General features: G+C 37.9%; 7 protein-coding genes and 1 long non-coding RNA gene across 10 annotated transcripts; 3 read left to right on the top strand and 5 right to left on the bottom strand.

Annotated features, from left to right (window-relative positions):
* The first annotated feature begins 15,950 nt into the window (after positions 1-15,950).
* Positions 15,951-18,794, top strand: LOC139431532 (uncharacterized). Its single transcript, XM_071199411.1, has one exon. The coding sequence runs from the start codon at positions 15,951-15,953 to the stop codon at positions 18,792-18,794; it is 2,844 nt and encodes a 947-aa protein (XP_071055512.1).
* Positions 18,795-24,430: 5,636 nt separating this feature from the next.
* On the bottom strand, positions 24,431-24,657 carry LOC139431482 (uncharacterized). The gene is made up of 2 exons (XR_011641610.1): positions 24,596-24,657; positions 24,431-24,535 (listed from the first exon to the last, which is right to left on the bottom strand). It is a non-coding gene; the product is annotated as an uncharacterized lncRNA (long non-coding RNA).
* Positions 24,658-27,775: 3,118 nt separating this feature from the next.
* Positions 27,776-28,867, bottom strand: LOC139431531 (uncharacterized). Its single transcript, XM_071199409.1, has one exon. It carries the CDS (start codon positions 28,865-28,867, stop codon positions 27,776-27,778), a length of 1,092 nt encoding a protein of 363 aa, XP_071055510.1.
* A 7,898-nt stretch (positions 28,868-36,765) lies between these two features.
* Positions 36,766-40,182, bottom strand: LOC139431529 (uncharacterized). Its single transcript, XM_071199408.1, has one exon. The coding sequence runs from the start codon at positions 40,180-40,182 to the stop codon at positions 36,766-36,768; it is 3,417 nt and encodes a 1,138-aa protein (XP_071055509.1).
* A 383-nt stretch (positions 40,183-40,565) lies between these two features.
* Positions 40,566-41,909, bottom strand: LOC139431528 (uncharacterized). Its single transcript, XM_071199407.1, has one exon. The coding sequence runs from the start codon at positions 41,907-41,909 to the stop codon at positions 40,566-40,568; it is 1,344 nt and encodes a 447-aa protein (XP_071055508.1).
* Positions 41,910-52,445: 10,536 nt separating this feature from the next.
* LOC139431527 (uncharacterized) lies at positions 52,446-53,708 on the top strand. The gene has a single exon (XM_071199406.1). The coding sequence runs from the start codon at positions 52,446-52,448 to the stop codon at positions 53,706-53,708; it is 1,263 nt and encodes a 420-aa protein (XP_071055507.1).
* Positions 53,709-55,047: 1,339 nt separating this feature from the next.
* On the top strand, positions 55,048-58,100 carry LOC139431483 (uncharacterized). 3 transcript variants are annotated; one of them, XM_071199323.1, is made up of 3 exons: positions 55,048-55,376; positions 55,437-55,517; positions 55,578-58,100. In XM_071199323.1, the coding sequence occupies exon 3, from the start codon at positions 55,713-55,715 to the stop codon at positions 56,868-56,870; it is 1,158 nt and encodes a 385-aa protein (XP_071055424.1). In that variant the 5' UTR covers positions 55,048-55,376; positions 55,437-55,517; positions 55,578-55,712; the 3' UTR covers positions 56,871-58,100. The 3 variants fall into 3 exon arrangements, with proteins under 3 accessions (XP_071055424.1, XP_071055425.1, XP_071055423.1); XM_071199324.1 differs by lacking the exon at positions 55,437-55,517; XM_071199322.1 differs by having other exon boundaries at positions 55,437-58,100.
* A 3,510-nt stretch (positions 58,101-61,610) lies between these two features.
* LOC139431526 (uncharacterized) lies at positions 61,611-65,877 on the bottom strand. The gene is made up of 2 exons (XM_071199404.1): positions 64,885-65,877; positions 61,611-64,825 (listed from the first exon to the last, which is right to left on the bottom strand). Exons 1-2 carry the CDS (start codon positions 65,441-65,443, stop codon positions 61,611-61,613), a joined length of 3,774 nt encoding a protein of 1,257 aa, XP_071055505.1. The 5' UTR covers positions 65,444-65,877.
* Positions 65,878-72,089: the final 6,212 nt, after the last annotated feature.

The raw sequence follows: 72,089 nt of genomic DNA, 5'->3' as shown, positions 1-72,089 counted from the left end.
CAACGGAATAACCGTAAAAAGGCTCACGACATCAAGTGAAATCAGAATGTGATCCTGCGGAAGCTTGTAACCTTTAGAGTCATTAACAAAATCGAAAGTATTACTAATATTGTAGTTAGTCCTCTTGCTGAAGGCTGAGCTTAGCAAATCCGCCATGTATCCCGACAAACCACACGACGCCGTGCCGATAGACGAAATGATAGGTCTTAATGGTATTCCGTCCTTATGGATCTTAGGTAAGAAGTAAGCCTTAGTAATAGAGTTATGTTTAGTTAACCTCTTAAGTTCACCATCATTGATGAATTTCTGTTCATACTGATCTTTAATAAAATTATTAATCTTGTTTTGTATGTTATTAAGAGGGTTTTTGTTGAGAACCTTATAAACTTTTGTGTCACCCAACATTTCTGTGGCACCCCTTAGCACCCCAAACTTTAGAATTGATTTTATTAAGAAATACGTTGACGACTTAATTTTGGGTGTACACAGGGATGATATTGACATAGTTTTAGAATCATTTAACAACTTCCATCCGAGCATTCAATTTACCATAGAGGTTGAGAAAGATAATAGTATTCCTTTTCTTGATACGAGATTAATACGTAATGAAGATAATGTTATTCTTTTTAATTGGTATGTCAAACCAACTTATTCGGGGAGGTATTTGCATTTTCAGTCAGATCATAATTTTGGACATAAAGTATCAACTGTTTTAGCGATGAAGCACAGAGTGACACAGATTTGTGATCCTATATTCCTTAAAGATAATCTAACTATTTTGAGAGACACTTTTATTAACAATGGTTATCCGTCCAATCTACTTAACAAACTTCTGTTTTCATCTAATATACATAATCAACTTAACAACAGCAGGATGAATGAACAAAACACCATCGTCAAATATAAAAAAGTTCCTTTTATCACTAATTTAAGTGAAAAAATAATACGGGTACTAAATTCCCTGGATGATATGTAGATTGTTGACTGTTATGATAACAAGTTACAAAGGTTTTTCACTCAATAACACCAATTAAAATCTGGTGTTATTTACTGCATTCCTTGTGGTGCATGTAATGGCAAATATGTTGGTCAAACGGATCAGTGGCTGAAACGTAGGGTCTCCAAACATAAAAGTGATTGCAATCTTAGAAAGTCTACTTGTGCTTTATCCCAACATGCTACAGACACGGGTCACCGGTTTGATTTTGATAATGTTAAAATACTTGATACTGAACCTAACTATTTCAATAGACTCTTTTTGGAAATGGTACATATTAATTACACGGAGGATTCTATTAACTTTAAAACTGATACTCAGAACCTCAGTAATATATACGCTCTATTGTTCGCTAACGACAAGGTTCGTAAAAAATAGAGATAATAAATTAAATGTAATCCTATTGTCACCCGACCACTTATATTTTAACCACTGATTTAAGATTTTAAACTGTTTGTCAGTCTGTCTTTGTCTTAAATTTTTTAAATTTTTTAGATTGATTCAATTTTATAATTTTTTGATAATGTTATATTCTCAATTTTGAATTTAGGCGGCTTCACCGCAAAAGTTTTGACGCTTGCGCATTACCTTCCTGATCGCCAAATAATTTTGGTTGGTATCAATGCTTACAAGAGTTTTTTCTTCAAATTTAGAACGCACTTGTTATTTTTATATAAAAGAGGTTTTACCTGTCAGACATCTTGTACGCACGTTGATTCATCCAGTTGCGCTTGATCCTTTATGATCCGTTAATTGTAATGATGTTTTTCGGTTGTTCTACAATTGTTAGTTTCAAAAAACAAGTAAGTATTTATCAAATTTACAATTTATAACTCTAACTTTGTTAATCTCTTCTAGCAATAAAAAATGCTCTGAGGAAGGTTACAATAAATAACCGAAATATTAGCTTTTTAAAAAGTTGTTTCTTTAATTAAAACCTGGACCGTACACCCCGAATAGTCGAATTTACTTGTTGATAGAATTATCGGAACCAAAAGTGATAGAAAGTTCAAACATGGCTCAGAACGGCGTATAACGTCATAATATCACGTTTTGGGCACATTTTGTTTTTTATCTCCAACATGCTCCAATATGACATTTGGCGCCTAAGTATCACAAATATGGTCAACAGAATTATCGGAACCAAAAGTGATAGAAAGTTCAAACATGGCTCAGAACGGCGTAAAACGTCATAATATCACGTTTTGGGCACATTTTGTTTTTTATCTCCAACATGCTCCAATAGGACATTTGGCCCCTGAATATCACATATATAGTCCACAGAATTACCGGAACCAAAAGTGATAGAAAGTTCAAACATGGCTCAAAACGGCGTATAACGTCATAATATCACGGTTTGGCCACATTTTGTTTATTAACTCCAACATGCTCCAATGTGACATTTGCCACCTGAATATCACATATATGGTCGACAGAATTACCGGAACCAAAAGTGATAGAAAGTTCAAGCATGGCTCAAAACGGCGTATAACGTCATAATATCACGTATTGGGCACATTTTGTTTTTTATCTCCAACATGCTCCAATATAACATTTAGCATCTGAATATCACATATATGGTCGCCAGAATTACCGGAAGCAAAAGTGATAGAAAGTTCAAACATGGCTCAAAACGGCGTATAACGTCATAATATCACGTTTTGGGCACATTTTGTTTTTTATCTCCAACATGCTCCAATAGGACATTTGGCCCCTGAATATCACATATATGGTCCACAGAATTACCGGAACCAAAAGTGATAGAAAGTTCAAACATGGCTCAAAACGGCGTATAACGTCATAATATCACGTTTTGGGCACATTTTGTTTTTTAACTCCAACATGCTCCAATGTGACATTTGTCACCTGAATATCACATGTATGGTCGACAGAATTACCGGAACCAAAAGTGATAGAAAGTTCAAACATGGCTCAAAACGGCCTAAAACATCATAATATCACGTTTTGGGCAAATTTTGTTTTTTAACTCCAACATGCTCCAATGTGACATTTGCCACCTGAATATCACATATATGGTCGACAGAATTACCGGAACCAAAAGTGATAGAAAGTTCAAACATGGCTCAAAACGGCGTGTAACGTCATAATATCACGTTTTGAGCAAATTTTGTTTTTTAAATCCAACATGCTCCAATGTGACATTTGCCACCTGAATATCACATATATGGTCGACAGAATTACCGAAACCAAAAGTGATAGAAATTTCTAACAGGGCTCAAAACGGCGTATAACGTCATAATATCACGTTTTGGGCACATTTTGTTTTTTAACTCCAACATGCTCCAATGTGACATTTGCCACCTAAATATCACAAATATGGTCTGCAGAATTATCGGAACCAAAAGTGATAGAAAGTTCAAACATGGCTCAGAACGCCGTAAGTAGTAGATAAAAGCCGATTCTAGAACCTCCTCTCAGAACCTCAGGTCAAGGTCAAGGCCAAGGTCACGTTGAGTGACCATGACCTTGACCTTGCCCTGAGGTTCTGGGAGGAGGTTCCAGAATCGGCTATTGCAAAGGGAGTCGTTGACCAGTAACCTTGACCTAAACAATGACCTTTACTTTGAGCTCACCTCAGGTCAAGATCACGTTTAGTGACCATGACCTTGATCAGTAACCTTGACCTGAACAATGACCTTTACTTTGATCTCAACGGAGACCTTGAAGTCAACCTTAATTGTGACCATGACATTGACCGTGTACGTGACCTGAAATGAAGGTTACACGACGTGAGTCCATTGAAAACCCCACTTCGGAGGAGGTATGCTTTAAATAGCAGATAGAAAATCGTGTTCAACAGTATTGAAGTAAGAGTGTTGTGAACATAAAGAAATTGAGGAAGTTGTAGCTCCTATTTTAAGCAGTTTACATCGCTTAAATATAATGGCATCGAGAAATCCAATTAAAGTCATCGATATGCAAGGGTTTACTTTATCTTCGGGATTTCGAGTTAAAGAATTGGCTATCGGTGATGGTGAGTCGATTTCCCATTTCATATTTCAACCTGATATAAGTTATGAAAGACTCAATAAGCGAGAATGTCGGCAAGTGGGTTGGGAGGAGAATAACTTACACCATTTGCATTACGAGAATGGATATGTGTCCTATAATCAACTGAAAGACATTCTGGAACAGCATACATGCGGAGTGGAGGTGGTGTTTGTAAAGGGATCTCAAAAAGAAAAGGTATTGAGAGACCTATTATCATCGGTAAAGCCAGTGATTATTAATTTACAAGATAATATATATTGCCCTTTGCTTTCGTTGAGTCAAAATTCTTGCGCATATCATTATAAATCGGAAAGCAGTTGTGCAATTGAAAATGTTAAATTAATTTTGAAATTTTTAAAAATGGATTTGAATTAGTGTTAAAATTTAAAATTTAAATAAATTAATTTTTATTGTACTGACTTTTTTTATTCAATTTAAATGTATCACATTCCTAATCCTAATATATAAAATGGAAAAGAAAAACATCCGAATTAAATTTCATTTAATTTATTGAACTCGTCTTTAATAAATGATAAACAATTGCATATCTTTTTAACGTATTATTTATGGTGTCAACTCGACGCCCCCGAGTTAGCAGTTCATGATGTCTTTTTGGTGTACTCAAGTCGAGTGATGGCTCTTCTCGGGTGCTCCCGGCGGAGTGGAGCATGACCGGGTTGGATTTACTTTGAGCTCACCTCAGGTCAAGATCACGTTGAGTGACCATGACATTGATCAGTAACCTTGACCTGAACAATGACCTTTACTTTGACCTCAACGGAGAACTTGAAGTCAACCTTAATTGTGACCGTGACGTCCCCACCTAAAATGATGTGCATAAATAGCAAGTGAGGTTCATAAAAGATTAGTTTCATTGAAATCATCCGACGTAGTGGTGACATAACAACGCAGAACAAGTAAGTCCATAAACACTTGTCTTACAGCAGAAGTATTAATGTTATATATACTTAGTGGGTTCCAGACAACAATATACAAAAGCACCGAAGAGAAGTCTCGAGGTTCAACAGGCGGTGTCCAAAAAAGCGAGCATAAGTCCGAAGCTGATAAAACCCTCGTTGACACCCGTGGCATCTGAAGAGGTGTTAAAACAAGAAAAGTTTAATACAGTTATAGAGTGTGGTAACAATATGCAAGCGGTCGCTGATGGAAAAGATTCGTTTGCAGACTTAAGCCCTTTTATTATGACGCAAAATGTTAACGGTAATAATGAAGTAGTTTCGAGAATAGATAACATGGAGAGCTTAACCAACATGTCGGACAGTACAGTAAGAGCAAGTAGAGGTCCTCTATTTTCGGAAACAGTGTATGCACTAAATAAGAGCCGCACGAAATGTGTGGCAATAGGATTAAGTGCCGACTTACATTTTGAACCAGTGGTAAGGTTAATGGGAAAAGGTCAATGTTTAACATTAACGGAAAACGATTGGCACAACATTATTATGTATAAGTCAACAATCACAAACAGTTTTGCTAATCAGTCTCCGTCGCAGATAGTGTTGTGTGGTGTCAGTATATCGTGCGATTGGATGGAAAACGTTCGCAAGATTTTAAAGTTGGAGAGGGGTGGAGAATATGTATATATTGCATATGAATCGTTGCATGAGCTTTGGAACGTAGCAGATTTAGTAGCAACTCGACTGAAATGATTGAGAACTGTGAATTACAAAGCATATTATGATAGTGTTATAAACGCGAGTTAAAATTCTAAGATCAGAATTTTGTTTTTTTTTAAAGTTTATTTTATTAAAAACTAAGTTACAAAAGTTTAAGTTTGCTATTTATTTTATAATTGTAAATTAACTTGTTTATATTAAATCTAAGTTTCGAATTTTACGAAGTGCGGCGACGTCGCGATGATAGCTTAGTCTCTGTTTCGTAATTACGCTCGGGATTATATACTTTTTGGAAATGCTTATTTAGCATTTACTCTTGGAGGGCACCTATAACTCCTCCCGCCAAAGAGGGAAACATAACCTGGAATTTTCTCAAAATGACCATGTTTGTTTCCCTAGATTCTGTTTGGGTCTTTCTTCTTTCGGTGGATTAATTTTTTTTTTTCTGTACATTTTCTTACTTATCAACCCTGCAATTAGAAGTATGATTAGGCAATATAGTATAATGGTCCATATTGTGATTGGCCTCTCGTGTAGATATGGTTCTTCAATTCTTCTCACGTCTTCTGACAGTTTCTCCAATTCACCAATAACGTCTTGAACTTTACCATCTTGGACTTCTTTTAGTTTTTCTATTTCTTCATTCCAAGGTAGTTTTTGTTCGGGTATGTCGGATATTTTCAGATGCGGAATCTTGATTATTCCTTCGGCAACTAGTCGGGATCGATATGCTTTCAGGGTAGCAGCGCCAATTTGTAGAGAACATCCAGGTGTTATCTTGATGATGTAGGTACCATTCAATATTTCGAATTCTTCTATCTTCCTACAATTCTTTTTTACCTTTTGAGGTGTAGATGTTGTGATAAGCCATCGATCGTCTGTTATTCTTGTAATTCTCGGGGTTAATACTTCGTCCATTTTTGTTTCACATTTTTCATATTGTCCCATAATCAGAATTAATCGTACTTCGCATGGAGTTTCTTCAAGACTGATTTGATGACTGGTTTCGTGACATATAAATTCTGACGGTAAAACTTCTCTGCATGCAGTGTGAGTAGCTATAAACTTTTCATTATTGATTGCTAAATAAGGAGTTTTGGGAGTTATCGAGGCGAAGGTAGACAAATTGTATCTTTTTGGAAGTGGAAATAGTTCATATAGGGAATAGGATAACTTTTCAACAATAGGAATCATAAGAACATAAAATATTTTAGAATCTTTCATAAATGCTTTAAGTGTAATTATTTGTTCTATGTAGTACATGCCTTCTTCGTCGGGATTTATTGGTAATTTGTCATCTGTAAGTTGTTCTTCAATATGTACCAGTTCATGATGTAATGTATTTTTGTCGAGAATAGATGGATGAAATATTCCTGCTTTTGCGAATACTATGGAATTTGTTACGGTAGATAAGATGCTATTAAGTCTGTCGATCATGAATATTAATTGATTAATGATAGCATACATTGACATAAATTTTCGAGATTCCAAAGCGAAATAAGATGCGTTTTTCATTGCGGCTCCCATTTGTAGTATTCTAGGTGTAAGGACCACTTGATTCGATTTAAGAATCTTTATCGAGTCGTCAAATTTTGTCAAGGCTTTGGTCGATAAAGTAATTTGTTTATCGACGATGGTTTTAATTTTCTTCTGAGACGATTGGAGTTCCTCTATCGCTTGATCGTAACGAAGGGCATCTTCTTCGTCTAGGTTTCCTGTAATGGCCTTTATTATACTTCCCGCAATGTTAATTGCTCCTCTTTTTGATTTTAAATGATTCTTCGGGAATATATCCTCGACCTGTCTTGTCATTTGTTCCATTCCTGTTTTCACTATCGATATAAAATTGTACATTTCTCTTTCATAGGATGATTCCGTTTGGTTGATCATTTTTAAACAATCTTGATAATGTCGTTTGGTTGTCTCTACTTCGTGCAATAATTGCGCTAGATCGTAGACGGTTGTTAGGCTCCAATAACTATGAGCGTTTTGAGCTCTGCCCAGTAATACTGGTAGGAGTCCTGTGTTATCTTCTATGTTAGTTATTGTAACGTCGCACCAGTGGCCACGGAACATGAATCCGAGGTATCTGTAATAATGGAATATTTTAGAGTTCTTGTATGATATCGTTTTTCTCCTGATTTAGTTTTTACTATGACAGTCTCGTCGTCATTTACTTTCGTAATTCTATAAGGACCTAAATAGGGGTTTTGAAGTTTATTTCTTCCTGTGTTTCTTATGTACACTAATTCATTTACTTTGAATGGTTTGGCTAGCTTTATAAGATCGTGTGTTGGTTGATCTTTGTTGGTTTCACGAAGACATCGCACGTGTTCAATCAACGTGGAATGAAATCGTTCAATGTTTCCTTGGGAATTTGGATTTAATGGGGTTCCGAAATGAATTAATATTTTGTGTGCTTCTAATAGTTGTTTAATAGTGGAGTTGTTGAATTCGGTACCTTTGTCACAACTGATCTCTTCTGGTGTTCCATAAAATTGAAAATACGTGGTTAAGGCGTCGGCTACATCGGTGGCATTAGCGCTCTTCAAAGGAATAGCTTGTGCCATTCTTGAAAATACATCAATGATCGTTAAATATTTTCTGTTACTAATTGAAAATGTGTCCATGAATAATTTTTTAAATGGTCTGTCTGGAGTTTGTGTAATTTGTAGGGGTGGTTGCGAAGGGTGTCTGTCATATTTAGCACGATTACAAATTTCACATTGCTTAATGTAATTCGTGACTGTTTCTCTCATGTTGTTCCACCAATATCTTCTTTTTAAATATGCCAATGTTTCTTCTATACCTCTATGATTTGATTTTCCGACATGGTGATTTTCTACGTGTTCTATTTGTTCGCCTTTATCGCTTACAACAGTTACACGCTTCGTACATCTGATTAGTGTTGGACCGTTGTCATTAAAGTATTTCGCGTAAGCACTGCAGAAATCTCTGTAAAGTGATTCGCTACTAAAGTACAAATAATACTTTTCATTTGACGCCATGTATTCTTTCATAAAATCCAATATCAATTTTTCGTTGTTGTCTTTTGGAATTCGAGCAGTTATTATTTTTCTGTTGTCTTTATTTACTTTACTTCCTAATAGTTCCATTGAAGTTGTTATTTCTTCTCCTCTTCCTACATTAATGAGGAACTGCACCCTTTGTTTATCGATTGGTTCGTCGATGATTTCGATAGTTTTATCAGGTTCTATGGATCGATTAGAATGTCTTGTATCGTCATCTTCACCAGGAAGTAACATTTCTTGATCGTTGTTTCCTCTTAGTTCTTCTCTGAGCATGGATAGATTTTTTCCTGTTGGGGATGATAAAGGGTGATTGACGTGAAACGAAGTATTGGGTAGTTCGCTTATGTTTGGAATTGTTTCTTCTTGCAAAAGTTCGTTAACGAGTTGGTCTAATTCTTCACCAATAGTGGGTGCTGTGGTTTTGTCATCTTCTATTGCGTTTAGTTCCTCGAGTTGGATTCTAGATAAAGCGTCAGCGTTTGAATTTAGTTTTCCCTTTTTATAAATAATTTCGAAATCGTATTCTTCTAGTTTTAGTTTCCATCTCATTAATTTTGAATTTGGTTCTTTTAATTTCCAAAGCCATACTAAGGGTCTGTGATCTGTAAATATTTTAAAACGATGGCCATATACGTATGGCCTAAAATACTTTACGGCCCATACTATGCTTAAAAGCTCTTTTTCTATAGTGCTGTATCGTTGTTCTGTTTCGCTTAGCGTTCTTGAGGCATAACATACTGGTTTATCGTTTCCGATGTTACATTGTGACAAAACAGCGCCGATTGCTACGTTCGATGCATCAGTTGTTATTATGAATTCCTTATTGAAATCAGGATACTGTAACAATGGTTCGTTACTCAGAATATTTTTACATGTTTCGAATGCATCTTTATAATCGTCGTCCAATATTATTTTGGCACCTTTTCGTAAACATTTAGTGAATGGCTTCGTAATATTTGCGTAATCTTTAATAAATTTCCTGTAGTATCCTACTAGTCCTAAAAATGACTTTATTTCTTTCGGCGTTTTAGGCAAAGGATAATTACGGATGGCATGTACTTTTTCTGGATTCGGTTTCACTCCGTCTTCCGTTATGAGATGTCCCAAATATTTAATTTCTTTACGGAGGAACTCGCATTTTTCTAATTTGATTTTGAAATTCGCCTTTTCTAATCTATCGAAGACCTTCTGAAGTTTCGTTATGTGTTCTTGCAATGATGTCGAATAAACAATTATGTCATCCAAGTAAACTAAACAGGTGTCTTCTAGGAGTCCTTTCAAGATGTTGTCCATTACACGTTGAAATGTCGCTGGAGCGTTTTTCAAACCGAATGGCATTCTTTTGAATTCATAGTGTCCCTGTTCTGTAGAGAACGCCGTTTTTTCTGTATCACTTGGCTCCATCTCGATCTGGTGGTAACCTGATGCTAAGTCTATATTACTAAAGTAATGACATCGACCTAGTTTGTCCAATATATCCGAAATATTCGGTATTGGATATTTATCTTCTATCGTCTGGTCATTTAATCTTCTGTAGTCTATTACCATTCTCTTCTTTACTTTTCCGTTTGTTGTTCTCGTAACGATGTTTACAGGGCAACTCCAGGGTGATATACTTTCTTTAATTATGTCCTGGTCCAATAGTTCAAATATTTGCTTCTTAATTTCCTTTTTCGTATCTTGTGATTGTCTATACATCTTGACATAAATTGGAGTATCATTCTTTAGATTTAATTTGTGTTTGATACAATGCGTAAAACTTAATCGTTGTCCTTCTACGTGAAATATGTGTTTATATCGTTCCAAAAGAATTCGGATGCTACCTTTTTCTTCTAAGGTCATTCCTTTCGTGTTCAAGTGTTTCGTTACGTTTTCTTTCAATAAGTTGCTTAATTCTTCTTCAGACATTTCTGAGTTTATTTCCATGTCTGTTTCGAAATTGTACGGGGTTTGAATGTCTTCTAGATGGTTAACTTCCATTTTGTCGTAAAATATTAGTCCTACTTTTTCTGTTGTATAATTAGTTAGCATAACAAGCGCTTCTCCGTTTACGATGTTTACTACAGAGTCTCTTATCTTTACGTTTGGAATAAACCACTCACGTTCTTCTACGTAAGCGATACCGTCCAGCTGATTTACGGGTATTCGTACGGGTTTTGATTCGAGGGCATTTAAAACTACTCTGTTGTCTCTAAAATGGATTGGAATTAGTAGTAGATAAAAGCCGATTCTAGAACCTCCTCTCAGAACCTCAGGTCAAGGTCAAGGCCAAGGTCACGTTGAGTGACCATGACCTTGACCTTGCCCTGAGGTTCTGGGAGGAGGTTCCAGAATCGGCTATTGCAAAGGGGGTCGTTGACCAGTAACCTTGACCTAAACAATGACCTTTACTTTGAGCTCACCTCAGGTCAAGATCACGTTTAGTGACCATGACCTTGATCAGTAACCTTGACCTGAACAATGACCTTTACTTTGATCTCAACGGAGACCTTGAAGTCAACCTTAATTGTGACCATGACATTGACCGTGTACGTGACCTGAAATGAAGGTTACACGACGTGAGGCCATTGAAAACCCCACTTCGGAGGAGGTATGCTTTAAATAGCAGATAGAAAATCGTGTTCAACAGTATTGAAGTAAGAGTGTTGTGAACATAAAGAAATTGAGGAAGTTGTAGCTCCTATTTTAAGCAGTTTACATCGCTTAAATATAATGGCATCGAGAAATCCAATTAAAGTCATCGATATGCAAGGGTTTACTTTATCTTCGGGATTTCGAGTTAAAGAATTGGCTATCGGTGATGGTGAGTCGATTTCCCATTTCATATTTCAACCTGATATAAGTTATGAAAGACTCAATAAGCGAGAATGTCGACAAGTGCGTTGGGAGGAGAATAACTTACACCATTTGCATTACGAGAATGGATATGTGCCCTATAATCAACTGAAAGACATTCTGGAACAGCATACATGCGGAGTGGAGGTGGTGTTTGTAAAGGGATCTCAAAAAGAAAAGGTATTGAGAGACCTATTATCATCGGTAAAGCCAGTGATTATTAATTTACAAGATAATATATATTGCCCTTTGCTTTCGTTGAGTCAAAATTCTTGCGCATATCATTATAAATCGGAAAGCAGTTGTGCAATTGAAAATGTTAAATTAATTTTAAAATTTTTAAAAATGGATTTAAATTAGTGTTAAAATTTAAATAAATTAATTTTTATTGTACTGACTTTTTTTATTCAATTTAAATGTATCACATTCCTAATCCTAATATATAAAATGGAAAAGAAAAACAACCGAATTAAATTTCATTTAATTTATTGAACTCGTCTTTAATAAATGATAAACAATTGCATATCTTTTTAACGTATTATTTATGGTGTCAACTCGACGCCCCCGAGTTAGCAGTTCATGATGTTTTTTTTTTTGGTGTACTCAAGTCGAGTGATGGCTCTTCTCGGGTACTCCCGGAGGAGTGGACCATGACCGGGTTGGATTTACTTTGAGCTCACCTCAGGTCAAGATCACGTTGAGTGACTATGACATTGATCAGTAACCTTGACCTGAACAATGACCTTTACTTTGACCTCAACGGAGAACTTGAAGTCAACCTTAATTGTGACCGTGACGTCCCCACCTAAAATGATGTGCATAAATAGCAAGTGAGGTTCATAAAAGATTAGTTTCATTGAAATCATCCGACGTAGTGGTGACATAACAACGCAGAACAAGTAAGTCCATAAACACTTGTCTTACAGCAGAAGTATTAATGTTATATATACTTAGTGGGTTCCAGACAACAATATACAAAAGCACCGAAGAGAAGTCTCGAGGTTCAACAGGCGGTGTCCAAAAAAGCGAGCATAAGTCCAAAGGTGATAAAACCCTCGTTGACACCCGTGGCATCTGAAGAGGTGTTAAAAAAAGAAAAGTTTAATACAGTTATAGAGTGTGGTAACAATATGCAAGCGGTCGCTGATGGAAAAGATTCGTTTGCAGACTTAAGCCCTTTTATTATGACGCAAAGTGTTAACGGTAATAATGAAGTAGTTTCGAGAATAGATAACATGGAGAGCTTAACCAACATGTCGGACAGTACAGTAAGAGCAAGTAGAGGTCCTCTATTTTCGGAAACAGTGTATGCACTAAATAAGAGCCGCACGAAATGTGTGGCAATAGGATTAAGTGCTGACTTACATTTTGAACCAGTGGTAAGGTTAATGGGAAAAGGTCAATGTTTAACATTAACGGAAAACGATTGGCACAACATTATTATGTATAAGTCAACAATCACAAACAGTTTTGCTAATCAGTCTCCGTCGCAGATAGTGTTGTGTGGTGTCAGTATATCGTGCGATTGGATGGAAAACGTTTGCAAGATTTTAAAGTTGGAGAGGGGTGGAGAATATGTATATATTGCATATGAATCGTTGCATGAGCTTTGAAACGTAGCAGATTTAGTAGCAACTCGACTGAAATTATTGAGAACTGTGAATTACAAAGCATATTATGATAGTGTTATAAACGCGTTAGCTGCAATGGATGGAGATGTGAAACGTAATATGTTAACGATGCTCAATGAATCGTGTTCTGAACAAATATGTATAAGTAAGGAAGTGATGTTGTACAATTTCGATAAAATCTTGTTGGATGTAGATTTGTTTAAATTATTTCACAATCAATAAAGACATGGGTAAGGTGCGGATTGATGAGAGTAAAAATGAGATGCATAGAATGTATGCATGGACTTATGCGTATAGACAATCACGAAAGTGTAATTGGGAGGAAATGTATTTAGATCGTCTTAGATTTAAGAATAGAATAAGTTATGTAAATGATATGTTACACCTGTACTTAAGCAGCGAATTTAGAAATAAGATTTTTCATGAAAGATTTAAATATGTAATGACTTAAAATAAATAAAAATTTTTTTCAAATGTGAGCGTATTATTAACCATCCAATATTCACCGAATAATGTGCGAAAGCTATTAAATATAATGGTATGAATGTTAGGACGGTGAAACAGTATGCATCGATCAAGCAAACAGTCTGGTCGAGGTATTGTGAATACATTAATCAATAAGCTTCCGATAGAACTACATTTGCCAGGTTATAATTATTGCGGTCCGGGAACCAAATTGGTAAAGAGATTAGTTCGTGGAGATCAGGGAGTGAATAAATTAGACGACGCCTGTAAAACGCATGATATTGCCTACGCAGCGACATCGAATTTAGCTGAGCGACACATAGCCGATAAAGAGTTGTATAAGACAGCGAAAGAGCGGTTGAGAAGTAAAGACGCAAGCTTAGGAGAGCGACTATCGTCGGAGTTAGTGTCAACGATAATGAAAGGAAAAACAATAATGGGTATGGGAATGCAAATTCGTGCCCTAAGACGTAGAGGGACAACTCGTCAGAAGTTGAAACGTGGCGGTAAGTTGTCGTTTACGCAGGCAATGAACTTAGTGCGGCGAGCGATTGCACAGACCAACAGTACGAATACAAAGGGAGATGTACAAGTGGGTTACAATCTGTTGAAACCTTATCAAGGTAGAATACTTAAACCGCGCGGAAAAATAATCAAGATTCCCAAGACGGGAGGTTTTTTACCCTTAATACTTGCAGCTTTGGGTGCTCTCGGTTCTTTAGGCGGAGGTGCAGCAGCTATTGCAAAAACCGTAAACGAAGCAAAAATAGCAAGGGAGCAGTTACAAGAAGCCGAACGTCACAATCGGGCTATGGAACCAAAAGCGATCGGCAGCGGTTTGTATATTAAACCATATAAGCAAGGTTGCGGACTAGTCATGAAAACAGTATCACGAAAATCAAAGCGACTAAAACGCACGAAGAGGGCGAACAAAATTGGTACAGGAATGTTTATTAATCCATATAAAAAGGGTTGTGGTTATAAAACTGTAGCAAAAAACTAATAAAAATACCCCAACATTCTTTAACGGATGTAGAGTTAAGGCGATATGCACGAGCGCTTGATCTGTTAAACTTTCGTGGGGTGTACATGAGAAACAATTTACCGAAGAAAATCCGAAAACGAGAGAGTGGGATAATAAATCTTGATAATCGTACGGGTCCCGGTACTCACTGGACAGCTTACAACAAGGATGGTGTAAATGTTAACTACTTTGACAGTTATGGAGATTTACGACCACCGATTGAAGTGGAGAAGTATTTTATATCGGATGGGGGGAGAAATATTGTGAGGTATAATTATCGACGATATCAAAAAGAAGATCAAACAAATTGTGGACAATTGTGTTTGCATTTCTTAGATAGTTTAAATACCAAGGAAGTATCCGTGTAAGATTAGTCTTGAGAACAACAATGGAACAAGATACAATACATACAAGTTATACATTTACGCTCACCGGAAGGGGATCGGAGTTGTCTTGTAACTTTAACCCACCGATTTATTTGAATGAACTCGGTACATACGAGTTAGCTCTTTTAAATTTCGAAACGTTCAATACGTTACCTAATATCGATTCAACAAACAATATTTTACAATATGAAGATCATATGGGAAATTTTACAGAGAATATTGAAATACCGCTAGGAACATACGATATTAACGATATTAACGAATACGTTAAAAAAACATTAACAGCGAGGAATATTCTCAGCGTGACTACACCGGGTACACAGGTACGCATAAGAGGTAATAATAATACGCAACGTGCTGAGATAAAAACAAACCGGCGAATAAATTTTGCTAGCGATAATTCAATCGGTTCCTTACTTGGTTTTAACCCTAAAGTTATACCTAAAAACACGATAACAGAATCGGATCATATCGTGAATATAAACAAAACGAATGCATTACAAATTTATTGTAATTTGAGCTCCGGATCGTATACGAATGGACAACCCATGCACGTGTTGTATCATTTCTTCCCGAACGTACCGGCTGGTTTTAAAATAATAGAAGCTCCGCAACAACCGATTTACTTACCTGTTACAACGAACGTGATTAGTACCTTAATAGTACGCATACTTGATCAGGACGGTCAGTTGGTAAACTTCAGAGACGAAGAAGTGACCGTGAGAGTGCACTTGAAATCGGTGTGAGTAGTAGGGTATTTAATATGGGTATAGTGTACGACGTTCGAAGAAAAGCACAGGAAAGTCTGGGTGATAGAGTAATGTATAAAACGGTACGAAAGGATGTAAAACCTAACAGTAAGCGAAAATCAACTACCCAGTTAACACGCGTCAATCGTCAGTATTTAAGCAACTTAGGTTTTCAACTACTATAAATGGAGTCCTTAAACGTCACGGAGAAAATAAAAGTAGATAACTCGATTGTAAGTTACGAATATCATTCCCATCAACCGTTTGGTTCTACTAGCTTCAGTAACAATGATGAAATTCGTATAGGCATACCCGAAATAGACAATTACACATTGCCTCATGAAAGTTTTTTGTATGTGGAAGGGAGCGTACGTAAACTGGATGCGAGTGGTAAAGCAACAAAAGATGCTAGTGCAACTGCAAAATTGATAAATAATCCTGTAGCGTTTATGTTCAGTGATATTCGCTATCTTATAAATGGTGTTCAAATAGATGGAGTGAGAAACGTGGGGCTAACATCATGTATGAAAGGATACTTTTCGTATACCCCTCACGATATAATAAAGTTGGCGAACGCAGGTTGGAACATGGGCGAGGATCTGCTAGGTCAAGTGGTCCCAACATCCCCTGTAACGGATGTAATAATGGATAAAAATGGAAATTTTGGATTGAGTGTACCTCTAAAGACATTAATAGGGTTTGCTGAAGATTTTAAAACAATTGTGATGAATGTGAGACAAGAGCTAGTGTTAATTCGTAATAATGATGATAATGATGTGCTTGTGAATACGGTGGACCAATTTGTACATGAACTGAGTTCCGTATGTCACATTTGTGATAAACCAATAAACAAAGAAGAGAAAGTGTGTGATCACGATCACTTGACAGGATTGTATAGGGGTCCTGCGCATTCCGTCTGCAATATAAATTATAAATTACCGATGTTTATCCCTGTGTTTTTCCACAACCTGTCGAATTACGATGCCCACATGTTTGTGAAAAGTATTGCCCTAAACAAGGAGGAAGTAGAGGTGATAGCACAAAACAAAGAAAAATATATTTCTTTTTTCAAAAAAATAGTTGTCGGAGAAACAACCGATAATAAGGGAAAGAAACGCAAAGTGTTTATGAAAATAAGATTCGTCGACTCGTTTAGATTCATGGCGAGTTCTTTGGAAAAGTTGGTTTCATATTTGGATGATAAGGATTGTGTGGAAGTGAAAAAAAAATTCAATGACTCTGAAGAATTTAGATTGATGCGCCAGAAAGGTGTATTTCCATATTCGTTCGTAGATTCGTTTGAAAAGTTGGAGTATAGTAAATTGCCTGATCATACACAGTTTTACGACATATTGAGTTCAAGTAATATTTCAAAGGAACAATACTCTAGAGCACACACTGTATGGAATAAATTTAAGTGTATAACGTTGGGAGAATACAGTGACCTGTATTTGACGTCAAATGTGTTAATGTTGACTGATGTCTTTGAAAATTTCAGGACAATATCTTTGGAGAATTACAATCTGGATCCTTGCCATTATTATACTGCGCCCGGGTTTGGGTGGGATGCTCTGTTAAAAATGACAGGTGTAAAATTAGAATTGTTATCAGACATTGACATGTTACACTTTTTTAAGAAAGGAATTAGAGGCGGTCTCTGTATGTGTGTAAAACGATCTGCAATAGCAAACAACAAGTTCCTTGACGATTTTAACCCGGAAAAACCATCATCATATATTCTATACCTGGACGCTATCAATTTGTATGGGTATGCAATGAGTTGTAAATTACCAACAGGCGGTTTTCGATGGTTGTCGAACCAAGAAATAGCAGATATAGATGTGGAGTGTTTAGATGATGAACACCTTGGTTATGTGTTTGAAGTGGATTTGGAGTATCCCGAAAGGTTACACAACCAGCATGATGATCTACCGTTTTGTCCCGAAAACATAATCGCTCCCGGATCGAAGCATCCTAAGTTGATTGCGAACTTACAAAATAAATCGAAATACATAATTCACTATGTAAACCTACGTGAATGTGTGAAAAAAGGTCTTAAGCTAACCAAAATACACCGTGCATCGCAATTTCAACAATCGCCGTGGATGAAACCATATATCGATTTTAACTCTGAGAAACGAATGAATGCTACGAATGAATTTGGGAAAAATCATTATAAACAAATGAATAATATCGTGTATGGGAAAACGATGGAAAATGTTGAAAATAGAGTCGATATACGATTAGTGTCACATTGGGAGAATCGTTACAGGAGACCCGGTGCAGAAGCTCTTATCGCAAAGCCGACTTTCAAGTCATCGAAAATTTTCTGCCATAATTTGGCAGCCATTGAAATGCAGAAGGTGGAGGTCAAATATAACAAACCTCTGTATGTAGGGTTTAGCGTACTGGAATTGTCGAAAGCGGTCATTTATTACTTTTTTTATAATTTTTTAAAAGAGAAATATGGTGAAAACGTATTATTGTTATATACAGATACGGATTCGTTAATTCTCGAAATATTTACTGAGAATGTATACCAGGATATCAAAGAAAATATAGAGATGTTCGATACCTCTAATTACAGGTTAAACAACAGACATAATATTCCTCCAGGGCCGCCGATAGTTGGAAAAATGAAAGATGAGTACCCAAATACGATATTAACATCGTTTTATGGTACAGGAGCTATAGCTTATTGTATTAACACTTTGGAAGGAGTTGTCAAGCGTGCCAAGGGTGTGAAAAAGTATGTTATCGATAAAAACTTAAGTGTTTCAGAATATAAACGGATTATCGAAGATGGAGGTTCTGTGCGAAAAAAGATGTATGTCTTTCGCTCCTCCTATCACACGATGTATACAGAACTAAAGAATAAAGTGGCGCTCTCTGCACATGACGATAAACGTTACGTGATGGAGGATGGATGTCATACGTTAGCTTGGGGAAACTATCTTATTGAAGATCTACGCAGGGAAGATCTTTTGGACAACTTATTGGAGTTGTTAAACGTAAACATGTATGGCTAGTTAAATTGCGATCAGTTAATTTGTAAAAAAAAAAAATACTTGCTTGTATCACAAAACTTGTATATAAAGTAGAAAGTAGGTTGTTAAAAAGGTTACTTGAAATAAAATCAACGAAATTAAAAAAAAGTTTTTTATTTTCTTAGTGTAAAAATTATAATACATCCTTTTTTGCAATCCAAGAATTATGAGAGCTATCCATTCCCAACCATTTCACTCGGACTTTATTTCCTTTTCGACGAAGAACTTTTTCAATTAAAAATACATCCGGGTGTTTCACACGTTGTAATTCTTCGTCGTAAAATGCTCCAAAAATGGGTTCTCCTCTACCATCTTTAATAAGGTAAGTCCTGGGATTAGTATTTTGAACTGTCGCTATGGTGAAAGTTTCATTGGACCAAGTTGGTTGGTAACCTTTAGCAAAAGCGTGTCTGTACTTGCTAATTCGCACGTGGAATTGTATACAGTATTTAACAGAGCAGATTCATTTCGTCGATTAACAGCTGAAGGTTTCATGTGAATGGTGCGATGTATTGTGTTGTTGTAAGATTTTAGTAATTTGGGTAGTAAGTCTAACCAGCGATAATTTCCTTGCATACTAAATTCTTTCCACATTTTATTTTTTAGGGTTCTATTAAACCGTTCGATAATCGAGCTTTTTAAAGTGGAATAGGTGCTGTAATGATTAATGTTAAGTTGTTCCATTAATTTTTGAAAATCGCTATTGTAAAACTCTTTCCCATTATCGGTTTGTAAGTTGCTCGGTTAACGAGATCTCGCTTAACACTAACCATTACTCTACAACCCCTTCAATCAACAACTCTACAAGAAAAGGTAGTCCTCCTATCGGTGCATTATTTTTACACTTAATGGTATCTCCGCGTTTGAGTTGGACTCCCTGGAGCGACCTAATAACGATATCGTTAACAAGTAACTGAACATGAGCGGACTTTACAACATCTTTTATCATACCTTCGTAGAAAGAATTGATGTAATCCGTAATTCCACTTTTGTTTGTGATTTTATAAAGTTTTGTTTTTGGATCAACATCTCCATCACCACGTAAAGTTAAAATAAATGTTGATGAAGATTGTAGAACTTCGGATCTTGCTATGTGGTTCGGTATAATATGGTGGTGAACATGCTTACCAAATTTATCGATAGATGTAGAACCATGTTCACCAAAACGGTTTAAAGGCATATTGGCTTCTGAAGCGTCACAGAAACAGAAAAAAGTTTATATACCTTTAACGAATGACTTGCGCTTCCCGTAATTCCTCTATGAGGGATATAATTTCGTTATGATGAGCAGTATGACCTGCTGCTTCGGAAGCAAGTAGTAAACGCAACCGATCAACTAATTCGTTCACGTCGTCCCAGTATTCGTACTCTTTAATTGCAGCAGGTACTAACAACTTATTTAAGTGAACTGATCCAGTTTTGGTTTTGGCCAATATCGAGCCCAGTACACATTTTGTCTTTGACCCAAGGAAATTGGTTTGATTATGTTCACAAACTTTTCATTTTCATCATCAGTTATGATACTTTTTGAAGCGTCATAATCTCTTTTATGTACATTCGAACGTTGTAAGATATCTTTGTAATTTCTCGCATCTGGTAAAGTAAATTTACCCGGTTTATTTTTGAATAACAACTCGTATAACCCCGGTGTTCCAGTATACGTAAATTCACCCACCAAAATGTTTTTCCCGTCAAACGTTATTGGTTGATTTGCGATATACAATCCATCGGTAAGTGCACGAACACCGTAAGTTTGATCGAACTCGTTATTTACATCTACTGTTAAACCCGTAACATAGGTACGTGGTAAGGGGTCCAGCTGTCCTAAAGCTTCTCGAATAACTGTCTGTTCCATCATTCCCTCCATATTCTCTTTTATGCGCGCCAACTGCTCCCTAGCGTCCCGCTCGTAGACATGTAAAGATGTGTCTGACTCACGAACAGAAACCTCAGGTGTAGTATCTCGACCCTCGAACACCTCTTCATCGCTGAGAAATTGCGGACTCCGTGCGAGTTCCGGTGAAACATCCATGCTAGCTCCCGGTTTAATGGGTGTTGACTTAACTCTACGTTTAGGTTTCACTCTAGGAGTTTCCAGTTTAAGTCCTTTAGAAGGTTTCTGCAAGTCAGCCAGTAAGGCTGAGATATCTGGTGACTGCTCCTTTTTCGGGGTAAATAAATCACGTTTTATCCCGAATTTATTGTCGAGCGCTAATAAATTGACAGTTTGTAATTTTTTGGAAATATCTGTCAGAGGTTCTTTCAGTGGAGCGAGTTGAGCTTCGGCAATGGACTGCTTCTGTTTTATATCTCCTTTCAAAGTGCGTATTTTATGTTTAACATCTTCTCGCGCAGCTATTAACTGTTGTGCAACATTACGATTCATAGTTCAACGTGATAGTGTAATGATCGCACAGAGACTGAGCATGCAGTCGTAAAGTCAATGATTTTACAGTATAATGTACTCATCGAAACCTTTCCGATAGCGTCCGTTATTTTTATCGCAATCTAAATCAATAACTAATATACCGTGCGGTGTATCCCAACAAGTTCGACAAATTCTGACAAAATCATCCCACGTAATGTCCCCTAGCAAATGATCGTTGTAAATATGTTTCAAGTTAGTGAGATCTTGTTTAAATAAAACTAAAAGGTTGCAATTGTCACGTAAAAGCTGCTTGGAAATGGCGCTATAACTTTGAGCGAGTAAGAAAGTATCAACGTTTCTATAACGACCGTATGAAAAATATTCCTTGATAATCTGTTGCTCTGTAGGAGCAATATCATCAAAAATAATAATTGAATATTCTTTCACCTTTGACGGTGGTAGAAATCGTCCGACATCTGAGTATTCATAATAGCCGCAAGAGCGGATAGGTTTAAGTAATTGTCGTAGAAATTCGTATTTGATTTGGTAGAGTGAATTAGAGCACAAATATACATTCAAAAAGCGCAACCCGTTGAGAGCTGTCAATAAAGTTAACATTACGTTTGTTTTTCCGGCACCTGAAGAACCAATTATCAAACCACGTTTACATTCCCCACCAAATAATTCGCTACGTCGTTTAAATTTATTTGCAGCGAAGTCGTTATGAAGATTACAGGTTGGTAGTGTTAAAGGTTGGCTAACAAACTTAACGTCTTCAACCATGCTGACGGGTGATACTTGAACGGGAGATTAACAAGAAATGAAGTCGTAGTAGAAAACAATGTTTATTTTATCATAAAATATAGCATACAAAAAATTTCAGCAGATTATTTATCATCATTGTTTCAAAATAATGGTTTACAACACTTTAACTATATAAACTGTTAACATTGAGTTTGAAAGTTATTTAAAGCGTGCGTAATATTACACAATATTTATTTTACAATAAGACGTGGTATACATAAATTTACAAAATTATTTATTATCATGATTTCAAAAGTATCTGTATGGTTGATGTAGTAGAACCACCAGTGGGTTATTCACATACAGATGTTATGTGATTAAACAAAATAAAGCAGTGTAAGTCACAGTACAATTTACACTACTTAGTATTAAATTAACAACAAGTAGATACGGTAAATATTCAAATAAATAATTAATAATACGTATTAACAAAAGCATGGGAGCGGTAACAATAAGTAGATACGGTAAATATTCAAATAAATAATTAATAATACATATAAACAAAAGCATGGGAGCGGAAAAGGTGAAAAGGAAGCGAACTTGTTGTCATATCATCAATTCGAACGATTTTCAGTATCATACAAGGATGGTGTACAAATTTGAAAAACCACCTACAACATATTAGTTGCTGAGACATCCCTCCGACAATTCCTCAGTACTTTGATCCTCCTCAAGTTGTGGTTTAAAACAGACTCGAAACAAAGACACACGACAACACATCGCACACCAACATTTTTTATTTAAAATAATAGTCTGCAATCGTTCAGAAGATGCAAACTTTATTTTCGAGCGCAATTTCACACGACAATCCAGTTGTAAAACGTTCGTTATACTAATATGGTGTAGGCGGCGTCGACAACGATAGCAAAGGTTGCCCAAATGTGATTCATAAAAAACATACCTTGCTTGATACTGAAGACCCACTCCGAAAGTTGAACTCCAATCAACCGGAGAACCGTGGAACAACTTATGTACGGTGCCTTGCGACATTTTCTTTCCAAAGCGTTCCACGGTGGGGAAGCAAAGCTCCCCAAGATTGATTCGATCGCCCTTTCGGGATATTCGACGCCAGAAGCATATGTCCCAGCTGTACATTACGTTTAGTAGTAGAATCTTTGGTAAAACATCTACTAACCGCAACGTACGGTCTTTACGGGAAATCGTCGAATTAACGCTCTCCGTAGCCAACTCCTGCAACGTTAACACTGCAAGAGACAAAAAAACTGAACGAGCTTAAAAAAAAAACGCTATTAACCATTGTCAGGCAGCAGCCTGAGAAGGGACTTATACAGGTTAATTTTGGTGTTGTACATGTTAAGGATGTTTGAAGAAGCAGCAAAGCAGACGGTGGGATTCTGGTTTACTGCATCCAACGCGTTCACGAAGTGGCGCTTATGATGTTCCAAAGTCGTCACTTTGGTTTGTAATTGAGGTTTCAAGCCCAAGATGAAAAAATCCTCTTGGGACAAAAGACTGCTTGCCAAGTTGGTTGTTGAATGCAGAAACGCATCAACCCATGGGTCGGGATGTGCGGTATTTACAGCTGGAAGATTTTGCCTCTGCGGGATAGTAGGGATAGGTAAAGGTGGTGGGAACACCACATTTTGTGGTGGGATAGTTGTGATAGGTGGCGGGCTGTCACGGATGTCGATGGTCACCTCTGGCGGAGATGTAACCACCGTTGCAGGTCTGGTTACTGTAGCGAGTGTAGGTACTCTTCGTGTGTTACGGGGAGGTTTGGCTAATGCGTTGCGCAGCAATCTACAGGAGTCTTGTGAAGCAGGAGAAGGGTTTGGGCGCGTAGTTTGTTTCACGCAACCCCTTGACAACAAGTTGACGCGTTTTTTTATACGGCGGGATGTGTACCGTATGGGTCCACTCGAGAAGACAGGCGAAACACATATCCTATCGGAGGGTTGGGATACGTCTTCCGTCGCTGGTACAGACGGTGCACAGACGGTGCAAGCACCTGGTTTTCAGCATGTGCTTGACTTGTGACATCCGTATGTACAATATCTGGAAGTGGTTGTACCACGTCGGCCTGATTGGTAGCAGGTTCAGGTGGCACAACAACTTCCTGATATGTTCCTTCTTCTCGTATCTCCATACTGATGCGAGTTAAGCCGTAGGACGACAAGGTTGGACTGGTGGTAACAATCGCACCATTGTCGTTCCCTGGCTGTGACCGGAGCTCATTCATTATTTGCTCGTACAGTGGTGGGTCTGTTGTGAAATCCTGCATGGTATGACTCAAACCGTCAAAGTTGCCGCTGCAATATAATGGTAACGACGGTAGGCTTGACTCAACAACATTCGTACTGTCGTTATTGCGTGGCAGCACGGCAACCAGTGGGTCGGTCATACCATCGGTATTATCGCTTGCACGAGCGTGGCTGTTACCACTTAAGTGAAGTATAATGGGAAAGACATCAAGGAATCAAAAGGGTTACAAAAAATTTGGATTATTTTATTAAAATTATACGTTCGCTCACGTCTGACAAGTTTGCAATGCGCTGAAGAACCACTTTTCTCAGCGTATAACAATTAATGTCTGAAATCATCACAAACATACATGAAGAAAACCGATAAAAATTGTATTGATGTAACTTACTTTTCAAATGGTTTTCTATCACGTCTGACAGGTTTGCAATGCGCTGAAGAACCACTTTTCTCGAAATAGAAATTGAACCAGCGTTGAATTTGGGAGAATTTTGTTTTGGAGATGTTGACGTAGAAAACTTGTTTAAAGTTTCAAAAATACATCCGGGTGGAGATGAACAGTCGAGTTTTACAAGTGTGCTGAATTGGTCGATATCGTAGTTGATTTATTGAAATATAATTTTTGTGGAAATAAAACTTTGGAAAATACACAATTTGTGGATTTCATCAACCGATTCATTAGTTTTGGAACGCCTTCGGGGAGTTAAACACTTAAAAAATTCGATTCTACACGTTTTAAAGCCGCCCAACAACTTAGGCGTAAGGAACAAGTTTTTCTTTCAGTTTACCGCTGATTAAATCATTCATTATAGTTTTTTTTTTTTACTTAGTTCCGACCTTTCATGGAACACGATTTTTTGGTCATCCAAATACATATATATATATATTCTTCCGACATCACCCCGAGAACATTGAGGTAAAGGGAAAGAAGGAAAAGAAAGTGCTGGAAAGAGAGGTCGGTTAAAATATTTTTTTTAACTTTTACATCGTTCGCCTAAACATAAAGAATAAAAATAAGAATATTTATATCTTCGATTACGCCCAATCCCCCTTTTGTTGAATTGAAGACAGATCTTGGATTTGGAAAATTATTTTTATTTTAGGTTTTGTTATTAAGATAGGAGAAGAAGTTATATATTTTTTTTTACATATACGTTTGAACATTGTACCGGTGGTTACCTTGAAGCGGGTTTTTCGTTTTTCTTTAATTTTCGTGTTGTTCGTTTATTTTTCGGTTTCGACGAAAATTTGGCCAAATTTCGGTTCGTTCCGATTTTCCTTTCAGATTATTTTTTTTTACCGCTTTCTGGTGCGCCGTCGTAGTAAAACGAGTTTGTTTCTTTTTATTTTAATTTCGTTTTTGATACATTTGTATTATTACTTTTGTAATATTTCTTTATTATTGATAAAGATTAATTTTTCTACAATTAAAGTTATTTCGGTGTCAAAGCAAAGTTTCGTAGTTTTACTCAACAATAATTTGGTGCGGGTGGATGTAATATTTTTAAACTACGTGGCGCTCATTAGATATTTTTATTGCACGAACTTATTCCCCGCCGGCTGGAGCACAAGAGGCCATCTACTCCACCAATATATATATTTTTTTAACAGACACTGAACAATTCTTTTTGTATCGAGTAATTATAGTTTGGTAAAAAAAAAGCCACGTAACACAGCGTATAACAATTAATACCTGAAATCATCACAAACATACATGAAGAAAACCGATAAAAATTGTATTGATGTAACTTACTTTTCAAATGGTTTTCTAGCAGAAGGCGATTTCTTCGTGGTCGGAAAAACACAGTTTTTAACAAAATCCGTTATTATCGTAAACACACTTTTTAAGGAATTATCGTCTTTTGTACTCTACTATATCACTCAGCGACTGCTGTACACGGAGTGAGGAGTAACCCACTTTCCACTACCTTTAAGTACGGGTTAGTGAACAGGTATTTGTCCGGTCAACTGTCTGGGAATGCGAGGTCGTTCAGGTCTTCTCCTTGTTACCGCCTGTGACTGAAGGGGAGGTCATACTGTCTGGGAATGCGAGGTTGTGCAGGTCTTCTCCTTGTTATCGCCTGTGGCCCAAGGGGAGGTCATACTGTCTGAGAATGCGAGGTCGTTCGGACCTTATCTTCGCCCGTGACTGAAGGGGAGGTCACAATCCCCCCCTCCCCTCCCCCTCCCCTGCCCCACCCCTGCCCCACCCCCCCGCACGGGCTCAACTACGCTCCGCTCCGTACCGGGGGAGGGGAAGAGGTTTCTTTAAATAAAACTCATCAATATGGATAAAAAAATAACATTTATTTCTTTTCTAACGTACATTTAATACAATGCATTTTAGGTGGTGGTGGTGGTCCATCGAAATGAGTTTCCGCACAATCATTATTATAATGTTCAAGACACGGTAACTTCATTTGTAACATTTTCGATTTTCGAGGGGGGAGGGGAAGAGGTTTCTTTAAATAAAACTCATCAATATGGATAAAAAAATAACATTTATTTCTTTTCTAACGTACATTTAATACAATGCATTTTAGGTGGTGGTGGTCCATCGAAATGAGTTTCCGCACAATCATTATTATAATGTTCAAGACACGGTAACTTCATTTGTAACATTTTCGATTGCTGGTAGGCGAACGGTAGTTGGGTCCAAATTCTTCGTAATTCCATAGATGGTACTTTATCGAAATAATACTGTGTTGGTAAATATTTTAAATCACGAGCTGGAATGTTCGCAAATGAGACGTCTCGTTTTTCATAACGCTGTACACTTTCTTGGCAGATGTAAGTGGCCAACACCCAAACACAGTGAACACTTGTTCCATCGCAACCAGCTCTTAACTATCCCCCATTACGACTTGTCTCTGCTTTATAGTCACCGACTGTCTTTTGCATCCTTGTTTTGCACCCCCTCTTCGACAACTTCTTGTAAGTGGCGTACATTGGAAAGAGCGCACATACTTCTTCGTCGCGAGTGAAAAGCACAGCTCGGTATACCCATCTCAAGTTTATAGATACTACCTTCCAACGCAATTATCGGCGCGGAAATAATATGTCTTAAAAATTTAATTTTTTCAGGTCCTTTAACATACACTTTCTTGACATTCCGACACAGATATTTGACTATGGCGTCGAACTCCATTGGATGGATAAAACCAACTTTCCAGTCGATGCAATGATGATGTGTCATTAACCAGTTTGCAGTATTCCTATATTTAGATGGTAATGAAGCTATACTGCTACTCGGTTGAAAAACGTGGTGGGTAATGCATTTGTTACTATCACATGATGCTAATTCTTTAGGTACGAACTGATCTTCGTTGACCATGAAACCTTGTATATCGAGAATTATGTATTGAGTTTTATTTGAATACATCTTGCTTCCGTACATCAACACGATTATCCATACTATGCAGCCGTAGAAATCTGTCGCACAACTTATACTCTACGACTTTTTTTGTTTACGCTGGATATAGAAGTCTCACATTTCGGATGATGAGCTACGGGTGCGATGCGGCTCAGGATCCGGTCCAACTACACACTACCAACAATTCTTTCCCCATACTCAAGTCATTTGTTTGACGATTTTTGTTAGTGGAAAATATTGAAACGCCTTATCATGTAAAACTAAACAGTATGCTGTGGTACCATCAGGAATCGGATTTTTTGTCGTAAATTCTATCCGTATTTCTACCCCACTTTTGTGTAGCGCTTCTGCTTGATATGTACAATCAATTCCAATCAGTGGATAATTTTCAATAAATTGTTTCGGAGTGAGTAATGGTTCTCCTTCCTTCCCATAGTAGGACTTTTGAAAGCGTGTATACATGTCATATAACACTGCGACACGATTACTATCAAAGTCCACGTTCAGATTATCGTATGGGTAGCGTTCACCGTTTAGGAATACCGTCAAATTGGTGAGTTTTACATTATCAAAGGTTGCCATGTTCGCCAACTGTTTTCCTTTCTTCTTTGTTTGAAACCCAATTATTATAAATCTAGGTGTTTCCAACTGCGGAGCTGTTTTCACAGCCCATGACTGCTTTGTTGTTTGAGGTAAAGAAGGATATTCATGTACTTCCCAACTGCGAAAAGGTATTTGCAGATCAATATTTCGTCCTGCTATTTTTGTTAGAGCTAATTGTTCTCGTAAGCCTACCGCTAGATGGGGCATTCTCCACACAACTTTATCGATTTTTAACTGTAACGGTTCTTGTACCCTATTCACAAGCACATCATTATCATCATTATTACGAATTAACACTAGCTCTTGTCTCACATTCATCACAATTGTTTTAAAATCTTCAGCAAACCCTATTAATGTCTTTAGCGGTACACTCAATCCAAAATTTCCATTTTTATCCATTATTGCACCCGTTACAGGGGATGTTGGGACCACTTGACCTAGCAGATCCTCGCCCATGTTCCAACCTGCGTTCGCCAACTTTATTATATCGTGAGGGGTATACGAAAAGTATCCTTTCATACATGATGTTAACCCCACGTTTCTCACTCCATCTATTTGAACACCATTTATAAGATAGCGAATATCACTGAACATAAACGCTACAGGATTATTTACCAATTTTGCAGTTGCACTAGCAACAATCGAGTTATCTACTTTTATTTTCTCCGTGACGTTTAAGGACTCCATTTATAGTAGTTGAAAACTTAAGTTGCTTAAATACTGACGATTGACGCGTGTTAACTGGGTAGTTGATTTTCGCTTACTGTTAGGTTTTACATCCTTTCGTACCGTTTTATACATAACTCTATCACCCAGACTTTCCTGTGCTTTTCTTCGAACGTCGTACACTATACCCATATTAAATACCCTACTACTCACACCGATTTCAAGTGCACTCTCACGGTCACTTCTTCGTCTCTGAAGTTTACCAACTGACCGTCCTGATCAAGTATGCGTACTATTAAGGTACTAATCACGTTCGTTGTAACAGGTAAGTAAATCGGTTGTTGCGGAGCTTCTATTATTTTAAAACCAGCCGGTACGTTCGGGAAGAAATGATACAACACGTGCATGGGTTGTCCATTCGTATACGATCCGGAGCTCAAATTACAATAAATTTGTAATGCATTCGTTTTATTTATATTCACGATATGATCCGATTCTGTTATCGTGTTTTTAGGTATAACTTTAGGGTTAAAACCAAGTAAGGAACCGATTGAATTATCGCTAGCAAAATTTATTCGCCGGTTTGTTTTTATCTCAGCACGTTGCGTATTATTATTACTATTGCGTATCTTATTACTTATGCGTATCTGTTTACCCGGTGTAGTCACGCTGAGAATATTCCTCGCTGTCAATGTTTTTTTAACGTATTCGTTAATATCGTTAATATCGTATGTTCCTAGCGGTATTTCAATATTCTGTGTAAAATTTCCCATATGATCTTCATATTGTAAAATATTGTTTGTTGAATCGATATTAGGTAACGTATTGAACGTTTCGAAATTTAAAAGAGCTAACTCGTATGTACCGAGTTCATTCAAATAAATCGGTGGGTTAAAGTTACAAGACAACTCCGATCCCCTTCCGGTGAGCGTAAATGCATAACTTGTATGTATTGTATCTTGTTCCATTGTTGTTCTCAAGACTTATCTTACACGGATACTTCCTTGGTATTTAAACTATCTAAGAAATGCAAACACAATTGTCCACAATTTGTTTGATCTTCTTTTTGATATCGTCGATAATTATACCTCACAATATTTCTCCCCCCATCCGAAATAAAATACTTCTCCACTTCAATCGGTGGTCGTAAATCTCCATAACTGTCAAAGTAGTTAACATTTACACCATCCTTGTTGTAAGCTGTCCAGTGAGTACCGGGACCCGTACGATTATCAAGATTTATTATCCCACTCTCTCGTTTTCGGATTTTCTTCGGTAAATTGTTTCTCATGTACACCCCACGAAAGTTTAACAGATCAAGCGCTCGTGCATATCGCCTTAACTCTACATCCGTTAAAGAATGTTGGGGTATTTTTATTAGTTTTTTGCTACAGTTTTATAACCACAACCCTTTTTATATGGATTAATAAACATTCCTGTACCAATTTTGTTCGCCCTCTTGGTGCGTTTTAGTCGCTTTGATTTTCGTGATACCGTTTTCATGACTAGTCCGCAACCTTGCTTATATGGTTTAATATACAAACCGCTGCCGATCGCTTTTGGTTCCATAGCCCGATTGTGACGTTCGGCTTCTTGTAACTGCTCCCTTGCTATTTTTGCTTCGTTTACGGTTTTTGCAATAGCTGCTGCACCTCAGCCTAAAGAACCGAGAGCACCCAAAGCTGCAAGTATTAAGGGTAAAAAACCTCCCGTCTTGGGAATCTTGATTATTTTTCCGCGCGGTTTAAGTATTCTACCTTGATAAGGTTTCAACAGATTGTAACCCACTTGTACATCTCCCTTTGTATTCGTACTGTTGGTCTGTGCAATCGCTCGCCGCACTAAGTTCATTGCCTGCGTAAACGACAACTTACCGCCACGTTTCAACTTCTGACGAGTTGTCCCTCTACGTCTTAGGGCACGAATTTGCATTCCCATACCCATTATTGTTTTTCCTTTCATTATCGTTGACACTAACGCCGACGATAGTCGCTCTCCTAAGCTTGCGTCTTTACTTCTCAACCGCTCTTTCACTGTCTTACAACTCTTTATCGGCTATGTGTCGCTCAGCTAAATTCGATGTCGCTGCGTAGGCAATATCATGCTTTTTACAGGCGTCGTCTAATTTATTCACTCCCTGATCTCCACGAACTAATCTCTTTACCAATTTGGTTCCCGGACCGCAATAATTATAACCTGGCAAATGTAGTTCTATCGGAAGCTTATTGATTAATGTATTCACAATACCTCGACCAGACCGTTTGCTTGATCGATGCATACTGTTTCACTGTCCTAACATTCATACCATTATATTTAATAGCTTTCGCACATTATTCGGTGAATATTGGATGGTTAATAATACACTCACATTTGAAAAAAAATATTTATTTATTTTAAGTCATTACATATTTAAATCTTTCATGAAAAATCTTATTTCTAAATTCACTGCTTAAGTACAGGTGTAACATATCATTTACATAACTTATTCTATTCTTAAATCTAAGACGATCTAAATACATTTCCTCCCAATTACACTTTCGTGATTGTCTATACGCATAAGTCCATGCATACATTCTATGCATCTCATTTTTACTCTCATCAATCCGCACCTTACCCATGTCTTTATTGATTGTGAAATAATTTAAACAAATCTACATCCAACAAGATTTTATCGAAATTGTACATCACTTCCTTACTTATACATATTTGTTCAGAACACGATTCATTGAGCATCGTTAACATATTACGTTTCACATCTCCATCCATTGCAGCTAACGCGAGTTATAGGTGCCCTCCAAGAGTAAATGCTAAATAAGCATTTCCAAAAAATATATAATCCCGAGCGTAATTACGAAACAGAGACTAAGCTATCATCGCGACGTCGCCGCACTTCGTAAAATTCGAAACTTAGATTTAATATAAACAAGTTAATTTACAATTATAAAATAAATAGCAAACTTAAACTTTTGTAACTTAGTTTTTAATAAAATAAACTTTTAAAAAAAACAAAATTCTGATCTTAGAATTTTAACTGGCGCAGTCAGTAGGATTAACTACAACGTGTTCGCGAGTAAAAATCTTCGTGAATTCGCGGACAGTTTCAACGGTTTGTGTAGTGTTCGAAACATATTGTGAACAATCGTACAACCCTTATTGGATTACAACAAATTGGTTCAGCAGTACATCGGTTATGATTTCCCTACAGCATATAATCTGCATGTGAGTAAATCTTATTGATTGTTTCCCTTGCCCCTTGTACTTTTGTTCCTTGTATGAGTGACCTCAGTGAACTCATAAACGCAATAAGTGATATATCATTGGCTGACAAAATGCCTTATACACCAAAAGATATCACCAACGTTTATCAAGACACCATACCAGTATACGATGGAGACGTAACCACTCTCAACGCCATCATATCAGCTTGCGAACTTCTGGTAGACACTTTTTATAATCCTATCGGAGAAAGAAGCCCGCAAGTTGCCTCTCTATTATTACGTATATTTCAAGGAAAATTAAGAGGAAAGGCACTTCAAGCTATCAGCAGCAACGAAGAAGTTACCCGATGGACAGATTTAAAAAACATCCTCCTCAGCAACTTTGGCGATCAGAGAAGCGAACAATGCTTATTCGGAGACTTAGCAGCCTTGAAACCACACCGAGGTGAAGCTCCGTACGTCTACGGAAAAAGAGTAAAAGAAACAATGCAGCTTTTGTTAACTCAAGTCAAATTGCGAGATGATGATGCAAATAGTCGTGCATTAAAGATGACTAATTATAAAAGTACGGCACTTCAAATATTCTTACAAGGTTTGTTCGAGATCGACACAAACATGGGAATTATGGTACAAGTAAAACAACCCGGAGACCTAGAAACCGCAATGAATCATGTCGTTGAGGTAGAAAACTTCAATTACAGAGCGGGAAGACCAAATCATATACATAAAACGGAGGCGAAACATCAAGCACACTCTCCGCACAAACCAATATCGTCTCCTAGACCGATATTCGTACCACACTATCCACCAGTTCAATCTTTTACTCAACCGTTTCAGAGCTCTAGAATGATGTTACCACAATCTGCTCCGCGACCATTCTTTAATCCACCCAGAGTAAACCCAACTGGAAATTCGTTCGGAAACTGGAATGCGGCGGGAAGGTCACAACAACAATTCGGAAGGCCACAACAACAATTCGGAAGGCCACAACAACAGTTCGGAAGGCCACAACAATTTAACAATACTTTCGGTAATAGAGCACAAGCGTTACCAAAACCGACACCAATGGATGTGGATACTTCTGCAATGAAGAGACCAGCAGAATCCAGCATTCTAAACGTGCATAAAAGGCCTAATAAGTTATACTATCAAGAAACTTATCCAGAGGAACAGATCGGCGATGAATCGGCAGACATAAGTTACGAAGGTTATTATTACAATCAACCTGACTACTACGAAGAAGCCGATTTGACTAACGAAAATAATGAAAATAACGAACAAACAAATGATAACGATGATGAAGTAAATTTTCATGCAATAGGCCTCTTCTATCGAGACCCATAACGAAAAATAAGCCCGAAACTATCGAATTAAACAACATTAGCAGTACTCTTCCATATATACAATTTAGCGGACTTAAATTTTTGATCGACACAGGTTCCACTAAAACGTTAATAAATTCGTTAATATATAAAAACTTCAAAGATTTTGCGATAAAAATGCCTTTTAAAGTAAAGACAGCGCATGGAACATCATGTCACAATGACGCTATCTATGTAGAAATTCCAGACATATTTAAAGCGCCAATCAAACACGTTTTCTATAAATTCGATTTTAGTAAGAACTTCGATGGTCTTATAGGAATAGATTTATTACAAAAATTAAACGCAGTTTTAGATATTCGAAGAAGAAAATTAATTACTGAAAATACCCAAATTCCAGTAGTAGATAAAAGCCGATTCTAGAACCTCCTCTCAGAACCTCAGGTCAAGGTCAAGGCCAAGGTCACGTTGAGTGACCATGACCTTGACCTTGCCCTGAGGTTCTGGGAGGAGGTTTCAGAATCGGCTATTGCAAAGGGGGTCGTTGACCAGTAACCTAGACCTAAACAATGACCTTTACTTTGAGCTCACCTCAGGTCAAGATCACGTTTAGTGACCATGACCTTGATCAGTAACCTTGACCTGAACAATGACCTTTACTTTGACCTCAACGGAGACCTTGAAGTCAACCTTAATTGTGACCATGACATTGACCTTGTACGTGACCTGAAATGAAGGTTACACGACATGAGTTCATTGAAAACCCCACTTCGGAGGAGGTATGCTTTAAATAGCAGATAGAAAATCGTGTTCAACAGTATTGAAGTAAGAGTGTTGTGAACATGTTGACCTGCGACGTGTGTTACAAAGAGTTTACTAGACCAGATAATCTTGTGAGACATCAACGCACAGCATGTATTGGGAAACGTCGAAAGGTGGAAGAGGATCAACAAGGAGATGTTATAGTGTGTGAAATATGTGATGAACACGTAACCAGACAATGTTATTCCTCACATCTGCGTAGCAACAAACATAAACAGAAAGCCTTCGTAATAATAGATGATGGTGTAGAAAAAATAGATTCGATATTTGGAGATAAAATATGTAGTTTTAGAGTGAGCGATCATGAACGGAAGTACGTAGACATGAAGGAATTCAGTAACCGAATTAGAGAAAAAGTTATCAGTTTGATACAGTCCGTGAGGAATGTAAATGGTAGTTTAAAAGTGAATACGGAAATTTTTGGATTGTATTTCATAAATACGAAGGAAGAAGTGGAAATCAAATCATTCAACACAAAAAATAAAATTATAACAGTAGCCGTAGACTTATACCAAACATACGAGGACTTTATGGACGAGATTATGGTGAAAATGTCGGAATTCCAAGAACGGGTCTCAGGTAAGAGTATAAGAATAGAAAAGTAGTAAAATGCGAAACTAAAGGTGTTAATACTGCAGGTTGGACCTTGTTGGAAATATTATATCTTGAAGTGAACTGTAACAAGTTTAATCCTACAAGAGCATCGAGCTACATCGACTTACCGACATCCATAAAAGGGAAGAGAGCGGTAATAAACGTGCAAAATAACGATAATAAGTGCTTTGCTTGGGCACTGATGTCCGCACTGTACCAACCCACAGGTTTACCGCAAAGAATATCATCATACCCAGATTATAGGGAAACAGAATTAAAGTTTGACTGCGTAACATTCCCAGTACCCATCAGAGACATACCAAAATTTGAGGAAGAAAATAACATTTCAATTAACGTCTATGGTATAAATTCTTGGTATAATGGAGAGAAAATGGTAGATGATATTGTAACTGTATGTATATGTAAACAGAAACGGGAGCGTCATGTAAACTTATTAGTAGTCAGCGACAATTTCGGGAATAACCACTATTGTTGGATAAAAAACTTATCTCGACTGATAAATACACAATCATCGACTCATGAACATCAAAGATATATTTGTGAGGGTTGTTTGCAATACTTTTCAACTGAAGACAAGTTGGTACGACATCAGATGGATGACTGTAAAAAAGTGAAAGCAACAGTACCAAGCGAACAAATAAAAGTGAATAAGTTCGGACATCTAGAAAAGGAAAATGTTTGACAATTTGAAGGATTTGAAAAAAAAATGAAAGTTCCGTTTGTGGTGTACGCCGATTTCGAGGCGATTCTGAAACCCTTAACGCCCGAAGAAGGAAAAGTTTACGATGATAATAAACCATATACGGCCAGATGTTTTGAACACGAACCATACGCGTTTGCGTACTACATTAAGTGTGCTTACGATGATAACTTATCGAAATTCCAAATATACCGAGGGCGAAACGCTGCTCTGGAATTTATTATAAGATTGGAGAAGGATGTAATAGAGATCTATAAACAACATTTGAGGCAAACAAAGGATATGATACCGCTAAGCTGTCTGGACCAATTTGTACATGAACTGAGTTCCGTATGTCACATTTGTGATAAACCAATAAACAAAGAAGAGAAAGTGTGTGATCACGATCACTTGACAGGATTGTATAGGGGTCCTGCGCATTCCGTCTGCAATATAAATTATAAATTACCGATGTTTATCCCTGTGTTTTTCCACAACCTGTCGAATTACGATGCCCAAATGTTTGTGAAAAGTATTGCCCTAAACAAGGAGGAAGTAGAGGTGATAGCACAAAACAAAGAAAAATATATTTCTTTTTCCAAAAAAATAGTTGTCGGAGAAACAACCGATAACAAGGGAAAGAAACGCAAAGTGTTTATGAAAATAAGATTCGTCGACTCTTTTAGATTCATGGCGAGTTCTTTGGAAAAGTTGGTTTCATATTTTGATGATAAGGATTGTGTGGAAGTGAAAAAAAAATTCAAAGACTCTGAAGAATTTAGATTGATGCGCCAGAAAGGTGTATTTCCATATTCGTTCGTAGATTCGTTTGAAAAGTTGGAGTATAGTAAATTGCCTGATCATACACAGTTTTACGACATATTGAGTTCAAGTAATATTTCAAAGGAACAATACTCTAGAGCACAGACTGTATGGAATAAATTTAAGTGTACAACGTTGGGAGAATACAGTGACCTGTATTTGACGTCAGATGTGTTAATGTTGACTGACGTCTTTGAAAATTTCAGGACAATATCTTTGGAGAATTACAATCTGGATCCTTGCTGTTTCGTAGCTCAAGTTGGTTAGGTTCTTTTTAAACACTCCCTTTCGTTTCTTTGACTTTATTAATCGTTAACAAAATAAAGATACACTTCTAAAAACACTGCTCAGCTCTACGCTTATTATATATGTCTGCTATATGAACAACACACACACGGAATGTATCTCATGCACGCGTCGCCCAGCGGCACGGTGGGTTGCCTAAACGCTCGGCGCTTCCTTCTCCCCAACATACTCCCCCGCCTTGGAATGTTCCATTTCAACACTCTGTTTAGGAAGTGGGCAGACATCAGTTGCTGCTCTGACGTAGGTTTTTCCTTGCACCAGAACGGTCACTACTCTTCTTCGCTTGTCGCTGCCGGGATGAAATTTGAGGATTCGTCCCAGTGGCCAATGTTGAGATGGTGAATTTACTTGCCTTACCAACACGATGTCACCCACATCCAATTGTGCGGTATCCTTGGCCCATTTCCCTCTTTGTTGCAAAGTGGTGAGATAGTCTCGCTGAAACTGCTTCCAAAACAGTTGCTGAAGACGTTTTAATTTTTCATAACTTCGTAATCGGTTTGGCAGTTCGTCTGATATATCCACCTCAGGAATCGCGTTAATTGGGCGACCGATCAAGAAATGACCAGGAGTTAAAGGTTGGAAATCGTTGGGATCGGTTGAAAGCGGATATAAAGGTCTGGAGTTTAGGATACCTTCTATTTGACACAATAATGTCGTAAATTCTTCGATCGTTAATGTAGCTCCGGATGTTACTCTTTTAAAATGCCGTTTAAATGATTTTACCGCTGCTTCATGCAAGCCACCAAAATGTGGAGCACGTGGAGGCATAAATTTCCAAGTTATAGAATGCATAGTCAAGATGCCATTTATTAAATCATCCCGAAAGAATGTTGTAATGGCTCTGTAAGCTAATTTCAATTCTTTATCAGCAGCCACAAACGTTCTGGCGTTATCTGAATAAAGCTGCTGTGGGAGACCGCGCCTCGCGACGAATCGTTTTAAGGAATTTAAGAATGTCTTACAGGTCAAATCCGAAAGGAGTTCCAAGTGAACAGCCTTTGTTGAGAAGCAAACGAAAACACAAACATACATTTTCAGCATTCGTCTGCCGCGGTATTTAGTTTCTTTAACCTCAAAAGGACCAGCGAAATCCAGTGAAGTGCATTGAAAAGGTAAGGTTATCGCTGTTCTAGTTTCAGGTAAGTTTGCCATTTTTAATTGAACATGTTTCGGCGAGTATTTATAACATACAATGCAACTTTGTAGGACACGTCTAACGGTATTCCTCCCAGATATTGGCCAAAAGGACTGTCTAATAGCAGCCAAAGTGGTTGACGCTCCTGCATGAAAATGCCTATTGTGCTCTTGCCAGACAATTAATCTCGTTAATGGGCAGTCTTTTGGTAAAAGTATTGGATGCTTAAAATCATACGGTATGTCAGCATTTTTTAATCTACCACCAACGCGTAACATGTTATTGGAATCAAGAAAAGGTGACAATGACCTTAATTTACTCGACGTGGACAATCCACCCTTTGTGTTCAGTTCATTTATATCGGAGCTAAACTCACGCTGTGCCAACAATATAATTTTTATAAATGCTTTATTTATTTCATCAGAATCTAGGGGTCCAAATTTTCTAACATTACATGGCTGTGATGCGTTTTGTTTAAATCTCATTACGTATGCCATCACTCTTTTTAATTTGTTGAGTGATGAAAACTTAGTCAACAAATCATCTGTTCGTTCACAAGTAAGTGTAACTGCTTGCCTCCTTTCTTCTTTAGTTTCGGTTGTATCAACATCATAATCTACCTTCCAGGTTTCAGGAGAATCATACAGGAATTTTGGACCACTCCACCATATAGATTCATTTAATTTGGTTATGTCATTAATGCGTGTTGGAATATCGGCAGGATTTTCTCTTCCTACGACATGGTACCAATCAGTAATCTTGCTGAGGGCTTGTATCTTGGCCACTCTATTGGCAACAAATACCTTCCACCTTGTCGGATTTCCGTTAAGCCAGTTTAGTACTATTGTCGAATCAGTGAAATAAAATAGTTTGGAAATGTTATAGTCTAGATCATTTTTTATACGGTTTACCAATTTGACTAATAGTAATGCACCGCATAATTCCAAACGTGGGATTGAAATTTTTTTCAATGGTGCTACTCTCGTTTTAGAACAGAGTAGAGAAATCTTTATGCTACCATCATCCGTAACGCATCTCACATAAACGGCCGCTGCATATGCTTTCTCGCTGCTATCGCAAAATGCACAAAGTTGAACATCCACAGGCTTGTTCACAAGTACTCGTCGAGGAATGGAAATTTCCGAGACGGAAAGCAATTGCTCCTTTAAACGGTTCCAAGCCTCAACAATAAACTGCGGTAAATCGTCATCCCAGTCCAACCTCATTATCCACAGTTGCTGTACAAATACCTTTGTTTGAGTCGTAATAGGTGTTACCAATCCCAAAGGATCAAATATTTTGGAAACACTTGCTAGAATAGTTCTCTTTGTCACTCTTTCAGTTGGTTTGATACTTGCGTTAATAATAAATCGTAGAGTGTCATCTGATGAAGACCAAATAACACCTAAAGTTTTGTTATCTGTCTCGTCTTTAATTAAATGTTTATCATTAGCATTTGTACTTGTACATTTCTTTAAGATCTCCATACAATTGCTCCCCCATTTTCTTAAATTGAACCCTCCACTGGTTAGTATTTTGGATATTTCTTCTTGAAGCTCTAAACCGTCTTCTAATGTGTCACAACCTGTGATAAGATCATCCACGTACATATCCTTTATTATTGCTCTTGCTGCCAAAGAATGCTTATTCAAGTCTGAGTTAGCCAAGTCTGTCAAACACCTAGTAGTTAAGAATGTTGCTGGTGCAGTTCCGTAAGTAACAGTACATAATTTGTATACTCCAATTTTGTCCGTAGGTTCGTTTCTCCAAAGGATGCGCTGAAAATCGCAATGATTCTCACAAATTCGTACCTGGCGAAACATTTTCTCGATGTCAGCAATCAAAGCTATTTTGTGTTTTCTAAATCGTAACAATATCGAAAACAACTCGCTCTGTATTGTGGGTCCTACCAATAACGTTTCGTTTAATGATAATTTACCTGGAGTTTTTGAAGAGGCGTCGTATACAACTCTAAGTTTAGTTGTGGAGCTGGATGTTTTAAAAACCGGGTGATGGGGAATGTAATACGAATTTTCTCCTTTAAGCTCCTCCAAATTGTCACTATTTAAATTAGTAATTCTACTCATATGCCCCAACCTTTCATATTCTCCCATAAACCGTTTGTATTCTTCCTTCAGAATAGCATTGCGACCCAATCTTTTCTCCAAGCCTTGGAATCTATTTAAGGTTTCTGCTAGGTTGTTTCCCAACTGTTCCATCTTTTCGTTAAAGGGCAATCGCACCGTATAACGTCCATTATCATCTCTTGTGGTAGATTCAACAAATTTTTGTTCGCATTGCTCCTCTTCTAAAGACAGCACTCGTTCAGAAGGACATTCATCTAAACTCCAAAATCGTTGCAACTGATTATGCAAGTCTACCGGGTTACTTACACTTAAATGGCAAGTGTTCATTGTTTCGCGGTCTAGGTGTAATCGGCCAGTTATCAACCACCCAAACCTGGTTTCTCTTAATACAGGACTGTTCCTTCCCAGAGTTATCTTGCCATTAAGAAGCAGCTCATAGAAAATCTCAGCACCAATCAGCAAATCGATATCACCTGGTGTATGCCAATTTCGATCAGCTAATTTCACACCCTTAGGAATTTTTAGATCTTGTTCATTTAGCTTTATGGTAGGAATTTTTTCAGTGATACGATTCAATATCAAAAACTGTAGGTTCACTTGATAACTAGTGTATTTTGCTTGTATGGTCAAGTTTGTTTGTTTGGATACCTGAGAGGTAACTCCATTCACACTGGCTATTGTTATTGGGTCTATGGTTGTCTCAGTGACGTTCAGTTTTCTCGTGAATGCCTTCGTAACATAATTGGTATCGCTTCCGTTGTCAATAAGTGCACGTGCTTCAACCAATTCATTTCCGTTTTTATGTAGACCGTGGCAGTCGATAAAATGACATAAGTTCCTCTGTTAACAGCATGAGAGGTAACGGCTGTCCTTGGGGCTTCACTGTTCTCATTTTCCAAATGGAGTAAGGTGTGATGTCGCTTACTACATTTGAAGCAATTTCGCTTCGATTTGCATTGCTGTACAGTATGATTTAAGTTTAAACAATTTGTACACAGTTTTAAATCCTTTGCTAATCGTATTCTATCAATAATAGCCCTCTTAAGGAAAATTTCGCATTGAAAAATGCTATGGGAGGCCTTGCATTGAACGCAACTAATTTTCGTAGCTGTGACGTTTGTTATCGCACGTTGTTTGTAGGGTTTGGAATAGTCCTTGTCTAAAGTTTTATTCGACTGAGCAATAGTTTCCAAAATTTGGCATCGATTTTTGATAAAATCCGTAAATTCGTTTAAATTGGGAATATCCTGTGATACTGATTGTTCCCATAAACGACGCGTGTTATTATCGAGTTTTTTCGTTAATAAATAGACCATTGGAACATCCCAATGTTCTACCGGTAATTTTAAAGCTTTTAGCGCTCGAAAATGCTTCAAAAAACCGTCTAAGAATTGTCTCAATGACTTCGGTGCATCTTTTATTACGTTTTCCAACTCGAAAATTCCGCGAACGTGGCTGTTAACAATGATTTTCTTGTTTTCGAATCTTTCGTTTAATAACTCTAAAGCGACAGGATAATTTTCACTTGAAACTTCTAATGATTGTATTACTTCTGCTGCGGCATCTTTCAAAGATGATACAAGATAAATAAATTTTTGCACTTCAGAGAGCTTATTGTTCTCGTGAACCAATGCGTTGAAGGAATCTTTAAATTTGTACCAATCTTCATAGTTACCGTTAAATTCAGGTAAATTTATTGTTGGCAAACGTACGTTATTTGTATCTAAATTACTGGCAAAGTTGTTGTTAAATGTTGACGTGCTCGTATTAGCTGATAATTGTATCGTTTTTTGTAATATTTCTTTAGCTTTGCTGACGTTTTTGTAGTACGCATGCTCAAACTCGACCCGCTCGCGTTCGTTATTAGGTTCATCGACCTTTAATTCCTCGATTTGATCTTGTATTATTTCGTATTCGGAAAGTACCTTTAGGTGGTTTTCCAAACGTATTTCTAACTCCGTAGCACGTGTTTCGTCCGTGCTAGCTATGAAGTTAGCAAATCGTGTTAAGGATGCTTTTAACACAGCACGTTTTCTAACTAGTTGATCCGCCATTACAATGATAACAGTAACATTAATCGTCGAATGAAGGTTTTTATTTTTTATTTAGGATTAGGAAAGTTTAGGAAGATCGGTACTTACTGTGCCGCCCCCGTGGTTCTAGACAGTTGTCGCCTTTTGTTGTCTTCTCTCCGTTCTCGAACGCCTCGCGTTCCGTGTCGTTTGCTGAAGGTAATCTTCAACAATCCTGCTCGAAGGACCAATGTTTCGTAGCTCAAGTTGGTTAGGTTCTTTTTAAACACTCCCTTTCGTTTCTTTGACTTTATTAATCGTTAACAAAATAAAGATACACTTCTAAAAACACTGCTCAGCTCTACGCTTATTATATATGTCTGCTATATGAACAACACACACACGGAATGTATCTCATGCACGCGTCGCCCAGCGGCACGGTGGGTTGCCTAAACGCTCGGCGCTTCCTTCTCCCCAACACTTGCCATTATTATACTGCGCCCGGGTTTGGGTGGGATGCTCTGTTAAAAATGACAGGTGTAAAATTAGAATTGTTATCAGACATTGACATGTTACACTTTTTTAAGAAAGGAATTAGAGGCGGTCTCTGTATGTGTGTAAAACGATCTGCAATAGCAAACAACAAGTTCCTTGACAATTTTAACCCGGAAAAACCATCATCATATATTCTATACTTGGACGCTACCAATTTGTATGGGTATGCAATGAGTTGTAAATTACCAACAGGCGGTTTTCGATGGTTGTCGAACCAAGAAATAGCAGATATAGATGTGGAGTGTTTAGATGATGAACACCTTGGTTATGTGTTTGAAGTGGATTTGGAGTATCCCGAAAGGTTACACAACCAGCATGATGATCTACCGTTTTGTCCCGAAAACATAATCGCTCCCGGATCGAAGCATCCTAAGTTGATTGCGAACTTACAAAATAAATCGAAATACATAATTCACTATGTAAACCTACGTGAATGTGTGAAAAAAGGTCTTAAGCTAACCAAAATACACCGTGCATTGCAATTTCAACAATCGCCGTGGATGAAACCATATATCGATTTTAACTCTGAGAAACGAATGAATGCTACGAATGAATTTGGGAAAAATCATTATAAACAAATGAATAATATCGTGTATGGGAAAACGATGGAAAATGTTGAAAATAGAGTCGATATACGATTAGTGTCACATTGGGAGAATCGTTACAGGAGACCCGGTGCAGAAGCTCTTATCGCAAAGCCGACTTTCAAGTCATCGCAAATTTTCTGCCATAATTTGGCAGCCATTGAAATGCAGAAGGTGGAGGTCAAATATAACAAACCTCTGTATGTAGGGTTTAGCGTACTGGAATTGTCGAAAGCGGTCATTTATAACTTTTTTTATAATTTTTTAAAAGAGAAATATGGTGAAAACGTATTATTGTTATATACAGATACGGATTCGTTAATTCTCGAAATATTTACTGAGAATGTATACCAGGATATCAAAGAAAATATAGAGATGTTCGATACCTCTAATTACAAGTTAAACAACAGACATAATATTCCTCCAGGGCCGCCGATAGTTGGAAAAATGAAAGATGAGTACCCAAATACGATATTAACATCGTTTTATGGTACAGGAGCTAAAGCTTATTGTATTAACACTTTGGAAGGAGTTGTCAAGCGTGCCAAGGGTGTGAAAAAGTATGTTATCGATAAAAACTTAAGTGTTTCAGAATATAAACGGATTATCGAAGATGGAGGTTCTGTGCGAAAAAAGATGTATGTCTTTCGCTCCTCCTATCACACGATGTATACAGAACTAAAGAATAAAGTGGCGCTCTCTGCACATGACGATAAACGTTACGTGATGGAGGATGGATGTCATACTTTAGCTTGGGGAAACTATCTTATTGAAGATCTACGCAGGGAAGATCTTTTGGACAACTTATTGGAGTTGTTAAACGTAAACATGTATGGCTAGTTAAATTGCGATCAGTTAATTTGTAAAAAAAAAAAAAAAATACTTGCTTGTATCACAAAACTTGTATATAAAGTAGAAAGTAGGTTGTTAAAAAGGTTACTTGAAATAAAATCAACGAAATTAAAAAAAGTTTTTTATTTTCTTAGTGTAAAAATTATAATACATCTTTTTTTGCAATCCAAGAATTATGAGAGCTATCCATTGCCAACCATTTCACTCGTACCTTATTTCCTTTTCGACGAAGAACTTTTTCAATTAAAAATACATCCGGGTGTTTCACACGTTGTAATTCTTCGTCGTAAAATGCTCCAAGAATGGGTTCTCCTCTACCATCTTTAATAAGGTAAGTCCTGGGATTAGTATTTTGAACTGTCGCTATGGTGAAAATTTCATTGGACCAAGTTGGTTGGTAACCTTTAGCAAAAGCGTGTCTGTACTTGCTAATTCGCACGTGTTCCCCCACATTAAATTTACGGTGGTTGGGGTCGACAACTTTAATGGAATTGTATACAGTATTTAACAGAGCAGATTCATTTCGTCGATTAACAGCTGAAGGTTTCATGTGAATGGTGTCTAACCAGCGATAATTTCCTTGCATACTAAATTCTTTCCACATTTTATTTTTTAGGGTTCTATTAAACCGTTCGATAATCGAGCTTTTTAAAGTGGAATAGGTGCTGTAATGATTAATGTTAAGTTGTTCCATTAATTTTTGAAAATCGCTATTGTAAAACTCTTTCCCATTATCGGTTTGTAAGTTGCTCGGAGTAATATTCTTTTTACTATGCAAAATGTCCTTCATAGCTTGAGTAACCTCTTTCCCAGTTTTGGTTTTGAGTGGTAAGGCCCATGCGTATTTTGAAAAAGCGTTGATAACAGTCAGTATATACTTGTAACCTTTATTGACCGACGCATATGGGATCATTTCAACCAAATCAGCTTGATAAAGATCCAATAGTCCGTGAAGCAGAACGCGGCGTCGCCGATAATGTCGTCTCGCAGGTGCATGTAGTTCGTTAACGAGATCTCGCTTAACACTAACCATTACCCTACAACCCCTTCAATCAACAACTCTATAAGAAAAGGTAGTCCTCCTATCGGTGCATTATTTTTACACTTAATGGTATCTCCGCGTTTGAGTTGGACTCCCTGGAGCGACTTAATAACGATATCGTTAACAAGTAACTGAACATGAGCGGACTTTACAACATCTTTTATCATACCTTCGTAGAAAGAATTGATGTAATCCGTAATTCCACTTTTGTTTGTGATTTTATAAAGTTTTGTTTTTGGATCAACATCTCCATCACCACGTAAAGTTAAAATAAATGTTGATGAAGGTTGTAGAACTTCGGATCTTGCTATGTGGTTCTGTATAATATGGTGGTGAACATGCTTACCAAATTTATCGATAGATGTAGAACCATGTTCACCAAAACGGTTTAAAGGCATATTGGCTTCTGAAGCGTCACAGAAACAGAAAAAGTTTATATACCCTTAACGAATGACTTGCGCTTCCCGTAATTCCTCTATGAGGGATATAATTTCGTTATGATGAGCAGTATGACCTGCTGCTTCGGAAGCAAGTAGTAAACGCAACCGATCAACTAATTCGTTCACGTCGTCCCAGTATTCGTACTCTTTAATTGCAGCAGGTACTAACAACTTATTTAAGTGACCTGATCCAGTTTTAGGTTTTGGCCAATATCGAGCCCAGTACACATTTGGTCTTTGACCCAAGGAAATTGGTTTGATTATGTTCACAAACTTTTCATTTTCATCATCAGTTATGATACTTTTTGAAGCGTCATAATCTCTTTTATGTACATTCGAACGATGTAAGATATCTTTGTAATTTCTCGCATCTGGTAAAGTAAATTTACCCGGTTTATTTTTGAATAACAACTCGTATAACCCCGGTGTTCCTGTATACGTAAATTCACCCACCAAAATGTTTTTCCCGTCAAACGTTATTGGTTGATTTGCGATATACAATCCATCGGTAAGTGCACGAACACCGTAAGTTTGATCGAACTCGTTATTTACATCTACTGTTAAACCCGTAACATAGGTACGTGGTAAGGGGTCCAGCTGTCCTAAAGCTTCTCGAATAACTGTCTGTTCCATCATTCCCTCCATATTCTCTTTCATGCGCGCCAACTGCTCCCTAGCGTCCCGCTCGTAGACATCTAAAGATGTGTCTGACTCACGAACAGAAACCTCAGGTGTAGTATCTCGACCCTCGAACACCTCTTCGTCGCTGAGAAATTGCGGACTCCGTGCGAGTTCCGGTGAAACATCCATGCTAGCTCCCGGTTTAATGGGTGTTGACGTAACTCTACGTTTAGGTTTCACTCTAGGAGTTTCCAGTTTAAGTCCTTTAGAAAGTTTCTGCAAGTCAGCCAGTAAGGCTGAGATATCTGGTGACTGCTCCTTTTTCGGGGTAAATAAATCACGTTTTATCCCGAATTTATTGTCGAGCGCTAATAAATTGACAGTTTGTAATTTTTTGGAAATATCTGTCAGAGGTTCTTTCAGTGGAGCGAGTTGAGCTTCGGCAATGGACTGCTTCTGTTTTATATCTCCTTTCAAAGTGCGTATTTTATGTTTAACATCTTCTCGCGCAGCTATTAACTGTTGTGCAACATTACGATTCATAGTTCAACGTGATAGTGTAATGATCGCACAGAGACTGAGCATGCAGTCGTAAAGTCAATGGTTTTACAGTATAATGTACTCATCGAAACTTTTCCGATAGCGTCCGTTATTTTTATCGCAATCTAAATCAATAACTAATATACCGTGCGGTGTATCCCAACAAGTTCGACAAATTCTGACAAAATCATCCCACGTAATGTCCCCTAGCAAATGATCGTTGTAAATATGTTTCAAGTTAGTGAGATCTTGTTTAAATAAAACTAAAAGGTTGCAATTGTCACGTAAAAGCTGCTTGGAAATGGCGCTATAACTTTGAGCGAGTAAAAAAGTATCAACGTTTCTATGACGACCGTATGAAAAATATTCCTTGATAATCTGTTGCTCTGTAGGAGCAATATCATCAAAAATAATAATTGAATATTCTTTCACCTTTGACGGTGGTAGAAATCGTCCGACATCTGAGTATTCATAATAGCCGCAAGAGCGGATAGGTTTAAGTAATTGTCGTAGAAATTCGTATTTGATTTGGTAGAGTGAATTAGAGCACAAATATACATTCAAAAAGCGCAACCCGTTGAGAGCTGTCAATAAAGTTAACATTACGTTTGTTTTTCCGGCACCCGAAGAACCAATTATCAAACCATGTTTACATTCCCCACCAAATAATTCGCTATGTCGTTTAAATTTATTTGCAGCGAAGTCGTTATGAAGATTACAGATTGGTAGTGTTAAAGGTTGGCTAACAAACTTAACGTCTTCAACCATGCTGACGGGTGATACTTGAACGGGAGATTAACAAGAAATGAAGTCGTAGTAGAAAACAATGTTTATTTTATCATAAAATGTAGCATACAAAAAATTTCAGCAGAAGTAGTAGATAAAAGCCGATTCTAGAACCTCCTCTCAGAACCTCAGGTCAAGGTCAAGGCCAAGGTCACGTTGAGTGACCATGACCTTGACCTTGCCCTGAGGTTCTGGGAGGAGGTTCCAGAATCGGCTATTGCAAAGGGGGTCGTTGACCAGTAACCTAGACCTAAACAATGACCTTTACTTTGAGCTCACCTCAGGTCAAGATCACGTTTAGTGACCATGACCTTGATCAGTAACCTTGACCTGAACAATGACCTTTACTTTGACCTCAACGGAGACCTTGAAGTCAACCTTAATTGTGACCATGACATTGACCTTGTACGTGACCTGAAATGAAGGTTACACGACATGAGTTCATTGAAAACCCCACTTCGGAGGAGGTATGCTTTAAATAGCAGATAGAAAATCGTGTTCAACAGTATTGAAGTAAGAGTGTTGTGAACATAAAGAAATTGAGGAACTTGTAGCTCCTATTTTAAGCAGTTTACATCGCTTAAATATAATGGCATCGAGAAATCCAATTAAAGTCATCGATATGCAAGGGTTTACTTTATCTTCGGGATTTCGAGTTAAAGAATTGGCTATCGGTGATGGTGAGTCGATTTCCCATTTCATATTTCAACCTGATATAAGTTATGAAAGACTCAATAAGCGAGAATGTCGACAAGTGCGTTGGGAGGAGAATAACTTACACCATTTGCATTACGAGAATGGATATGTGCCCTATAATCAACTGAAAGACATTCTGGAACAGCATACATGCGGAGTGGAGGTGGTGTTTGTAAAGGGATCTCAAAAAGAAAAGGTATTGAGAGACCTATTATCATCGGTAAAGCCAGTGATTATTAATTTACAAGATAATATGTATTGCCCTTTGCTTTCGTTGAGTCAAAATTCTTGCGCATATCATTATAAATCGGAAAGCAGTTGTGCAATTGAAAATGTTAAATTAATTTTAAAATTTTTAAAAATGGATTTAGATTAGTGTTAAAATTTAAAATTTAAATAAATAAATTTTTATTGTACTGACTTTTTTTTATTCAATTTAAATGTATCACATTCCTAATCCTAATATATAAAATGGAAAAGAAAAACAACCGAATTAAATTTCATTTAATTTATTGAACTCGTCTTTAATAAATGATAAACAATTGCATATCTTTTTAACGTATTATTTATGGTGTCAACTCGACGCCCCCGAGTTAGCAGTTCATGATGTTTTTTTTTTGGTGTACTCAAGTCGAGTGATGACTCTTCTCGGGTGCTCCCGGAGGAGTGGAGCATGACCGGGTTGGATTTACTTTGAGCTCACCTCAGGTCAAGATCACGTTGAGTGACTATGACATTGATCAGTAACCTTGACCTGAACAATGACCTTTACTTTGACCTCAACGGAGAACTTGAAGTCAACCTTAATTGTGACCGTGACGTCCCCACCTAAAATGATGTGCATAAATAGCAAGTCAGGTTCATAAAAGATTAGTTTCATTGAAATCATCCGACGTAGTGGTGACATAACAACGCAGAACAAGTAAGTCCATAAACACTTGTCTTACAGCAGAAGTATTAATGTTATATATACTTAGTGGGTTCCAGACAACAATATATAAAAGCACCGAAGAGAAGTCTCGAGGTTCAACAGGCGGTATCCAAAAAAGCGAGCATAAGTCCAAAGGTGATAAAACCCTCGTTGACACCCGTGGCATCTGAAGAGGTGTTAAAACAAGAAAAGTTTAATACAGTTATAGAGTGTGGTAACAATATGCAAGCGGTCGCTGATGGAAAAGATTCGTTTGCAGACTTAAGCCCTTTTATTATGACGCAAAGTGTTAACGGTAATAATGAAGTAGTTTCGAGAATAGATAACATGGAGAGCTTAACCAACATGTCGGACAGTACAGTAAGAGCAAGTAGAGGTCCTCTATTTTCGGAAACAGTGTATGCACTAAATAAGAGCCGCACGAAATGTGTGGCAATAGGATTAAGTGCTGACTTACATTTTGAACCAGTGGTAAGGTTAATGGGAAAAGGTCAATGTTTAACATTAACGGAAAACGATTGGCACAACATTATTATGTATAAGTCAACAATCACAAACAGTTTTGCTAATCAGTCTCCGTCGCAGATAGTGTTGTGTGGTGTCAGTATATCGTGCGATTGGATGGAAAACGTTTGCAAGATTTTAAAGTTGGAGAGGGGTGGAGAATATGTATATATTGCATATGAATCGTTGCATGAGCTTTGGAACGTAGCAGATTTAGTAGCAACTCGACTGAAATTATTGAGAACTGTGAATTACAAAGCATATTATGATAGTGTTATAAACGCGTTAGCTGCACGGGATGGAGATGTGAAACGTAATATGTTAACGATGCTCAATGAATCGTGTTCTGAACAAATATGTATAAGTAAGGAAGTGATGTTGTACAATTTCGATAAAATCTTGTTGGATGTAGATTTGTTTAAATTATTTCACAATCAATAAAGACATGGGTAAGGTGCGGATTGATGAGAGTAAAAATGAGATGCATAGAATGTATGCATGGACTTATGCGTATAGACAATCACGAAAGTGTAATTGGGAGGAAATGTATTTAGATCGTCTTAGATTTAAGAATAGAATAAGTTATGTAAATGATATGTTACACCTGTACTTAAGCAGTGAATTTAGAAATAAGATTTTTCATGAAAGATTTAAATATGTAATGACTTAAAATAAATAAATATTTTTTTTCAAATGTGAGCGTATTATTAACCATCCAATATTCACCGAATAATGTGCGAAAGCTATTAAATATAATGGTATGAATGTTAGGACAGTGAAACAGTATGCATCGATCAAGCAAACGGTCTGGTCGAGGTATTGTGAATACATTAATCAATAAGCTTCCGATAGAACTACATTTGCCAGGTTATAATTATTGCGGTCCGGGAACCAAATTGGTAAAGAGATTAGTTCGTGGAGATCAGGGAGTGAATAAATTAGACGACGCCTGTAAAAAGCATGATATTGCCTACGCAGCGACATCGAATTTAGCTGAGCGACACATAGCCGATAAAGAGTTGTAAGACAGCGAAAGAGCGGTTGAGAAGTAAAGACGCAAGCTTAGGAGAGCGACTATCGTCGGCGTTAGTGTCAACGATAATGAAAGGAAAAACAATAATGGGTATGGGAATGCAAATTCGTGCCCTAAGACGTAGAGGGACAACTCGTCAGAAGTTGAAACGTGGCGGTAAGTTGTCGTTTACGCAGGCAATGAACTTAGTGCGGCGAGCGATTGCACAGACCAACAGTACGAATACAAAGGGAGATGTACAAGTGGGTTACAATCTGTTGAAACCTTATCAAGGTAGAATACTTAAACCGCGCGGAAAAATAATCAAGATTCCCAAGACGGGAGGTTTTTTACCCTTAATACTTGCAGCTTTGGGTGCTCTCGGTTCTTTAGGCTGAGGTGCAGCAGCTATTGCAAAAACCGTAAACGAAGCAAAAATAGCAAGGGAGCAGTTACAAGAAGCCGAACGTCACAATCGGGCTATGGAACCAAAAGCGATCGGCAGCGGTTTGTATATTAAACCATATAAGAAAGGTTGCGGACTAGTCATGAAAACGGTATCACGAAAATCAAAGCGACTAAAACGCACCAAGAGGGCGAACAAAATTGGTACAGGAATGTTTATTAATCCATATAAAAAGGGTTGTGGTTATAAAACTGTAGCAAAAAACTAATAAAAATACCCCAACATTCTTTAACGGATGTAGAGTTAAGGCGATATGCACGAGCGCTTGATCTGTTAAACTTTCGTGGGGTGTACATGAGAAACAATTTACCGAAGAAAATCCGAAAACGAGAGAGTGGGATAATAAATCTTGATAATCGTACGGGTCCCGGTACTCACTGGACAGCTTACAACAAGGATGGTGTAAATGTTAACTACTTTGACAGTTATGGAGATTTACGACCACCGATTGAAGTGGAGAAGTATTTTATATCGGATGGGGGGAGAAATATTGTGAGGTATAATTATCGACGATATCAAAAAGAAGATCAAACAAATTGTGGACAATTGTGTCTGCATTTCTTAGATAGTTTAAATACCAAGGAAGTATCCGTGTAAGATTAGTCTTGAGAACAACAATGGAACAAGATACAATACATACAAGTTATACATTTACGCTCACCGGAAGGGGGTCGGAGTTGTCTTGTAACTTTAACCCACCGATTTATTTGAATGAACTCGGTACATACGAGTTAGCTCTTTTAAATTTCGAAACGTTCAATACGTTACCTAATATCGATTCAACAAACAATATTTTACAATATGAAGATCATATGGGAAATTTTACAGAGAATATTGAAATACCGCTAGGAACATACGATATTAACGATATTAACGAATACGTTAAAAAAACATTAACAGCGAGGAATATTCTCAGCGTGACTACACCGGGTACACAGATACGCATAAGAGGTAATAATAATACGCAACGTGCTGAGATAAAAACAAACCGGCGAATAAATTTTGCTAGCGATAATTCAATCGGTTCCTTACTTGGTTTTAACCCTAAAGTTATACCTAAAAACACGATAACAGAATCGGATCATATCGTGAATATAAATAAAACGAATGCATTACAAATTTATTGTAATTTGAGCTCCGGATCGTATACGAATGGACAACCCATGCACGTGTTGTATCATTTCTTCCCGAACGTACCGGCTGGTTTTAAAATAATAGAAGCTCCGCAACAACCGATTTACTTACCTGTTACAACGAACGTGATTAGTACATTAATAGTACGCATACTTGATCAGGACGGTCAGTTGGTAAACTTCAGAGACGAAGAAGTGACCGTGAGAGTGCACTTGAAATCGGTGTGAGTAGTAGGGTATTTAATATGGGTATAGTGTACGACGTTCGAAGAAAAGCACAGGAAAATCTGGGTGATAGAGTAATGTATAAAACGGTACGAAAGGATGTAAAACCTAACAGTAAGCGAAAATCAACTACCCAGTTAACACGCGTCAATCGTCAGTATTTAAGCAACTTAGGTTTTCAACTACTATAAATGGAGTCCTTAAACGTCACGGAGAAAATAAAAGTAGATAACTCGATTGTAAGTTACGAATATCATTCCCATCAACCGTTTGGTTCTACTAGCTTCGGTAACAATGATGAAATTCGTATAGGCATACCCGAAATAGACAATTACACATTGCCTCATGAAAGTTTTTTGTATGTGGAAGGGAGCGTACGTAAACTGGATGCGAGTGGTAAAGCAACAAAAGATGCTAGTGCAACTGCAAAATTGATAAATAATCCTGTAGCGTTTATGTTCAGTGATATTCGCTATCTTATAAATGGTGTTCAAATAGATGGAGTGAGAAACGTGGGGTTAACATCATGTATGAAAGGATACTTTTCGTATACCCCTCACGATATAATAAAGTTGGCGAACGCAGGTTGGAACATGGGCGAGGATCTGCTAGGTCAAGTGGTCCCAACATCCCCTGTAACGGATGCAATAATGGATAAAAATGGAAATTTTGGATTGAGTGTACCGCTAAAGACATTAATAGGGTTTGCTGAAGATTTTAAAACAATTGTGATGAATGTGAGACAAGAGCTAGTGTTAATTCGTAATAATGATGATAATGATGTGCTTGTGAATACGGTAGAAGAACCGTTACAGTTAAAAATCGATAAAGTTGTGTGGAGAATGCCCCATCTAGCCGTAGGCTTACGAGAACAATTAGCTCTAACAAAAATAGCAGGACGAAATATTGATCTGCAAATACCTTTTCGCAGTTGGGAAGTACATGAATATCCTTCTTTACCTCAAACAACAAAGCATTCATGGGCTGTGAAAACAGCTCCGCAGTTGGAAACACCTAGATTTATAATAATTGGGTTTCAAACAAAGAAGAAAGGAAAACAGTTGGCGAACATGGCAACCTTTGATAATGTAAAACTCACCAATTTGACGGTATTCCTAAACGGTGAACGCTACCCATACGATAATCTGAACGTGGACTTTGATAGTAATCGTGTCGCAGTGTTATATGACATGTATACACGCTTTCAAAAGTCCTACTATGGGAAGGAAGGAGAACCATTACTCACTCCGAAACAATTTATTGAAAATTACCCACTGATTGGAATTGATTGTACATATCAAGCAGAAGCGCTACACAAAAGTGGGGTAGAAATACGGATAGAATTTACGACAAAAAATCCGATTCCTGATGGTACCACAGCATACTGTTTAGTTTTACATGATAAGGCGTTTCAATATTCTCCACTAACAAAAATCGTCAAACAAATGACTTGAGTATGGGGAAAGAAGGGTTGGTAGTGTGTAGTTGGATCGGATCCTGAGCCGCATCGCACCCGTAGCTCATCATCCGAAATGTGAGACTTCTATATTCAGCGTAAACAAAAAAAAGTCGTAGAGTATAAGTTGTGCGACAGATTTCTACGGCTGCATAGTATGGATAATCGTGTTGATGTACGGAAGCAAGATGTATTCAAATAAAACTCAATACATAATTCTCGATATACAAGGTTTCATGGTCAACGAAGATCAGTTCGTACCTAAAGAATTAGCATCATGTGATAGTAACAAATGCATAACCCACCACGTTTTTCAACCGAGTAGCAGTATAGCTTCATTACCATCTAAATATAGGAATACTGCAAACTGGTTAATGACACATCATCATTGCATCGACTGGAAAGTTGGTTTTATCCATCCAATGGAATTCGACGCCATAGTCAAATATCTGTGTCGGAATGTCAAGAAAGTGTATGTTAAAGGACCTGAAAAAATTAAATTTTTAAGACATATTATTTCCGCGCCGATATTTGCGTTGGAAGGTAGTATCTATAAACTTGAGATGGGTATACCGAGCTGTGCTTTTCACTCGCGACGAAGAAGTATGTGCGCTCTTTCCAATGTACGCCACTTACAAGAAGTTGTCGAAGAGGGGGTGCAAAACAAGGATGCGAAAGACAGTCGGTGACTATAAAGCAGAGACAAGTCGTAATGGGGGATAGTTAAGAGCTGGTTGCGATGGAACAAGTGTTCACTGTGTTTGGGTGTTGGCCACTTACATCTGCCAAGAAAGTGTACAGCGTAATGAAAAAATATGAACAAGATGCCTCATTTGCGAACATTCCAGCTCGTGATTTAAAATATTTACCAACACAGTATTATTTCGATAAAGTACCATCTATGGAATTACGAAGAATTTGGACCCAACTACCGTTCGCCTACCAGCAATCGAAAATGTTACAAATGAAGTTACCGTGTCTTGAACATTATAATAATGATTGTGCGGAAACTCATTTCGATGGACCACCACCACCTAAAATGCATTGTATTAAATGTACGTTAGAAAAGAAATAAATGTTATTTTTTTATCCATATTGATGAGTTTTATTTAAAGAAACCTCTTCACCTCCCCTTCGCCCTCCCCCCTCCCCCTCCCCCCTCCCCCTCCCCTCCCCCTCCCCTGCCCCACCCCCCCGCGCGGGCTCAACTACGCTCCGCTTCGCTCCGCTCCGTACCGCGCTTCGCGCGACCGCCCGCGCGGGGGGGTGGGGCAGGGGTGGGGCAGGGGAGGGGGAGGGGAGGGGGAGGGGGGAGGGGGGATTGTAACCCCCCTTGAGTCACGGGCGAAGATAAGGTCCGAACGACCTCGCATTCTCAGACAGTATGACCTCCCCTTGTGCCACAGGCGATAACAAGGAGAAGACCTAAACGACCTCGCATTCCCAGACAGTTGACCGGACAAATACCTGTTCACTAACCCGTACTTAAAGGTAGTGGAAAGTGGGTTACTCCTCACTCCGTGTACAGCAGTCGCTGAGTGATATAGTAGTGTACAAAAGACGATAATTCCTTAAAAAGTGTGTTTACAATAATAACAGATTTTGTTAAAAACTGTGTTTTTCCGACCACGAAGAAATCGCCTTCTGCTAGAAAACCATTTGAAAAGTAAGTTACATCAATACAATTTTTATCGGTTTTCTTCATGTATGTTTGTGATGATTTCAGGTATTAATTGTTATACGCTGAGAAAAGTGGTTCTTCAGCGCATTGCAAACCTGTCAGACGTGATAGAAAACCATTTGAAAAGTAAGTTACATCAATACAATTTTTATCGGTTTTCTTCATGTATGTTTGTGATGATTTCAGACATTAATTGTTATACGCTGAGAAAAGTGGTTCTTCAGCGGATTGCAAACTTGTCAGACGTGAGCGAACGTATAATTTTAATAAAATAATCCAAATTTTTTGTAACCCTTTTGATTCCTTGAAGTCTTTCCCATTATGCTTCACTTAATTGGTAACAGCCACGCTCGTGCAAGCGATAATACCGATGGTATGACCGACCCACTGGTTGCCGTGCTGCCACGCAATAACGACAGTACGAATGTTGTTGAGTCAAGCCTACCGTCGTTACCATTATATTGCAGCGGCAACTTTGACGGTTTGAGTCGTACCATGCAGGATTTCACTACAGACCCACCACTGTACGAGCAAATAATGAATGAGCTCCGGTCACAGCCAGGGAACGACAATGGTGCGATTGTTACCACCAGTCCAACCTTGTCGTCCTACGGCTTAACTCGCATCAGTATGGAGATACGAGAAGAAGGAACATATCAGGAAGTTGTTGTGCCACCTGAACCTGCTACCAATCAGGCCGACGTGGTACAACCACTTCCAGATATTGTACATACGGATGTCACAAGTCAAGCACCTGCTGAAAACCAGGTGCTTGCGGCACCGTCTGTACCAGCGACGGAAGACGTATCCCAACCCTCCGATAGGATATGTGTTTCGCCTGTCTTCTCGAGTGGACCCATACGGTACACATCCCGCCGTATAAAAAAACGCGTCAACTTGTTGTCAAGGGGTTGCGTGAAACAAACTACCCGCCCAAACCCTTCTCCTGCTTCACAAGACTCCTGTAGATTGCTGCGCAACGCATTAGCCAAACCTCCCCGTAACACACGAAGAGTACCTACACTCGCTACAGTAACCAGACCTGCAACGGTGGTTACATCTCCACCAGAGGTGACCATCGACATCCGTGACAGCCCGCCAACTATCACAACTATCCCACCACAAAATGTGGTGTTCCCACCACCTTTACCTATCCCTACTATCCCGCAGAGGCAAAATCTTCCAGCTGTAAATACCGCACATCCCGACCCATGGGTTGATGCGTTTCTGCATTCAACAACCAACTTGGCAAGCAGTCTTTTGTCCCAAGAGGATTTTTTCATCTTGGGCTTGAAACCTCAATTGCAAACCAAAGTGACGACTTTGGAACATCATAAGCGCCACTTCGTGAACGCGTTGAATGCAGTAAACCAGAATCCCACCGTCTGCTTTGCTGCTTCTTCAAACATCCTTAACATGTACAACACCAAAATTAACCTGTATAAGTCCCTTCTCAGGCTGCTGCCTGACAACGGTTAATAGCGTTTTTTTTTTGAAGCTCGTTCAGTTTTTTTGTCTCTTGCAGTGTTAACGTTGCAGGAGTTGGCTATGGAGAGCGTTAATTCGACGATTTCCCGTAAAGACCGTACGTTGCGGTTAGTAGATGTTTTACCAAAGACTCTACTACTAAACGTAATGTACAGCTGGGACATATGCTTCTGGCGTCGAATATCCCGAAAGGGCGATCGAATCAATCTTGGGGAGGTTTGCTTCCCCACCGTGGAACGCTTTGGAAAGAAAATGTCGCAAGGCACCGTACATAAGTTGTTCCACGGTTCTCCGGTTGATTGGAGTTCAACTTTCGGAGTGGGTCTTCAGTATCAAGCAAGGTATGTTTTTTATGAATCACATTTGGGCAACCTTTGCTATCGTTGTCGACGCCGCCTACACCATATTAGTATAACGAACGTTTTACAACTGGATTGTCGTGTGAAATTGCGCTCGAAAATAAAGTATGCATCTTCTGAACGATTGCAGACTATTATTTTAAATAAAAAATATTGGTGTGCGATGTGTTGTCGTGTGTCTTTGTTTCGAGTCTGTTTTAAACCACAACTTGAGGAGGATCAAAGTACTGAGGAATTGTCGGAGGGATGTCTCAGCAACTAATATGTTGTAGGTGGTTTTTTCAAATTTGTACACCATCCTTGTATGATACTGAAAATCGTTCGAATTGATGATATGACAACAAGTTCGCTTCCTTTTCACCTTTTCCGCTCCCATGCTTTTGTTTATATGTATTATTAATTATTTATTTGAATATTTACCGTATCTACTTATTGTTACCGCTCCCATGCTTTTGTTAATATGTATTATTAATTACTTATTTGAATATTTACCGTATCTACTTATTGTTAATTTAATACTAAGTAGTGTAAATTGTACTGTGACTTACACTGCTTTATTTTGTTTAATCACATAACATCTGTATGTGAATAACCCACTGGTGGTTCTACTACATCAACCATACAGATACTTTTGAAATCATGATAATAAATAATTTTGTAAATTTATGTATACCACGTCTTATTGTAAAATAAATATTGTGTAATATTACGCACGCTTTAAATAACTTTCAAACTCAATGTTAACAGTTTATATAGTTAAAGTGTTGTAAACCATTATTTTGAAACAATGATAATAAATAATCTGCTGAAATTTTTTGTATGCTACATTTTATGATAAAATAAACATTGTTTTCTACTACGACTTCATTTCTTGTTAATCTCCCGTTCAAGTATCACCCGTCAGCATGGTTGAAGACGTTAAGTTTGTTAGCCAACCTTTAACACTACCAATCTGTAATCTTCATAACGACTTCGCTGCAAATAAATTTAAACGACATAGCGAATTATTTGGTGGGGAATGTAAACGTGGTTTGATAATTGGTTCTTCGGGTGCCGGAAAAACAAACGTAATGTTAACTTTATTGACAGCTCTCAACGGGTTGCGCTTTTTGAATGTATATTTGTGCTCTAATTCACTCTACCAAATCAAATACGAATTTCTACGACAATTACTTAAACCTATCCGCTCTTGCGGCTATTATGAATACTCAGATGTCGGACGATTTCTACCACCGTCAAAGGTGAAAGAATATTCAATTATTATTTTTGATGATATTGCTCCTACAGAGCAACAGATTATCAAGGAATATTTTTCATACGGTCGTCATAGAAACGTTGATACTTTTTTACTCGCTCAAAGTTATAGCGCCATTTCCAAGCAGCTTTTACGTGACAATTGCAACCTTTTAGTTTTATTTAAACAAGATCTCACTAACTTGAAACATATTTACAACGATCATTTGCTAGGGGACATTACGTGGGATGATTTTGTCAGAATTTGTCGAACTTGTTGGGATACACCGCACGGTATATTAGTTATTGATTTAGATTGCGATAAAAATAACGGACGCTATCGGAAAGGTTTCGATGAGTACATTATACTGTAAAACCATTGACTTTACGACTGCATGCTCAGTCTCTGTGCGATCATTACACTATCACGTTGAACTATGAATCGTAATGTTGCACAACAGTTAATAGCTGCGCGAGAAGATGTTAAACATAAAATACGCACTTTGAAAGGAGATATAAAACAGAAGCAGTCCATTGCCGAAGCTCAACTCGCTCCACTGAAAGAACCTCTGACAGATATTTCCAAAAAATTACAAACTGTCAATTTATTAGCGCTCGACAATAAATTCGGGATAAAACGTGATTTATTTACCCCGAAAAAGGAGCAGTCACCAGATATCTCAGCCTTACTGGCTGACTTGCAGAAACCTTCTAAAGGACTTAAACTGGAAACTCCTAGAGTGAAACCTAAACGTAGAGTTACGTCAACACCCATTAAACCGGGAGCTAGCATGGATGTTTCACCGGAACTCGCACGGAGTCCGCAATTTCTCAGCGACGAAGAGGTGTTCGAGGGTCGAGATACTACACCTGAGGTTTCTGTTCGTGAGTCAGACACATCTTTAGATGTCTACGAGCGGGACGCTAGGGAGCAGTTGGCGCGCATGAAAGAGAATATGGAGGGAATGATGGAACAGACAGTTATTCGAGAAGCTTTAGGACAGCTGGACCCCTTACCACGTACCTATGTTACGGGTTTAACAGTAGATGTAAATAACGAGTTCGATCAAACTTACGGTGTTCGTGCACTTACCGATGGATTGTATATCGCAAATCAACCAATAACGTTTGACGGGAAAAACATTTTGGTGGGTGAATTTACGTATACAGGAACACCGGGGTTATACGAGTTGTTATTCAAAAATAAACCGGGTAAATTTACTTTACCAGATGCGAGAAATTACAAAGATATCTTACAACGTTCGAATGTACATAAAAGAGATTATGACGCTTCAAAAAGTATCATAACTGATGATGAAAATGAAAAGTTTGTGAACATAATCAAACCAATTTCCTTGGGTCAAAGACCAAATGTGTACTGGGCTCGATATTGGCCAAAACCTAAAACTGGATCAGGTCACTTAAATAAGTTGTTAGTACCTGCTGCAATTAAAGAGTACGAATACTGGGACGACGTGAACGAATTAGTTGATCGGTTGCGTTTACTACTTGCTTCCGAAGCAGCAGGTCATACTGCTCATCATAACGAAATTATATCCCTCATAGAGGAATTACGGGAAGCGCAAGTCATTCGTTAAGGGTATATAAACTTTTTTCTGTTTCTGTGACGCTTCAGAAGCCAATATGCCTTTAAACCGTTTTGGTGAACATGGTTCTACATCTATCGATAAATTTGGTAAGCATGTTCACCACCATGTTATACAGAACCACATAGCAAGATCCGAAGTTCTACAACCTTCATCAACATTTATTTTAACTTTACGTGGTGATGGAGATGTTGATCCAAAAACAAAACTTTATAAAATCACAAACAAAAGTGGAATTACGGATTACATCAATTCTTTCTACGAAGGTATGATAAAAGATGTTGTAAAGTCCGCTCATGTTCAGTTACTTGTTAACGATATCGTTATTAAGTCGCTCCAGGGAGTCCAACTCAAACGCGGAGATACCATTAAGTGTAAAAATAATGCACCGATAGGAGGACTACCTTTTCTTGTAGAGTTGTTGATTGAAGGGGTTGTAGAGTAATGGTTAGTGTTAAGCGAGATCTCGTTAACGAACTACATGCACCTGCGAGACGACATTATCGGCGACGCCGCGTTCTGCTTCACGGACTATTGGATCTTTATCAAGCTGATTTGGTTGAAATGATCCCATATGCGTCGGTCAATAAAGGTTACAAGTATATACTGACTGTTATCAACGCTTTTTCAAAATACGCATGGGCCTTACCACTCAAAACCAAAACTGGGAAAGAGGTTACTCAAGCTATGAAGGACATTTTGCATAGTAAAAAGAATATTACTCCGAGCAACTTACAAACCGATAATGGGAAAGAGTTTTACAATAGCGATTTTCAAAAATTAATGGAACAACTTAACATTAATCATTACAGCACCTATTCCACTTTAAAAAGCTCGATTATCGAACGGTTTAATAGAACCCTAAAAAATAAAATGTGGAAAGAATTTAGTATGCAAGGAAATTATCGCTGGTTAGACTTACTACCCAAATTACTAAAATCTTACAACAACACAATACATCGCACCATTCACATGAAACCTTCAGCTGTTAATCGACGAAATGAATCTGCTCTGTTAAATACTGTATACAATTCCATTAAAGTTGTCGACCCCAACCACCATAAATTTAATGTGGGGGAACACGTGCGAATTAGCAAGTACAGACACGCTTTTGCTAAAGGTTACCAACCAACTTGGTCCAATGAAATTTTCACCATAGCGACAGTTCAAAATACTAATCCCAGGACTTACCTTATTAAAGATGGTAGAGGAGAACCCATTCTTGGAGCATTTTACGACGAAGAATTACAACGTGTGAAACACCCGGATGTATTTTTAATTGAAAAAGTTCTTCGTCGAAAAGGAAATAAAGTCCGAGTGAAATGGTTGGGAATGGATAGCTCTCATAATTCTTGGATTGCAAAAAAGGATGTATTATAATTTTTACACTAAGAAAATAAAAAACTTTTTTTTAATTTCGTTGATTTTATTTCAAGTAACCTTTTTAACAACCTACTTTCTACTTTATATACAAGTTTTGTGATACAAGCAAGTATTTTTTTTTTTTTACAAATTAACTGATCGCAATTTAACTAGCCATACATGTTTACGTTTAACAACTCCAATAAGTTGTCCAAAAGATCTTCCCTGCGTAGATCTTCAATAAGATAGTTTCCCCAAGCTAACGTATGACATCCATCCTCCATCACGTAACGTTTATCGTCATGTGCAGAGAGCGCCACTTTATTCTTTAGTTCTGTATACATCGTGTGATAGGAGGAGCGAAAGACATACATCTTTTTTCGCACAGAACCTCCATCTTCGATAATCCGTTTATATTCTGAAACACTTAAGTTTTTATCGATAACATACTTTTTCACACCCTTGGCACGCTTGACAACTCCTTCCAAAGTGTTAATACAATAAGCTTTAGCTCCTGTACCATAAAACGATGTTAATATCGTATTTGGGTACTCATCTTTCATTTTTCCAACTATCGGCGGCCCTGGAGGAATATTATGTCTGTTGTTTAACTTGTAATTAGAGGTATCGAACATCTCTATATTTTCTTTGATATCCTGGTATACATTCTCAGTAAATATTTCGAGAATTAACGAATCCGTATCTGTATATAACAATAATACGTTTTCACCATATTTCTCTTTTAAAAAATTATAAAAAAAGTTATAAATGACCGCTTTCGACAATTCCAGTACGCTAAACCCTACATACAGAGGTTTGTTATATTTGACCTCCACCTTCTGCATTTCAATGGCTGCCAAATTATGGCAGAAAATTTTCGATGACTTGAAAGTCGGCTTTGCGATAAGAGCTTCTGCACCGGGTCTCCTGTAACGATTCTCCCAATGTGACACTAATCGTATATCGACTCTATTTTCAACATTTTCCATCGTTTTCCCATACACGATATTATTCATTTGTTTATAATGATTTTTCCCAAATTCATTCGTAGCATTCATTCGTTTCTCAGAGTTAAAATCGATATATGGTTTCATCCACGGCGATTGTTGAAATTGCAATGCACGGTGTATTTTGGTTAGCTTAAGACCTTTTTTCACACATTCACGTAGGTTTACATAGTGAATTATGTATTTCGATTTATTTTGTAAGTTCGCAATCAACTTAGGATGCTTCGATCCGGGAGCGATTATGTTTTCGGGACAAAACGGTAGATCATCATGCTGGTTGTGTAACCTTTCGGGATACTCCAAATCCACTTCAAAGACATAACCAAGGTGTTCATCATCTAAACACTCCACATCTATATCTGCTATTTCTTGGTTCGACAACCATCGAAAACCGCCTGTTGGTAATTTACAACTCATTGCATACCCATACAAATTGGTAGCGTCCAAGTATAGAATATATGATGATGGTTTTTCCGGGTTAAAATCGTCAAGGAACTTGTTGTTTGCTATTGCAGATCGTTTTACACACATACAGAGACCGCCTCTAATTCCTTTCTTAAAAAAGTGTAACATGTCAATGTCTGATAACAATTCTAATTTTACACCTGTCATTTTTAACAGAGCATCCCACCCAAACCCGGGCGCAGTATAATAATGGCAAGGATCCAGATTGTAATTCTCCAAAGATATTGTCCTGAAATTTTCAAAGACGTCAGTCAACATTAACACATCTGACGTCAAATACAGGTCACTGTATTCTCCCAACGTTGTACACTTAAATTTATTCCATACAGTCTGTGCTCTAGAGTATTGTTCCTTTGAAATATTACTTGAACTCAATATGTCGTAAAACTGTGTATGATCAGGCAATTTACTATACTCCAACTTTTCAAACGAATCTACGAACGAATATGGAAATACACCTTTCTGGCGCATCAATCTAAATTCTTCAGAGTCTTTGAATTTTTTTTTCACTTCCACACAATCCTTATCATCCAAATATGAAACCAACTTTTCCAAAGAACTCGCCATAAATCTAAACGAGTCGACGAATCTTATTTTCATAAACACTTTGCGTTTCTTTCCCTTGTTATCGGTTGTTTCTCCGACAACTATTTTTTTGGAAAAAGAAATATATTTTTCTTTGTTTTGTGCTATCACCTCTACTTCCTCCTTGTTTAGGGCAATACTTTTCACAAACATGTGGGCATCGTAATTCGACAGGTTGTGGAAAAACACAGGGATAAACATCGGTAATTTATAATTTATATTGCAGACGGAATGCGCAGGACCCCTATACAATCCTGTCAAGTGATCGTGATCACACACTTTCTCTTCTTTGTTTATTGGTTTATCACAAATGTGACATACGGAACTCAGTTCATGTACAAATTGGTCCAGACAGCTTAGCGGTATCATATCCTTTGTTTGCCTCAAATGTTGTTTATAGATCTCTATTACATCCTTCTCCAATCTTATAATAAATTCCAGAGCAGCGTTTCGCCCTCGGTATATTCGGAATTTCGATAAGTTATCATCGTAAGCACACTTAATGTAGTACGCAAACGCGTATGGTTCGTGTTCAAAACATCGGGCCGTATATGGTTTATTATCATCGTAAACTTTTCCTTCTTCGGGCGTTAAGGGTTTCAGAATCGCCTCGAAATCGGCGTACACCACAAACGGAACTTTCATTTTTTTTTCAAATCCTTCGAATTGTAAAACATTTTCCTTTTCTAGATGTCCGAACTTATTCACTTTTATTTGTTCGCTTGGTACTGTTGCTTTCACTTTTTTACAGTCATCCATCTGATGTCGTACCAACTTGTCTTCAGTTGAAAAGTATTGCAAACAACCCTCACAAATATATCTTTGATGTTCATGAGTCGATGATTGTGTATTTATCAGTCGAGATAAGTTTTTTATCCAACAATAGTGGTTATTCCCGAAATTGTCGCTGACTACTAATAAGTTTACATGACGCTCCCGTTTCTGTTTACATATACATACAGTTACAATATCATCTACCATTTTCTCTCCATTATACCAAGAATTTATACCATAGACGTTAATTGAAATGTTATTTTCTTCCTCAAATTTTGGTATGTCTCTGATGGGTACTGGGAATGTTACGCAGTCAAACTTTAATTCTGTTTCCCTATAATCTGGGTATGATGATATTCTTTGCGGTAAACCTGTGGGTTGGTACAGCGCGGATATCAGTGCCCAAGCAAAGCACTTATTATCGTTATTTTGCACGTTTATTACCGCTCTCTTCCCTTTTATGGATGTCGGTAAGTCGATGTAGCTCGATGCTCTTGTAGGATTAAACTTGTTACAGTTCACTTCAAGATATAATATTTCCAACAAGGTCCAACCTGCAGTATTAACGCCTTTAGTTTCGCATTTTACTACTTTTCTATTCTTATACTCTTACCTGAGTCCCGTTCTTGGAATTCCGACATTTTCACCATAATCTCGTCCATAAAGTCCTCGTATGTTTGGTACAAGTCTACGGCTACTGTTATAATTTTATTTTTTGTGTTGAATGATTTGATTTCCACTTCTTCCTTCGTATTTATGAAATACAATCCAAAAATTTCCGTATTCACTTTTAAACTACCATTTACATTCCTCACGGACTGTATCAAACTGATAACTTTTTCTCTAATTCGGTTACTGAATTCCTTCATGTCTACGTACTTCCGTTCATGATCGCTCACTCTAAAACTACATATTTTATCTCCAAATATCGAATCTATTTTTTCTACACCATCATCTATTATTACGAAGGCTTTCTGTTTATGTTTGTTGCTGCGCAGATGTGAGGAATAACATTGTCTGGTTACGTGTTCATCACATATTTCACACACTATAACATCTCCTTGTTGATCCTCTTCCACCTTTCGACGTTTCCCAATACATGCTGTGCGTTGATGTCTCACAAGATTATCTGGTCTAGTAAACTCTTTGTAACACACGTCGCAGGTCAACATGTTCACAACACTCTTACTTCAATACTGTTGAACACGATTTTCTATCTGCTATTTAAAGCATACCTCCTCCGAAGTGGGGTTTTCAATGAACTCACGTCGTGTAACCTTCATTTCAGGTCACGTACAAGGTCAATGTCATGGTCACAATTAAGGTTGACTTCAAGGTCTCCGTTGAGGTCAAAGTAAAGGTCATTGTTCAGGTCAAGGTTACTGATCAAGGTCATGGTCACTAAACGTGATCTTGACCTGAGGTGAGCTCAAAGTAAAGGTCATTGTTTAGGTCAAGGTTACTGGTCAACGACCCCCTTTGCAATAGCCGATTCTGGAACCTCCTCCCAGAACCTCAGGGCAAGGTCAAGGTCATGGTCACTCAACGTGACCTTGGCCTTGGCCTTGACCTGAGGTTCTGAGAGGAGGTTCTAGAATCGGCTTTTATCTACTACTAGCAGATTATTTATTATCATTGTTTCAAAATATTGAATATTGATTGTAACCCCCCTTGAGTCACGGGCGAAGATAAGGTCCGAACGACCTCGCATTCTCAGACAGTATGACCTCCCCTTGGGTCACAGGCGATAACAAGGAGAAAACCTGGACAACCTCGCATTCCCAGACAGTATGACCTCCCCTTCAGTCACAGGCGATAACAAGGAGAAGACCTGAACGACCTCGCATTCCCAGACAGTTGACCGGACAAATACCTGTTCACTAACCCGTACTTAAAGGTAGTGGAAAGTGGGTTACTCCTCACTCCGTGTACAGCAGTCGCTGAGTGATATAGTAGAGTACAAAAGACGATAATTCCTTAAAAAGTGTGTTTACGATAATAACAGATTTTGTTAAAAACTGTGTTTTTCCGACCACGAAGAAATCGCCTTCTGCTAGAAAACCATTTGAAAAGTAAGTTACATCAATACAATTTTTATCGGTTTTCTTCATGTATGTTTGTGATGATTTCAGGTATTAATTGTTATACGCTGAGAAAAGTGGTTCTTCAGCGCATTGCAAACCTGTCAGACGTGATAGAAAACCATTTGAAAAGTAAGTTACATCAATACAATTTTTATCGGTTTTCTTCATGTATGTTTGTGATGATTTCAGACATTAATTGTTATACGCTGAGAAAAGTGGTTCTTCAGCGCATTGCAAACTTGTCAGACGTGAGCGAACGTATAATTTTAATAAAATAATCCGAATTTTTGTAACCCTTTTGATTCCTTGAAGTCTTTCCCATTATGCTTCACTTAATTGGTAACAGCCACGCTCGTGCAAGCGATAATACCGATGGTATGACCGACCCACTGGTTGCCGTGCTGCCACGCAATAACGACAGTACAAATGTTGTTGAGTCAAGCCTACCGTCGTTACCATTATATTGCAGCGGCAACTTTGACGGTTTGAGTCGTACCATGCAGGATTTCACAACAGACCCACCACTGTACGAGCAAATAATGAATGAGCTCCGGTCACAGCCAGGGAACGACAATGGTGCGATTGTTACCACCAGTCCAACCTTGTCGTCCTACGGCTTAACTCGCATCAGTATGGAGATACGAGAAGAAGGAACATATCAGGAAGTTGTTGTGCCACCTGAACCTGCTACCAATCAGGCCGACGTGGTACAACCACTTCCAGATATTGTACATACGGATGTCACAGGTCAAGCACCTGCTGAAAACCAGGTGCTTGCGACACCGTCTGTACCAGCGACGGAAGACGTATCCCAACCCTCCGATAGGATATGTGTTTCGCCTGTCTTCTCTAGTGGACCCATACGGTACACATCCCGCCGTATAAAAAAAACGCGTCAACTTGTTGTCAAGGGGTTGCGTGAAACAAACTACCCGCCCAAACCCTTCTCCTGCTTCACAAGACTCCTGTAGATTGCTGCGCAAAGCATTAGCCAAACCTCCCCGTAACACACGAAGAGTACCTACACTCGCTACAGTAACCAGACCTGCAACGGTGGTTACATCTCCGCCAGAGGTGACCATCGACATCCGTGACAGCCCGCCAACTATCACAACTATCCCACCACAAAATGTGGTGTTCCCACCACCTTTACCTATCCCTACTATCCCGCAGAGGCAAAATCTTCCAGCTGTAAATACCGCACATCCCGACCCATGGGTTGATGCGTTTCTGCATTCAACAACCAACTTGGCAAGCAGTCTTTTGTCCCAAGAGGATTTTTTCATCTTGGGCTTGAAACCTCAATTGCAAACCAAAGTGACGACTTTGGAACATCATAAGCGCCACTTCGTGAACGCGTTGAATGCAGTAAACCAGAATCCCACCGTCTGCTTTGCTGCTTCTTCAAACATCCTTAACATGTACAACACCAAAATTAACCTGTATAAGTCCCTTCTCAGGCTGCTGCCTGACAACGGTTAATAGCGTTTTTTTTGAAGCTCGTTCAGTTTTTTGTCTCTTGCAGTGTTAACGTTGCAGGAGTTGGCTATGGAGAGCGTTAATTCGACGATTTCCCGTAAAGACCGTACGTTGCGGTTAGTAGATGTTTTACCAAAGACTCTACTACTAAACGTAATGTACAGCTGGGACATATGCTTCTGGCGTCGAATATCCCGAAAGGGCGATCGAATCAATCTTGGGGAGGTTTGCTTCCCCACCGTGGAACGCTTTGGAAAGAAAATGTCGCAAGGCACCGTACATAAGTTGTTCCACGGTTCTCCGGTTGATTGGAGTTCAACTTTCGGAGTGGGTCTTCAGTATCAAGCAAGGTATGTTTTTTATGAATCACATTTGGGCAACCTTTGCTATCGTTGTCGACGCCGCCTACACCATATTAGTATAACGAACGTTTTACAACTGGATTGTCGTGTGAAATTGCGCTCGAAAATAAAGTATGCATCTTCTGAACGATTGCAGACTATTATTTTAAATAAAAAATATTGGTGTGCGATGTGTTGTCGTGTGTCTTTGTTTCGAGTCTGTTTTAAACCACAACTTGAGGAGGATCAAAGTACTGAGGAATTGTCGGAGGGATGTCTCAGCAACTAATATGTTGTAGGTGGTTTTTTCAAATTTGTACACCATCCTTGTATGATACTGAAAATCGTTCGAATTGATGATATGACAACAAGTTCGCTTCCTTTTCACCTTTTCCGCTCCCATGCTTCTGTTTATATGTATTATTAATTATTTATTTGAATATTTACCGTATCTACTTATTGTTACCGCTCCCATGCTTTTGTTAATATGTATTATTAATTACTTATTTGAATATTTACCGTATCTACATATTGTTAATTTAATACTAAGTAGTGTAAATTGTACTGTGACTTACACTGCTTTATTTTGTTTAATCACATAACATCTGTATGTGAATAACCCACTGGTGGTTCTACTACATCAACCATACAGATACTTTTGAAATCATGATAATAAATAATTTTGTAAATTTATGTATACCATGTCTTATTGTAAAATAAATATTGTGTAATATTACGCACGCTTTAAACAACTTTCAAACTCAATGTTAACAGTTTATATAGTTAAAGTGTTGTAAACCATTATTTTGAAACAATGATAATAAATAATCTGCTGAAATTTTTTGTATGCTACATTTTATGATAAAATAAACATTGTTTTCTACTACGACTTCATTTCTTGTTAATCTCCCGTTCAAGTATCACCCGTCAGCATGGTTGAAGACGTTAAGTTTGTTAGCCAACCTTTAACACTACCAATCTGTAATCTTCATAACGACTTCGCTGCAAATAAATTTAAACGACATAGCGAATTATTTGGTGGGGAATGTAAACGTGGTTTGATAATTGGTTCTTCGGGTGCCGGAAAAACAAACGTAATGTTAACTTTATTGACAGCTCTCAACGGGTTGCGCTTTTTGAATGTATATTTGTGCTCTAATTCACTCTACCAAATCAAATACGAATTTCTACGACAATTACTTAAACCTATCCGCTCTTGCGGCTATTATGAATACTCAGATGTCGGACGATTTCTACCACCGTCAAAGGTGAAAGAATATTCAATTATTATTTTTGATGATATTGCTCCTACAGAGCAACAGATTATCAAGGAATATTTTTCATACGGTCGTCATAGAAACGTTGATACTTTTTTACTCGCTCAAAGTTATAGCGCCATTTCCAAGCAGCTTTTACGTGACAATTGCAACCTTTTAGTTTTATTTAAACAAGATCTCACTAACTTGAAACATATTTATAACGATCATTTGCTAGGGGACATTACGTGGGATGATTTTGTCAGAATTTGTCGAACTTGTTGGGATACACCGCACGGTATATTAGTTATTGATTTAGATTGCGATAAAAATAACGGACGCTATCGGAAAGGTTTCGATGAGTACATTATACTGTAAAACCATTGACTTTACGACTGCATGCTCAGTCTCTGTGCGATCATTACACTATCACGTTGAACTATGAATCGTAATGTTGCACAACAGTTAATAGCTGCGCGAGAAGATGTTAAACATAAAATACGCACTTTGAAAGGAGATATAAAACAGAAGCAGTCCATTGCCGAAGCTCAACTCGCTCCACTGAAAGAACCTCTGACAGATATTTCCAAAAAATTACAAACTGTCAATTTATTAGCGCTCGACAATAAATTCGGGATAAAACGTGATTTATTTACCCCGAAAAAGGAGCAGTCACCAGATATCTCAGCCTTACTGGCTGACTTGCAGAAACCTTCTAAAGGACTTAAACTGGAAACTCCTAGAGTGAAACCTAAACGTAGAGTTAAGTCAACACCCATTAAACCGGGAGCTAGCATGGATGTTTCACCGGAACTCGCACGGAGTCCGCAATTTCTCAGCGACGAAGAGGTGTTCGAGGGTCGAGATACTACACCTGAGGTTTCTGTTCGTGAGTCAGACACATCTTTAGATGTCTACGAGCGGGACGCTAGGGAGCAGTTGGCGCGCATAAAAGAGAATATGGAGGGAATGATGGAACAGACAGTTATTCGAGAAGCTTTAGGACAGCTGGACCCCTTACCACGTACCTATGTTACGGGTTTAACAGTAGATGTAAATAACGAGTTCGATCAAACTTACGGTGTTCGTGCACTTACCGATGGATTGTATATCGCAAATCAACCAATAACGTTTGACGGGAAAAACATTTTGGTGGGTGAATTTACGTATACTGGAACACCGGGGTTATACGAGTTGTTATTCAAAAATAAACCGGGTAAATTTACTTTACCAGATGCGAGAAATTACAAAGATATCTTACAACGTTCGAATGTACATAAAAGAGATTATGACGCTTCAAAAAGTATCATAACTGATGATGAAAATGAAAAGTTTGTGAACATAATCAAACCAATTTCCTTGGGTCAAAGACCAAATGTGTACTGGGCTCGATATTGGCCAAAACCTAAAACTGGATCAGGTCACTTAAATAAGTTGTTAGTACCTGCTGCAATTAAAGAGTACGAATACTGGGACGACGTGAACGAATTAGTTGATCGGTTGCGTTTACTACTTGCTTCCGAAGCAACAGGTCATACTGCTCATCATAACGAAATTATATCCCTCATAGAGGAATTACGGGAAGCGCAAGTCATTCGTTAAGGGTATATAAACTTTTTCTGTTTCTGTGACGCTTCAGAAGCCAATATGCCTTTAAACCGTTTTGGTGAACATGGTTCTACATCTATCGATAAATTTGGTAAGCATGTTCACCACCATGTTATACAGAACCACATAGCAAGATCCGAAGTTCTACAACCTTCATCAACATTTATTTTAACTTTACGTGGTGATGGAGATGTTGATCCAAAAACAAAACTTTATAAAATCACAAACAAAAGTGGAATTACGGATTACATCAATTCTTTCTACGAAGGTATGATAAAAGATGTTGTAAAGTCCGCTCATGTTCAGTTACTTGTTAACGATATCGTTATTAAGTCGCTCCAGGGAGTCCAACTCAAACGCGGAGATACCATTAAGTGTAAAAATAATGCACCGATAGGAGGACTACCTTTTCTTATAGAGTTGTTGATTGAAGGGGTTGTAGAGTAATGGTTAGTGTTAAGCGAGATCTCGTTAACGAACTACATGCACCTGCGAGACGACATTATCGGCGACGCCGCGTTCTGCTTCACGGACTATTGGATCTTTATCAAGCTGATTTGGTTGAAATGATCCCATATGCGTCGGTCAATAAAGGTTACAAGTATATACTGACTGTTATCAACGCTTTTTCAAAATACGCATGGGCCTTACCACTCAAAACCAAAACTGGGAAAGAGGTTACTCAAGCTATGAAGGACATTTTGCATAGTAAAAAGAATATTACTCCGAGCAACTTACAAACCGATAATGGGAAAGAGTTTTACAATAGCGATTTTCAAAAATTAATGGAACAACTTAACATTAATCATTACAGCACCTATTCCACTTTAAAAAGCTCGATTATCGAACGGTTTAATAGAACCCTAAAAAATAAAATGTGGAAAGAATTTAGTATGCAAGGAAATTATCGCTGGTTAGACTTACTACCCAAATTACTAAAATCTTACAACAACACAATACATCGCACCATTCACATGAAACCTTCAGCTGTTAATCGACGAAATGAATCTGCTCTGTTAAATACTGTATACAATTCCATTAAAGTTGTCG

This window comes from Onthophagus taurus, chromosome 10, assembly GCF_036711975.1.
Source record: "Onthophagus taurus isolate NC chromosome 10, IU_Otau_3.0, whole genome shotgun sequence".
In the NCBI taxonomy this organism is placed as follows: domain Eukaryota; kingdom Metazoa; phylum Arthropoda; class Insecta; order Coleoptera; family Scarabaeidae; genus Onthophagus; species Onthophagus taurus.
The sequence above is the reverse complement of the archived record's forward strand: the minus strand, read 5'-3'. Positions and strand labels throughout refer to the sequence as shown.

Excerpts from the sequence above, each read along its gene's own strand:
- LOC139431528 (XM_071199407.1), bottom strand. The coding sequence starts at position 41,909 with ATGGCGGATCAACTAGTTAGAAAACGTGCTGTGTTAAAAGCATCCTTA.
- LOC139431531 (XM_071199409.1), bottom strand. The coding sequence starts at position 28,867 with ATGGAGTCCTTAAACGTCACGGAGAAAATAAAAGTAGATAACTCGATT.
- LOC139431483 (XM_071199324.1), top strand. The coding sequence starts at position 55,713 with ATGCTTCACTTAATTGGTAACAGCCACGCTCGTGCAAGCGATAATACC.
- LOC139431527 (XM_071199406.1), top strand. The coding sequence starts at position 52,446 with ATGGAGTCCTTAAACGTCACGGAGAAAATAAAAGTAGATAACTCGATT.
- LOC139431529 (XM_071199408.1), bottom strand. The coding sequence starts at position 40,182 with ATGAACACTTGCCATTTAAGTGTAAGTAACCCGGTAGACTTGCATAAT.
- LOC139431526 (XM_071199404.1), bottom strand. The coding sequence starts at position 65,443 with ATGTTGACCTGCGACGTGTGTTACAAAGAGTTTACTAGACCAGATAAT. Across the intron at positions 64,826-64,884 it reads ATTCCAAGAACGGGACTCAG|GTTGGACCTTGTTGGAAATA; the intron begins GTAAGAGTATAA and ends TTAATACTGCAG.
- LOC139431532 (XM_071199411.1), top strand. The coding sequence starts at position 15,951 with ATGGAGTCCTTAAACGTCACGGAGAAAATAAAAGTAGATAACTCGATT.